Here is a 72,089-nt window from a genome sequence, read left to right as displayed (position 1 = left end):
TGTGTTGTTAGGATGGTTTTGGTGATTCTCTGGCAGGTGGATAGGACCAATTACAAAGGAGGCTCTGCCGAAATTTTTGAAAAATTTAGGACTTAGTAAAAAAAAAAATGGTCGCCTAGAGAGTGGGCTTAACTGTTGTGTGAGTAAATGCAAGAATTGTAGAAGAGTTAAAATTCCAGATGATTCGTGTTTCCACGAGCTTATGATGGAGTGAGTTTAATCTCACTATGATATTACGACAACAATAAAGTATATGTGTTGTGATCTATGGCTTCGAGCCAAGTTGGGGAGCTTGCTGTTGATTAGCTGATTGCATGGTTTATTACCTGCGTGAATTCTGGTTATTGGCGTATTGGTGGGTTATTGCAGCTACGGAAAAGGACCATGAGTGGTAATTTGAGTAAATGAATTGTTGGATGCATGCTATGGTTAGCCTTATTGGCTCATATTTAGACTTGAGGGAAGATTCATGATTTATGCCTCGTATAGGTGCAGGCTTCGAGGGAAGTGATTCCGTTGGGTGCTTTATCGAGATGGTATTCATATGTTATAAAATTCAGTAGAGTTGGTTGCATTCGGGGCCAAGTCAGAGCTGGGTGGCTCTCAATAGCGGTCCTAGTGAATTCAAGAGGCAAAGTGTGGTGCCTGATGATTCTGAGTCTATAAGTACAGTTAAGAGTCAAGCTTTTGAAGCAGCTTATGAAGAAAGACACAGAATGTTCTATGATGTTTTGACTTGCGGTGTAGCATTGAGAGACATGAAATGGTCATGGTTTTTGAGACAGCATGGTCTCATGATTTAAGGTCACTCGGGGTGAGTGCGGTTGGAATAAGTTAGGTTTTGAAGGGAGATATTATTATTTCTAAGGCAATCAAGGATAAACTGGAAGGAAGTAGATTGATTAGCCATAATTGAGTTGACATATTGGTGTCAATGATCAGTTCGTTCAGCGTGATCGAGTTATGCATGTGATTTGTGGCGGTGCGTGTGAGGCTTGTCGGCCGTACTGATTGATGTTATTCTGAATCATTCTTCTGTTAGGGCCTGTTATGAGTAGGCGGATCCCAGAAAGGGTTATGGCGAATTGGACCACTACTTAGAGATTGGCATATTCGACGATTATGAGAATTCACCTGTATGTTGCTATAGTTCTCCTGAAGTGAGTTAAATGGAAGGTCTTATGTGATGAAGTATTAGCCTATCATCGGTTCCAGAGTTGTGATGGAGATCGTGTCTATCGTATATCGGCACATGAGGTGCAGTGAGTGGTATGGAATTTGAAGTAAGGACCAAGGTCACAGTTTGGTCAATGAATGTGATGTCAAGAGCTCGAACGAGCAGGAAAGGAGTTTCAGTGTTTTGAGTAAGATGGGTATTGGCATCAGTATCACATGAGATCGGTGTTCTATGAGAAAGGCATTGCATCCTGGTTAGGGATTCCTGATCGCTTTTCAGTGTTAGTGCAGCCAGTGGTTTGAATGTGCAGGCCTATTAATTATTTCGGAAGATGGTGGGAGCTTGTCCCGTAGGAAGATTGTATAAGTGTGACATGTAGTCACTTGATTAATTAGAAATTTAAACCAAGTATGAGGATTTTGGTAATATCATCCATTTGAGAATTTATGCCTGGAGGGCACTCTGCTTATTGGGTTATAGACCTGTGAAATATTATTGGCCTAGCTTGGCACGATCAGGATCGACTTGAGGTCGGGGGATAGATTTAAATGTGGAAGTGAGCCTTACGTCAGGCTAGTTGTGTTTATTTCAGCAATCGCTCTTTATGGAAGGATAGTCGCGGTCTTATTTTGTGGTCAGATAATTCATGTAAAGATATATTGCGATGTATGAGTTGTGAGATGGCTTGGTAAATTCCTTATGTGTTGAGGTTCCGTTCAGCGGTGATGTTATATGAGCAGGATGGCTCTTGAGACTTAGATCATGTATCGCACCTCAGTTGTGCTTGAGTTGTAGCCTATAACTCTATATGTTTCCTTGGGAATGGTATTATGCACCTTAGTGTGTTTATGACCGATATTCGGTATTTGGATGTGGTGAGCTATTTCAGCTCGACGTGTATCTCCTTATGTGAGTCCTATATGTGGATCGGGTGGCACGCCGCCATGGGTATGTTGTTTGGATCGGGTTGCGCGCCGCAACAGTGTGATGTTCAGTTCATTGCCCATATTTGCTTTTATGTGTTCTGTTTCCCTGTTTTCTGAGGAAGTCCATGTTAGTGTGCGAGTTGAGTAGTTCCTCCCAGAGTTCGCCTTCCTTTTGTATCGCGTTCGAATTGGTAGCCCACTGGCACATTGTGGCGTCTTGTGGGATTTTTGATTATGTCCGAGGTGACTTATTTCTTGAGAAGTTCGTATTGTGTGAGACGAGGTTACTAGATTTGGGGTCAGTGCAAACTGATTATATGAAGTATATTATAGAGCAAAGATCATTCTTTGGTTTGAGACAAGGTAATGGAACTTGTCAGGAGTATAGATCCAATGAATTGTTGATTCAACAGTTGATTATGAATTTTGGCACATCTCTTCAGTTGTATCGGTGTTGTAAAAACTAGAGCAAGACCTATGTAGGTCATAAGATGCAATGGGAGCATCAGATTTGTGGAATTTCGACTATTATGTTTAAAGAATGTTATTGTGGTCCTATGAGTAAAGTGATGCAAAGTGTGAATTCAGCAAAGTTATGCAGCCATGTTGGGTACAGCGTGTGGAGATTGATATGGTGGTCGTATGATGGAAACAGGCTTGGCAGGAAATTCAGGATGTTGGAATTGGACCTAATGGCTTATTTGCTTGAATAAGGGAGTATACCTACAGAGTTGTCGAGCTAATGTGCTCAACTGAGTGGTGGTAGCACGGGAAGGTGCATGAGGTGTTAAACAAGTGATTTCAGACTACTTTAGTGTAGTTCTCAGCACGTTCGAGGACGAACGTATGTTTAAGTGGGGGAGATTGTAATGACCCGATAGGTCGTTTTGAGCTCTGACTCGTCATTCAGCAGTTTGATGCCATGAGCAGCTTCATCTCAGGTATATTGACTTGAGTGTATGGTCAGAATTAAAATTCAGGAAGTTTGGAGTCAAATCTAAATGAAAATTCTCATTTTGAAAGCTTAAAATTGAAGAAATGAACTAGGATTGGAATATTGAGTAAAAGACCTCGGAATTGGGATCCGAAGGTTCCAGCAGGTTCGTATGATGATTTCGTACTTGGGCGTATGCCCGGATCGGGTTTTGGATAACCCGGGAGCGTTTTGGCGCCTATTGTGGAAGATAGCATTTTAGAAGAAATTGCATCAGTTTGGCTTAAAATGCATTTCAGTGTTATTGATGTCCGTTTGGAATTCCGAGACTGGGAGTAGCTCCGTATGGAGATCCTGGATTTGGGAGCACGAGCGGAAGTGAATTCGGAGGTCCGTAGGTCATTTTGGAGCTGTTTGGCTAAATATAGAAATTTGAAGTTTTTTTTGAGAAAATTCGACCGGAAGTGGAAATTTTGATATCGGGGTCGGAATACGATTCCGAAAGTTGGGGCAAGTCCTTAATGTCGAATGTGACTTGTGTGCAAAATTTGAAGTCATTCCTGAATGATTTTGGTAAGGTTTGAGACACTTAGTCTCTTTTAAGGAAGCTTAAGTTGGAAAAGTCAACCGGATATTGACTTATGTGTTAAAGCGCTCGAAATGCGAATTTTATGGTTCGGATAGCTTTGTTAGGTGATTTGGGACTTAGGAGTGTGTCCTAAATATTTTTGTGATGACCGGTGTAGAATTAAGCTTGAAGCGGCAAAGTTCGTATTTTGGCGAATTCCGGTTGATAGGTAAGATTTTGATCCGAGGCTCGGAATAGAATTCCGAGAATTTTTGTAGCTTCATTATGTTATTTTGGACTTGTATGCAAAATTTGAGATCATTCGGACTAGTTTTGACGTGTTTCGGCATCGGATGTGAAAATTTGAAGTTTCAAAGTTCATAGGCTTGAATCCGTGGTGAATTTAGTATTTTTGCGTTGTTTTTGGTGATTCGAAGGAACAAATAAGTTTGTGTCATATTATGAGACTTGTTAGTATACTTTGTTGGGATCCCATGAGGCTCGGACAAATTTTGGAAGAGTTTTTGGAAGATTTTTGTCGTTTTGAGCATAAATGTATTGATCTAAAGGTTCACTTTTAGTTCTAGAGATCCAAATTTGATTCCGAGACTTCTGGAATTTTGATAATGAATTATAGGACTGATCTGGAAATTTTGGTCTAATTTCATCAAGTTGCGATTAGGTTTTTGACGCGAAACATGAGTAATTGTTTAATGAGCGAAATGGATATCGCACTGGGCATATGAGCTCCGAATTGAGTTTCGATTGAAGGGTTGTGTTCGTATTATTATTTGTGACTCATAGGAACAAGAATCGTTTAATTCCTAGTTCGTATGATGAAGTTAGAGCCATTTTAGTGAAAAATGGATGTGCTGCATATTTTTAGCAGCAGTGAACAGTAAGCCGCGCGTGAACAGAACCGCACGAGTGAACAGTAATTGCGAAAAATCTGGGCAGTGAGTTTATATCCGATTTAGGGTCACTTTTCCACCATTTTCAGTCATTTTGAGAGCTTTTGGACGGGGATTGAAGGGAGTTTCAACTGAGATCGATTGGAGGTAAGTTTTATGAGTTAAATACATGATTTTATTGAAGAATCATCCTTGAAATCCATGAAAACATAGCCAAATTATAAGAAATTAGGGCTTGAGATTGAAATTTTAAAATGAAGATTTGAGGGTAATTTGAATTCCGATTTTGGTAAATTTTATATGTACGGACTCGTGGCGAGACGAGGAATCCGGTGATGTGACTTTCGTAATTTTTCGAGAAGTGGGCCCGGGGCTCGGGTTTTGCAAATTTCGTGATTTTCGATATTTTTCGAGTCTTTTCGATTGAGTTATATTCCCTTAGCCTATTGTAATATATTCCTTGTGGTTTTGGCAAGATTCGACGCGCGAGGAGGTCGATTCGAAAGGAAAGGGCATCGCGGAGTAGACTTTTGGCCGTCTTGAGGTGAGTAATAGATGTAAATGTTGTTCTGAGGGTTTGAAACCCCGGACTTTCACATCGTAATGCTATATTGAGGCGTGACACGCACTCCATGGCGAGTGCGGGGTCGGATACTATTGGGGATTGTGACTTGGTCCATCCCGTGTGATGTTTATACTATACTGGTGATTGATACACATACTTCATTGATATTACGGGGCTTGATGCCATGTTTGGGGCCTTGTGCTGATTTGTAAAATCCTTCGAGGATTGATATTACTGCTTAGCATGATTTGCATATCATTTAATTTCAGTCCAAGGTTTTAAATGTTGTTTTGCAAACTCAGCCATAATTCTAAGTGTTGAAAACTTAAATGATATTTTTAAATGTATTTCGGGATGGGAACTTCTGTTTTGTAAATGCCCAAGGGGCTTATTATATTATTTCCTGGACTGATTATAAAGTGACTTGAAACAGTGGTAACAATGACACTGTGTGATATACTTGAAAAAGTGGTAACAATGACACTGTGTGATATACTTGAAACAGTGGTAACAATGACACTGTGTGAATACTTGAAATAGTGGTAACAATGACACTGGATGATATACTTGAACAGTGGTAACAATGGCACTGTATGATATAAATTGGTCAGGTAACAATGGCTGACCGGTCAGGTAACAATGACTGATCAAGATATTGCGCTTGGGCTGTAGGAGTCCCTCCGGAGTCTGTACACACCCCTAGTGAGAGCCGTCGACGATAAATAAATATGGATGGCACGGGCTGCACGCCGCAGTGGGTACTGGAACGTACCATCATATGCATTACATTGCATTCATGTATTTCTATTTATACTGTTGTTTAGCTGCTCAGTTCCATATGTTGCTGTATATTTGGATTTTAGCTTACTTTGTGTATTTGCTGGATTTTCTTATCTTCGGACTGTAGTTACTTTTATTACTCACTGGGTCGGAGTACTCACTTTACTCCCTGCACACAAGGTGCAGATCCAGGGCAGTCTCAGGCTTAGTAGATCCAGTTGATCAGCAGATCCAGCTTCTGGGAGTATCGAGGTAGCTGCACGGCGTTCGCAGCCATTGAAATTCTCCCTCCTATCCTATCTCTTTATTTCCGCATTATCAGACTTTGGATATACCATGTATTAGGATGATATTCTGTATTCTAGAGGCTCAGATTTGTGACACCGGGTCCTAGTGAGATTATATTGTGTATTTTGTTAAATTCTTCAATACTTTAATCTTGCTTAATTGATATTTCTTTCTGCTATTTTTGATAAATTGGGTTAAGTGTTGAATAATGGTCGGGCTTGCCTAGTAGTGTGCTGGGCGCCAGCACGACCGGGATTTGGGTCGTGACAAATTTCCTGATGTTATTACTGATAGGACTCAATTACAAAGATTTTTGGGAAGTTTGAATTATATATCTCCTTTCTACAAAAGTTTATCTCGTGATCTAGCCCCTCTATACGACAGGCTGAAAAAGGATCATAAGAAGCCTTGGACTGACCAACATACTACGTCAGTCAAAAATATTAAACAGCGTGTTAAGTCTTTACCTTGCTTAACTCTTGCTAATCCTACATTGCAAAAAATTATTGAGACTGATGCGTCTAACATTGGCTACGGTGGGATTTTAAAACAAGTGAATCCCAACAATAAGAGTGAATATCTGATAAGATTTCACTCTGGTAAATGGACCGAAGCCCAGAAGAAATATGCTACTGTGGCTCATGAAATGTTAACTATTATTAAATGTGTTTTAAAATTTCAAGACAATTTATATAATCAAAAGTTTTTAATAAAAACGTATGCTCAATCTGTTAAATATATGTTTGACAAAGATTTCAAACATGATGCATCTAAATTAATATTTGCTAGATGGCAAGCTCAACTGGCGCCTTTTGATTTTGAAATTCAATACAAAAAAGGAATTGATAATTCCCTTCCGGATTTCTTATCCCGAGAATACCTTGATTAATTATGAATTTCTATACAACTTTTTAGAGGAAGAATTGTTAATTACTATCCTGAAAGTGGTTAGATTAAATCGAGATCTACAAAGTCTCATAATTGATTTGATAATTGAAGATATCGTTGATAACCTGATTGAAAATCATAATCATGATGAAATTGTTAGGAATTTATACCAATACTAAAATTATTAGGGATGATATGCTGGATTATTACTTCTAAATTGACTTGTTATTTGTGCAGAATGGACCCTTCATGGGCCACCAGAGGCAGAGGTAGGGGAAGATCTTCCCCTAGTAGATCATATTCTCAAGGATCGTCATACGGATCCTCATCAAATTCTCCAGTGATACAAGCAGGAAAAAGGAGTTTAATAAACTCAAAGATTTTTCATAAAGGAGATTCTTCATCAGGTCCGTCTATACATCTGGATGATATTCCAGAAGATGATCCATTATATGGTCATCTACAGGCATATTTGGCTTCCAAAAAGCAAAGTAATACATTTGCTTCAATCGCTAGAGAAGAAGACAACGATGATATTAAGTCTTACGAAAAATTACCAAAGAAAGAAATAATATTTCTCCTAGAAAACTCTGAGATTCAGCGAAAAGATGAACCATGGAAGATATTCCAGAGATATTTGATTAATGGATTATACTACCCGGGTGAATCATATAAAACCCGCACTTATTATGAGATTATTCTAATTAGTACAGGTAGTGCAGAATTCCAGCACTTTTCGGGTTATAACACAAATGAGAACGTTGATAACTTCTCAAAAATCATTATCAAACAGATTATATCTGTTAAAGAATGGGGGATTTCAATAATGAAAGAAAGGAAGATAAGCCTTAATAAATCACCCATGAATTTTACTTATTGGGATTATATCCAAGCATTTGATAGAGTGCTTTATTATAACAATGAGAGGCATAAACATACTTGGTTTATTAAAGTATGTGCAAAAATATTTACAGGACCTATCCCCAACTGGTTCTTAAATTGGTGGTCATACCACGGTCCCACAACAAAAATCCTGCCTGAGCCATTCATTAAGTTATACAAAGAATGGGCAAAAATTTCACCATTCCTAACCGAGTTATATCACGCAGATCATATCTGTTGCCTAGAAAAAATTGATCAAATTTGTTTCTTTATTGAATTCTCTATCCCATGGATTCATAAATGGACTCCTGAATTAGGTTTTACGGAGGAACAAATCCCTTGCTTATACAGGGTATTTTAACACAATTTTTGGGACAAATTGATGAAGAATGATCCCAAAACAAAAATGTTATATGGACAAGAATTATTGGATTCTATTAAAACACAAATCCAAGTATACTCGTCCACTCCACAGAAGAAAATATTTGATGACAGCTCCGTCAAACATATTGCTCGAAGAATCTCTGTTCAAGACGGAGATATAACCGAATTAGTAAATAAATATCTGGAAGAAGTAAAAAGAAATTTACTTCAAACTTTGAATCAATGTGAAAGATCAGACACATCAATGCACAGTGAAACAAGTGGCGATGATATCGTAGAAGAAGATTCACAGCCGATGCAGCTAGAAATAATATTATCTAACAAAGAGAGATAAAAGGTGAAAAATTTCCTCCAACAAATGAACGATTTAGACAAAATAAGACTTTGACTAAAGTCGCCGAAGACCCCACACAACAGTAGATACACTGTTCCTAACAGTAGAAACACTGTCTAAGGGACCCAGATACGCTATTCCCAACAGTAGAAAAACTGTATAGGGACCCAGATGTAGGACCCAATCTACTATTTAAAGATTATTTATGTTTTTTTTTCTTCTTTAAATAGAGGACCTCTTCATTTGAAGAGGCAGGTCGTGAGAACCCCCTCTCTCTCTAATCTCTCTCTCTAAACTCTCTCCTTCTTGTAAAGCTTTTAGCTTATTAGTTTTGTAAATCAGTTGAAGATTAATAAAAGTTTTGAAGTTCAGTTCATCTTCAGGGCCTTGCTTCTCGGACTTAAAGGTATTTATTTTATTTTATTATATAGTATTTTATATACTTAGTTTCTCTCCCCAACCTTGACTATGTCCGGATAAACGGATTCATTTCTATGTTGAAAAACTAATTTCTCTTGCATATTAACCATGAAGAATCCAGACTATTTCAAAATATAAAGGAATTTTAATATAGTTTATTGGCTTGGTTCCAAGATTATGGTACAGTCGACTCTAGTACTACTCTTATTGGCTTTGCCTTAGTGGCTACGTCTAGCCAGCTGTGACATTAAAGCCTGCTGAAGTTGTCAAAAGGGCTATCCCTTTCACAGTTAGAACTGCTAGACACATGGGCTCAATAAGAGTATGTATCGGACCTAGACAGGCCCCTTGCTTGGGTTAAAGGATAGATCCTTCCATACAGTCATTAAAACTATAATAAAATTCCCGTATATTTCGAATCATTACTGGTCGCGCGGACTACCGCCAACCTTCAAAGGTACTGAAACAGCTAGATCTGGATGGAGTCCGCACGCCTACCCTGGTCCTGGTATAGATGGTATCAACATTTTTATCACTATCAGATAAATCAATTAAATCAACTTCATCTTCAGATTCAGTTTCAGAGTAATAGTCAGATTCTAATCCTGAAGTGTATAACAATCCATAAACCTTATCGCGTAACTCATCATCGAGTTCTAAGGTTTTCAGCTTTTGAAGCTTGCAATTTGGAGAAATATGACCAAACTTTCCACACTTATAACACTTAATATCAGCGAGATCTCTCTTTGATCTATTCTTCATAAATCGAGTAGATTTCCGATGCGCCTTTTCTAGTATCACGCTCTTCCTTAGACCTATATCTAGACCTCTTTTTCTTATACGGGCTATCCAGGTTAGGATACCTATGATATCTGTTTTTCTTCTTCTTCCTACTTTGAGTAGAGGTTCTGGGTAAACCGAACTGGGTACAAAGTCACCTAATTGGGATTTCTCTTTAAGCTTATCAATCTTAAGTTGTCTAGAAAGCTTTAGCTCATTACACAAGTTTAATCCTTCTTGTGTACACACTCCTATAAGTTTACCATAGGTATAATTACTATACTGAATTTCACCGTAACTACCCCTTAATACTTTCCTTACCCTTTCAGCAAATAAGGAAGGGAGACCGTCTATAAACTTAGCTTTCCAATGCTCATATTTATTCTCGGGTAGTTCCATAACCCTACTCATAAAAGTATCTTTATACCATCTAAATTCACAGGGTCTTACATCTAAGACCATTAAGTAAGGTTCTGATGGTTTCATGATTTGAGGTAAATCTACCATTGAAATGCTCTAAAATTGTAAGGATAAGGGTATACACTGCATCTTTTCTACCCTTAACTAGAGCCATACCTATATTATCAACACTTTCGTCTACGGCTGTAGCATTAATAACGAAAGCCTTTTCTTCAACAGATAAATAATTATCCCACCAACCACGAAGTTGTCCAGTAAAGCCTGCAATAATCATTTTGCAAACCGTTCTATCCGTATTTTTAACACTTTTGCAGATAGTCGAATACATAAGCATTCTATGTACGAGAATGGTTAATTGTCTATCAGTTAAACCATCAAGATTCCATTCATAAATTTCGGAACCGCTATAAGACGTATTAGTCTGATTCCAATCGCGTTCCTCAATCAACACATCTTGAGGAGTAGGACGGGGATAATAATAAGTTTGCATCCTTGGTTTGTCAGCATACCTACTACTGGGTTTAACTATACCTTTGAGTTTATTAAACTCTGACCATGTCTGAGTTTTATAATCAGAAACGGTTTCAATTCTATCAGCAAATTTTTTAGATAAATCAATTGGTCTAACATTCAAACTAGAAAGCTTTTTATCGAGGAGTTGTGCTAAGTCATCAAGAGATTTAAATTTAAAATCCTGAATCTCAGGAGGTCTTTGAATATGAGTAAGAATAGCGTGATCAACTGTTTTACTACCTGAAGTGGAGGCAATATCAGTTGGTCCTTTCTTAGTACTCATTTCTTTTATTAAAATAGTCAAATCATCAAGTTTCTTATCAAGAGAACCGATATGTTCTCCTAAAATCTTTACATATAAACCCAAATAATTTTTTTGAGAAATCAATTTATTAATTTCTGCGATACTTAATAGCTGCAATGTTATCATCAATAAATTTTTGAAAGGCAGTGAATGTAATACCAGTATTATTAGGTAAAATAAAGGGGGCTTGAGGAGGATAAATGACTTTAGTAATATTACCACTCTCATCTTTATAAGATCTTTCTAGTACCTTTATAAAAGAGGCAGATAAGTTGTTATAAACCAAGGAATAAAATACATAATTTGATTATGCAAAGCACAAGTTTCATAAAATTCTTGAGAAATACTATTCAAATCATCTTTGCTATAAGCATAAAAAACCACGTTTTAAACTGGCTCCATTTATCACTAAAAAATTCCTTTTGAATATATTTTCGTGTCCGAGAACCGGGGATAAAATCAATTTGGTGTGGAATCATTAAGTACTATTGGGGTCGAAATCCATCTCGGATACAAAAGAAATATCCTTATCTGAAATATTGTCATTGTCCTGAACAATATTTGTTTGAGGGTTAACTTTAACCCTTTCAACTCTTTCGACAAGCTTATTACTAACTTTACTAGTAATAGTGTGTAAAGAGGCTACACAATTGCGAGCTGGACCGTAGACTGGTTCAACAGGAGAAATATGTTGAATAGCATGTAGAAGTCTATGATTAGAAAAAGAATGTCTATTATAAATAGTAGACTTATCATCAAATTGAATACAAATACTACCATCCGGATTTTGAGTAACATGCAAAAATTCAGTATTCGACAAGTCGTTAGTAATCTGACTTGGGGATATAACCGAATTTAAAGTGCAAGTAGTTGGGAAATTAATTTCTTCCCACCTAATAGGTCTCCTAGTGGTGACCTTGGACCTTGCAAAGTTGGTTTCTACCAGTATGGTCTGATCTGATGTATCATATAACTTACATCTAGGATTCAAAGTAGATAATAATTTAAAATAAATCCTATAAGACAGACATATAAGTTCAGAACCAGGCGCATAATTATAACCATGCGTTTTCACATTTAAAGTCAAGGCATCAAGAATATTAACATCAGAAAGAGATAGTTGTAGATTGGGTTGAGTATTAAAATATACTAGACCATAGGCCACAGTAGATTCAATCGGACCCATCAGAGACTGTCTGAAGTTCAGATTTCTAGCATCTCTAAGAGCTGCTAAATAGGTCTCTGGTAATCCTTTAAGGGTTAACGGTTTAAACGCAATTTGAACCATACCAATATGCAGATAATGATAATGATGTTTATATAAATCTATATCGTGTTTGTTTAACAAACGAATAGTCTGTTCAAACAAATTTAAGGCCAAATCCTAGACGTAGCCACTAAGGCAAAGCCAATAAGAGTAGTACCAGAGTCGACTGTACCACAATCTTGGAACCAAGCCAAGAAACTATATTAAAATTCCTTTATATTTTGAAAGAGTCTGGATTCTTCATGGTTAATATGCAAGAGAAATTAGTTTTTCAACATAGATATGAATCCGTTTAGCCGGACATAGTCACGGCTGGGGAGAGAAACTAAGTATATAAAATACTATATAATAAAATAAAATAAATACCTCCATCCAGATCTAGTTGTTTCAGTACCTTTGAAGGTTGGCGGTAGTCCGCGCGACCAGTAAAGATTCGAAATATACGGGAATTTAATTATAGTTGTAATGACTGTATGGAAGGATCTATCCTTTTACCCAAGCAAGGGGACTATCTAGGTCTGATACATACTCTTATTGAGCCCATGTGTCTAGCAGTTCTAACTGTGAAAGGGATAGCCCTTTTGACAACTTCAGCGGGCTTTAATGTCACAGCTGGCTAGACATAGCTACTAAGGCAAAGCCAATAAGAGTAGTACTAGAGTCGACTGTACCACAATCTTGGAACCAAGCCAAGAAACTATATTAAAATTCCTTTATATTTTGAAAGAGTCTGGATTCTTCATGTTTAATATGCAAGAGAAATTTGTTTTTCAACATAGATATGAATCCGTTTAGCCGGACATAGTCACGGCTGGGGAGAGAAACTAAATATATAAAATACTATATAATAAAATAAAATAAATACCTTCAAGACCTAGAAGCAAGACCCTGAAGATGAACTAAACTTCAAAACTTTTATTAATCTTCAACTGATTTACAAAAGTAATAAGCTAAAAGCTTTACAAGAAGGAGAGAGTTTAGAGAGAGAGATTAGAGAGAGAGGGGGTTCTCACGACCTGCCTCTTCAAATGAAGAGGTCCTCTATTTAAAGAAGGGAAAAAAACATAAAGAATCTTTAAATAGTAGATTGGGTCCCACATCTGGGTCCATATACAGTTTTTTACTATTGGGAATAGCGTATCTGGGTCCCTTATACATTGTTTCTACTGTTGGGAACAGTGTATCTACTATTGTGTGGGGTCTTCGGTGGCTTTAGTCAAAGTCTTCTTTTGTCTAAATCGTTCATTTGTTGAAGGAAATTTTCCACCTTTTCTCTCTCTTTGTCAGGTAATATTATTTCTGGCTGCATCGGTTGTGAATCTTCTTCTGCAATATCATCACCACTTGTTTCACTGTGCATTGATGTGTTTGATCTTTCACATTGATTTAAAGTTTGAAGTAAATTTCTTTTTACTTCTTCAAGATATTTATTTACTAATTCGGTTTTATCTCCGTCTTGAACAGAGATTCTTCGAGAAATATGTTTGACGGAGCTGTCATCAAATATTTTCTTCTGTGGAGTGGACGAGTATACTTGGATTTGTGTTTTAATAGAATACAATAATTCTTGTCCATATAACATTTTTGTTTTGGGATCATTCTTCATTAATTTGTCCCAAAAATTGTTGTAAAATACCCTGTATAAGAAAGAGATTTGTACCTCCGTAAAACCTAATTCAAGAGTCCTTTTATGAATCCATGGGATAGAGAATTCAATAAAGAAACAAATTTGATCAATTTTTTCTAGGCAACGGATATGATCTGCGTGATATAACTCGGTTAGGAATGGTGAAATTTTTGCCTATTCTTTGTATAACTTAAGAAATGACTCAGGAAGGATTTTCGTTGTGGGACCGTGGTATGGCCACCAATTTAAGAACCAGTTGGGGATAGGTCCTGTAAATATTTTTGCACATACTTTAATAAACCAAGTATGGTTATGCCTCTCATTGTTATAACAAAACACTCTATCAAATTCTTGGATATAATCCCAATAAGTAAAATTCATGGGTGATTTAATAAGGCTTATCTGCCTTTCTTTCATTGCTGAAATCCCCCATTCTTCAACAGATATAATCTGTTTGATAATGATTTTTGAGAAGTTATAAACGTTCTCATTTGTGTTATAACCCGAAAAGTGCTGGAATTCTGCACTACCTGTACTAATTAGAATAGTCTCATAATAAGTGCGGGTTTTATATGATCCACCCGGGTAGTATAATCCATTAATCAGATATCTCTGGAATATCTTCCACGGTTCATCTTTCCGCTGAATCTCAGAGTTTTCTAGGAGAAATATTATTTCTTTCTTTGATAATTTTTCGTAAGACGTAATATCATCGTTGTCTTCTTCTCTAGCGATTGAAGCAAATGTATTACTTTGCTTTTTGGAAGCCAAATATACCTGTAGATGACCATATAATGGATCATCTTCTGGAATATCATCCAGATGTATAGACGGACCTGATGAAGAATCTCCTTTATGAAAAATCTTTGAGTTTATTAAACTCCTTTTTCCTGCTTGTATCACTGGAGAATTTGATGAGGATCCGTATGACGATCCTTGAGAATATGATCTACTAGGGGAAGATCTTCCCCTACCTCTGCCTCTGGTGGCCCATGAAGGGTCCATTCTGCACAAATAACAAGTCAATTTAGAAGTAATAATCCAGCATATCATCCCTAATAATTTTAGTATAGGTATGAATTCCTAACAATTTCATCATGAATATGATTTTCAATTAGGTTATCAACGATATCTTCAATTATCAAATCAATTATGAGACTTTGTAGATCTCGATTTAATCTAACCACTTTCAGGATAGTAATTAACAATTCTTCCTCTAAAAAAGTTGTATAGAAATTCATAATTAATCAAGGTATTCTCGGGATAAGAAATCCGGAAGGGAATTATCAATTCCTTTTTGTATTGAATTTCAAAATCAAAAGGCGCCAGTTGAGCTTGCCATCTAGCAAATATTAATTTAGATGCATCATGTTTGAAATCTTTGTCAAACATATATTTAACAGATTGAGCATCAGTTTTTATTAAAAACTTTTGATTATATAAATTGTCTTGAAATTTTAAAACACATTTAAAAATAGTCAACATTTCATGTGCCACAACAGTATATTTCTTCTGGGCTTCGGTCCATTTACCAGAGTGAAATCTTATCAGGTATTCACTCTTATTGTTGGGATTCACTTGTTTTAAAATTCCACCGTAGCCAATGTTGGACGCATCAGTCTCAATAATATTTTGCCATGTAGGATTAGCAAGAGTTAAGCAAGGTAAAGACTTAACACATTGTTTAATATTTTTGACTAACGTAGTATGCTGGCCAGTCCAAGGCTTCTTATGATCCTTTTTCAGCCTGTCGTATAGAGGGGCTAGATCACGAGATAAACTTTTGCAGAAAGGAGATATATAATTCAAACTTCAAAAAATCTTTGTAATTGAGTCCTGTCAGTAATAACATCAGGAAATTTTGAGGCAAAATCAATCGATCTTTGTATCGGGGTAATTTTTCCTTGGCAAATATTATGACCTGAAAATCGAACATTTGTTTGGAATAGACTCATTTTTGGTTTAGAAATTACTAAACTGTTTTGTATTACAATTTTCTTAAAAATATCAAGATGCTTAATATGCATCTCTAATGTTTTAGAAAATACTAATATGTCGTCAATATAAACGATGATAAAATCTAGATAAGGGTTAAAAATATCATTCATAATTTTTTGAAATTCAGAAGGGGTATTTTTTAAACAAAATGGCATGACATTCCATTCATATTGCCCAAATGGAACATTAAAAGCAGTTCTATAAGAATGCTCCCTAAAAATTTGAATTTGCCAATATCCAGATTTTAAATCGAATTTTGAAAATATATTGGCGTCATATAATCTAGATAATAAGTCCCTTTTATTGGGGATAGGATATCTAATCCATTTTAGATGTTTATTCAATGGTTTATAATTTATAACTAATCTAGGAATACCACGTTCCTTTTCTGCAGCATTATTAACATAAAAGGAAGAACATGACCAAGGAGATTTTGAGGGTTTTATCAAACCCTTTTGTAACAAGCTGTCAATCTCATTTTTGCAGAATTCGACCAATTCAGCATTCATCTGGCAAGGTCGAGACTTAGTAGGGATATCATCTTTGGAGAAGTTTTCTTCATAAGGAAGAGTTACAATATGCCTTTTTCGATTCCAAAAGGCACTAAGGTGATCGGCGCAGACATCAACAGCCATCTGTTCAGCAATCAATTTAATCTTTTGCTGAACCTTAGCAGATTATAAAGTATCGAATATATTCATGCTTAATATTTCTGATTGTAATGAATTAACATGCCTTTGTTTCATATTAATCAAGGCGTTAATATCTCTAGTTACGAGATCTGTAACAAAAGAATAAGTTATCTCTCTATCTTGATAAGTAGCAGAAAAACCCTGTGCATCTATGTTATTAAAAGGGGTTCCGAGTATAATCGGAGGGTATAACTGATTTTTACCAAAAAGAAGAAATGAGGAATACAAACTCTATTTTGGAAAATACGAGTATTTGTTAATTTATACTCTATATCTAAAGCATGACCAGAAGCAGATTTGACCAAATGAGTGGTCTTTTGAAAATATTTAGTAGGAACAAGACCCTCTTGAATACAACTTACATCTGCTCCACTATCAATCATTGCTACATCAGTTAGAGAGAAAGTATTATCAATCAAGATAGTACATTTAATGTACCACTTATGAGCCGTAACAACCTGCATCATTCCTAAAAACATATCAGAATTTTCATTAATCGAATCAATCTGATCAGAATTTTCTTTTCCCTTTTCATTTGACGATTCGAAAATTCCTTTAGCCGAAAAATCAGTTGGAAAATCAGTTAGAGAATTATTTTTCTCAATTTGAGTAATCCGGTGATCACAAATCATTTGATTTTGTTTAAGAGACTTAATATCTTTTTTCAAATTCTCAATTTCGATTTTCAAATCATTAAAATAAGCATCTCTGCTAGGTGTACTGGACTTATGAAGTCGTTTATTAATTTCAGACAAAGAATAAGGCGCAAAATGTTCAAATTCGTTCTTATATTTTTCAAAAGGTTTTGAACTACTAGAACTAGAACTTGCAGCTAGATTAATAATTTTTTCACGAAGTTTTTCATCGGTAACTTTCTTTAAAAGTTCTATTACATTTTCAGATGTAATAGTTTTCATATTTAAATCATAAAATTGTGATTGCAATTTATAAAATTCGTCATCATCACAAGTACAAATATCACCTTTGCAAGCAGTGCAAGAAGTATCAACATTTTTATCACTATCAGATAAATCAATTAAATCAACTTCATCTTCAGATTCAGTTTCAGAGTAATAGTTAGATTCTAATCCTGAAGTGTATAACAAGCCATAAACCTTATCGCGTAACTCATCTTCGAGTTCTAAGGTTTTCAGCTTTTCAAGCTTGCAATTTGGAGAAATATGACCAAACTTTCCACACTTATAACACTTAATATCAGCGAGATCTCTCTTTGATCTATTCTTCATAAATCGAGTAGATTTTTGATGCGCTTTTCTAGTATCACGCTCTTCCTTAGACCAATATCTATACCTCTTTTTCTTATACGGGCTATCCGGGTTAGGATACCTCTGATATCTGTTTTTCTTCTTTTTCCTACTTTGAGTAGAGGTTCCGGGTAAACCGAACTAGGTACAAAAGTCACCTAATTGGGATTTCTCTTTAAGCTTATCAATCTTAAGCTGTCTAGAAAGCTTTAGCTCATTACACAAGTTTAATCCTTCTTGTGTACACACTCCTATAAGTTTACCATAGGTATAATCACCATACTGAATTTCACCGTAACTACCCCTTAATACTTTCCTTACCCTTTCAGCAAATATGGAAGGGAGACCGTCTATAAACTTAGCTTTCCAATGCTCATATTTACTCTCGGGTAGTTCCATAACCCTACTCATAAAAGTATCTTTATACCATCTAAATTCACTAAGGGTCTTACATCTAAGCCCATTAAGTAAGGTTCTGATGGTCTCATGATTTGAGGTAAATCTACCATTGAAATGCTCTAAAATTGTAAGGATAAGGGTATACACTGCATCTTCTCTACCCTTAACTAGAGCCATACCTATATTATCAACACTTTCGTCTACGGCTGTAGCATTAATAACGAAAGCCTTTTCTTCAACAGATAAATAATTATCCCACCAACCACGAAGTTGTCCAGTAAAGCCTACAATAATCATTTTGCAAATCGTTCTATCCGTATTTTTAACACTTTTGCAGATAGTCGAATACATAAGCATTCTATGTACGAAAATGGTTAATTGTCTATCAGTTAAACCATCAAGATTCCATTCATAAATTTCAGAACCGCTATAAGACGTATTAGTCTGATTCCAATCGCGTTCCTCAATCAACACATCTTGAGGAGTAGGACAGGGATAATAATAAGTTTGCATCCTTGGTTTGTCAGCATACCTACTATTGGGTTTAACTATACCTTTGAATTTATTAAACTCTGACCATGTCTCAGTTTTATAATCAGAAACGGTCTCAATTCTATCAGCAAATTTTTTAGATAAATCAATTGTTCTAACATTCAAACCAGAAAGCTTTTTATCGAGGAGTTGTGCTAAGTCATCAAGAGATTTAAATTTAAAATCCTGAATCTCAGGAGGTCTTTGAATATGAGTAAGAGTAGCTTGATCAACTGTTTTACTACCTGAAGTGGAGGCAATATCAGTTGGTCCTTTCTTAGTACTCATTTCTTTTATTAAAATAGTCAAATCATCAAGTTTTTTATCAATAGAACCGATATGTTCTCCTAAACTCTTTACATATAAACCCAAATAATTGTTTTGAGAAATCAATTTATTAATTTCTGCGATACTAATAGCTGCAACGTTATCATCAATAAATTTTTGAAAGGTAGTGAATGTAATACCAGTATTATTAGGTAAAATAAAGGGGGCTTGAGGAGGATAAATGGCTTTAGTAATATTACCACTCCTATCTTTATAAGATCTTTCTAGTACCTTTATAAAAAGAGGCAAATAAGTTTTTATAAACCAAGGAACAAAATACATAATTTGATTATGCAAAGCACAATTTTCATAAAATTCTTGAGAAATACTATTCAAATCATCTTTGCTATAAACATAAAAAAACCATGTTTTAAACTGGCTCCATTTATCACTAAAAAATTCCTTTTGAATATATTTTCATGCCCGAGAACCGAGGCTAAAATCAATTTGGTGTGGAATCATTAAGTACTTGTGACGACCCGAAGGGTCATCACCGTAGTTCTTCCTTGTTCCGTGCTTTCGAGGCCTTGAAAACCTCACTTTTAGTTGCCTCGATTGGTGTGCGTAGTTCGGGCACGTAGCCGGAAAGTTTTTTTGTTAGAATATGTGAATTATGTGAAACATTTGATGAATTTTGGTATTAATATGCATAATGTTGACTTCAGTCAACATTTTGGGTAAACGGACCCGGACATGTGATTCGATGTTTCGGAGGGTCCGTAGAAAAATATGGGACTTGGGCGTGTGCCCGAAATCAAATTCTGAGGTCCCAAGCCCGAAAAATGAACTTTTGAAAGAAATTGTTTTTCTGAAATTTGATATGAAAATTTGAATGAAAAAGGGGTTAGAAAATATAGGTATCGGGCTCGTATTTTGGTTCCGACGCCCGGTACAAGTCTTAAATATGCGTTAAGCACTACCTGTAAAGTTTGGCTAAAAACGGACGTCATATGATGTGTTTCGGACTAAAAATGGAGAATTTGAGTTGTGAAAGTTGAAGAAAGAAAATCATGTGTTTGAGGGTTGATCCTATGTATATGATGTTATTTTGGCGATTTGATCGCACGAGTAAGTCCGTAAGATGTTTTTAAGGTTGTGTGCATGTTTGGTTTGGAGCCCGGAGGGCTCGGGTGAGTTTTGAATGGGGCCCGGGAGGTCTTGGACTTAAGAAAATGCAGGTTCAGGTGTTGCAGACACCAGCGCGGCCGCGGTCATTTCCGCGCGGTCCGCGCTGGAGCCGCACGGCCGCGATGCCTTTTTGTGCGGTCCGCGTGGCTGAGTCTGAGGGCTAGGGTTTCAGGTCAACCAGCGCGGCCACGTACCAAAACAGTGCGGTCCGCGCTGGAAAGGTTCAGAGAAGCCCCAATTTTTCTCCCACTCGGCGCGGCCGCAACACATTTTTGTGCGGTCCGCGCCAGGTCCTCAGAAAGGTATACAAGTTCGGAAAATCTCAGTCATTTTTCACTTTTCAAAAACCCAAAACCTAAGAGGCGATTTTCCATACAACCTTTTTTTTCTCCAAAACGATTGGTAAGTGATTTCTAACTTAATTTCTTTATTCCTTAACATCTTTAACATAATTTCAACTTCAAATCAAAGATTTTCATGGGGAAAATTGGATGTTTTGGGTAGAACCTAGGTTTTCTACAAATTGAAAAGTTGGACCTCAATTTGCGGTCCGATTTAAAAACAAATCATATATTGGGATTCATGGGGGAATGGGTAACCTGGTTTTGGTCCGAACCACGAGTTTCGACCACGTGGGTCCGGGGGTGTTTTTGACCATTTTGGGAAAAACCTTGTAAAATTTATTTTCATGCATGGGGAGTGATTCATTTAGTAATTATTAATGTGATTAAGTAACTTATGACTAGATTCGAGCGGATTGGTGGTGAAATCAAGAGGTAAAGCTATACTAGAAGCGTGAGTTGAGTTTGGACCATTCGAGGTAAGTGTTTGTTCTAACTTTGGATTGAGGGAGTAGGATTAGGATTTTATTTGCTACTAGCTAATGTGGAGTACGGTGTATAGGCATGGTGACGGTTATCTATGCACCGGAGTCTAGCATGACCGTGAGTCTTGATTGCTTTTAATTCGAATAATGTGACACAAGCTCCTTGTTTATTTGATAAGTTTCATATAATGTGAACGGTTGAGGAAGAATGATTTAAAAGGAGAATGTGTTGTGAATACTCCCTTGCCGGGATGTGTAGACTGATATATATATTCTCCCTTGTCGGGATATTTTGGGCTGTTAGTTGTACCCTTGCCGGGTTAAAGGTATTGAGTTGTTATTCTCCCCTGAAGGGGTCTACTATATGAAGTCAGATATTACGATCTATATTATGGGATCGTGTGGTACGCCGTCCACTTATATATGATATTATGGGATCGTGTGGCACACCGTCCACTTATATATGATATTATGGGATTGTGTGGCACGCCGTCCACTTATATATGATATTATGGGATCGTGTGGCACGTCGTCCACTTATATATGATATTATGGGATCGTGTGGCACGCCGTCCACTATATATATATATATCATGGAAACCAGGAAACCGGAGTTTTTTCTGTTATTTCCGATATTTCATTTTTATCTGTTACTCCCCGATAGCATGTCCCCTCCCAGGTTTACTTTGTATTATCTTGTTATTGTTTTCTTGCACTTGTTGTATATATATCTGTACAGGTTAATTGTGGTAGGTACTGTTTAGCCTCGTCACTACTTCGCCAGGGTTAGGCCAGGCACTTACCAGCACATGGGGTCAGTTGTGCTGATGCTACACTCTGTGCATTTTTGGTGCACAGATCAGGGAGAAGCTTACGGACCGCATCAGTAGGACTTCTAGGAGCTATCTTCAGTCCAGGGACTCTCGAGGTAGCCTAGCTGGTGTTCGCAGGCCGAAGTCCCTTTCCATGTTTTTTTTGTTTGTTTATCTTGTATCAGACAAACATGATGTATTTTCCCTTCAGACATTGATTGTAGTATTCTGTAGTAGTCCGTGAGCTAGTGACACCAGACTCTGGGTAGCATTTTGGTTCAAACTTCCGCACTTTTGGTTTTCAGTTGCTTTAGATTTAAAGTCTTCCGCTTAGATTTTGTCTCGTTTATTATATTGTTTGAAAGAAAGCAGGAAATGTGTTTTAAATATTTGGCTTGCCTAGCTCCGATAGTAGGCGCCATCACGACACCCGATGGTGGGAAATCCGGGTCGTGACAGTACTATTGGGGTCGAAATCCATCTCGGATACAGAAGGAATATCCTTATCTGAAATATTGTCATTGTCTTGAACAATATTTGTTTGAGGGTTAACTTTAACCCTTTCAACCCTTTTGACAGGCTTATTACTAATTTTACTAGTAATAGTGTGTAAAGAGGCTGCACGATTGCGAGCTGGACCGTAGACTGGTTCAACAGGAGAAATATGTTGAATAGCAGGTAGAAGTCTATGATTAGAAAACGAATGTCTATTATAAATAGTAGACTTATCATCAAATTGAATACAAATCCTACCATCCGTATTTTGAGTAACATGCGAAAATTCAGTATTCGACAAGTCGTTAGTAATCTGACTTGGGGATATAACCGAATTTAAAGTGCAAGTAGTTGGGAAATTAATTTCTTCCCACCTAATAGGTCTCCTAGTGGTGACCTTGGACCTTGCAAAGTTGGTTTCTACCAGTATGGTCTGATCTGATGTATCATATAACTTACATTTAGGATTCAAAGTTGATAATAATTTAAAATAAATCCTATAATACAGACATATAAGTTCAGAACCAGGCGCATAATTATAACCATGCGTTTTCACATTTAAAGTCAAGGCATCAAGAATATTAACATCAGAAAGAGATAGTTGCAGATTGGGTTGAGTATTAAAATATACTGGACCATAGGCCACAGTAGATTCAATCGAACCCATCAGAGACTGTCTGAAGTTCAGATTTCTAGCATCTCTAAGAGCTGCTAAAAAGGTCTCTGGTAATCCTTTAAGGGTTAACGGTTTAAACGCAATTTGAACCATACCAATATGCAGATAATGATAATGATGTTTATATAAATCTATATCGTGTTTGTTTAACAAACGAATAGTCTGTTCAGACGAATTTAATGCCAAAGATTGTTCAGTCGTTTTTATCAATTGTTTAGAAGAAAGTTTATCAAACCAACCATAATCATAAATGGTTTTTATAGAAACTTTAGGAATTGTCCATTTATTAATAAATCAAGGTTTTGAGGTATATCTACCTCTTCAAGTCTAGTACTTTTAGTACTTGTTTCTCCCAGATCCATTCTAAAAGTTTCATATCTATGTTGAATATTTCATATCTATTACATATTTACCATGAATATTCCTAGGCTCTGATACCATCTGGGTAGGTGAAAGACCCTTAGTGAATTTAGATAGTATAAAGATACTTTTATGAGTAGGGTTATGGAACTACCCGAGAATAAATATGAGCATTAGAAAGCTAAGTTTATAGACGGTCTCCCTTCCTTATTTGCTGAAAGGGTAAGGAAAGTATTAAGGGGTAGTTACGGTGAAATTCAGTATGGTAATTATACATATGGTAAACTTATTGGAGTATGTACACAAGAAGGATTAAACTTGTGTAATGAGCTAAAGCTTTCTAGACAGCTTAAGATTGATAAGCTTAAAGAGAAATCCCAATTAGGTGACTTTTGTACCCAGTTCGGTTTACCCGGAACCTCTACTCAAAGTAGGAAGAAGAAGAAAAACAGATATCATAGGTATCCTAACACAGATAGCCCGTATAACAAAAAGAAGGTCTAGATATAGGTCTAAGGAAGAGCGTGATACTAGAAAAGCGCATCGGAAATCTACTCGATTTACGAAGAATAGATCAAAGAGAGATCTCGCTGATATTAAGTGTTATAAGTGTGGAAAGTTTGGTCATATTTCTCCAAATTGCAAGCTTCAAAAGCTGAAAACCTTAGAACTCGATGATGAGTTACGCGATAAGGTTTATGGCTTGTTATACACTTCAGGATCAGAATCTGACTATTACTCTGAAACTGAATCTGAAGATGAAGTTGATTTAATTGATTTATCTAATAGTGATAAAAATGTTGATACTTCTTGCACTGCTTGCAAAGGTGATATTTGTACTTGTGATGATGACGAATTTTATAAATTGCAATCACAATTTTATGATTTAAATATGAAAACTATTACATCTGAAAATGTAATAGAACTTTTAAAGGAATTTACCGATGAAAAACTTCGTGAAAAAATTATTAATCTAGCTGTAAGTTATAGTTCTAGTAGTTCAAAACCTTTTGAAAAATATAAGAACGAATTTGAACATTTTGCGCCTTATTCTTTGTCTGAAATTAATAAACGACTTCATAAGTCCAGTACACCTAGCAGAGATGCTTCTTTTGATGATTTGAAAATCGAAATTGAGAATTTGAAAAAAGATATTAAGTCTCTTAAACAAAATCAAATGATTTGTGATCACCGGATTACTCAAATTGAAAAAAATAATTCTCTAACTGATTTTCCAACTGATTTTTCGGCTAAAGGAATTTCCAAATCGTCAAATGAAAAGGGAAAAGAATTTCTGATCAGATTGATTCGATTAATGAAAATTCAGATATGTTTTTAGGAATGATGCAGGTTGTTACGGCTCATAAGTGGTACATTAAATGTACTATCTTGATTGATAATACTTTCTCTCTAACTGTTGTAGCAATGATTGATAGTGGAGTAGATGTAAGTTGTATTCAAGAGGGTCTTGTTCCTGCTAAATATTTTCAAAAGACCACTCATTTGGTCAAATCTGCTTCTGGTCATGCTTTAGATATAGAGTATAAATTACCAAATACTCGTATTTCCCAAAATAGAGTTTGTATTCCTCATTTCTTCTTTTTGGTAAAAACCCAGTTATACCCTCCGATTATACTCGGAACCCCTTTTATTAATGCTATTTACCCTTTTAATAACATAGATGCACAGGGTTTATCTGCTACTTATCAAGATAGAGATATAAATTATTCTTTTGTTACAGATCCCGTAACTAGAGATATTAACGCCTTGATTAATATGAAACAAAGGCATGTTAATTCATTACAATCAGAAATATTAAGCATGAATATATTCGATACTTTACAATCTGCTAAGGTTCAGCAAAAGATTAAATTGATTGCTGAACATATAGCTATTGATGTCTGCGTCGATCACCCTAGAGCCTTTTGGAATCGAAAAAGGCATATTGTAACTCTTCCTTATGAAGAAAACTTCTCCGAAGATGATATCCCTACTAAGTCTCGACCTTGCCAGATGAATGCTGAATTGGTCGAATTCTGCAAAAATGAGATTGACAGCTTGTTACAAAAGGGTTTGATAAATCCCTCAAAATCTCCTTGGTCATGTTCTGCCTTTTATGTTAATAATGCTGCAGAAAAGGAACGTGGTATTCCTAGATTAGTTATAAATTATAAACCATTGAATAAACATCAAAAATGGATTAGATATCCTATCCCCAATAAAAGGGACTTGCTATCTAGATTATATGACGCCAATATATTTTCAAAACTCGATTTAAAATCTGGATATTGGCAAATTCAAATTTTTAAGGAGCATATTTATAGAACTGCTTTTAATGTTCCATTTGGGCAATATGAATGGAATGTCATGCCATTTGGTTTAAAAAATGCCCCTTCTGAATTTCAGAAAATTATGAATGATATTTTTAACCCTTATCTAGATTTTATCATCGTTTATATTGACGACATATTAGTATTTTCTAAAACATTAGAGATGCATATTAAGCATCTTGATATTTTTAAGAAAATTGTAATACAAAACGGTTTAGTAATTTCTAAACCAAAAATGAGTCTATTCCAAACAAATGTTCGATTTTTAGGTCATAATACTTGCCAAGAAAAAATTACCCCGATACAAAGATCGATTGATTTTGCCTCAAATTTCGTGATGTTATTACTGACAGGACTCAATTACAAAGATTTTTGGGAAGTTTGAATTATATATCTCCTTTCTACAAAAGTTTATCTCGTGATCTAGCCCCTCTATACGACAGACTGAAAAAGGATCATAAGAAGCCTTGGACTGACCAGCATACTACGTTAGTCAAAAATATTAAACAGCGTGTTAAGTCTTTACCTTGCTTAACTCTTGCTAATCCTACATGGCAAAATATTATTGAGACTGATGCGTCTAACATTGGCTACGGTGGGATTTTAAAACAAGTGAATCCCAACAATAAGAGTGAATACCTGATAAGATTTCACTCTGGTAAATGGACCGAAGCCCAGAAGAAATATGCTACTGTGGCTCATGAAATGTTGACTATTGTTAAATGTGTTTTAAAATTTCAAGACGATTTATATAATCAAAAGTTTTTAATAAAAACTGATGCTCAATCTGTTAAATATATGTTTGACAAAGATTTCAAACATGATGCATCTAAATTAATATTTGCTAGATAGCAAGCTCAACTGGCGCCTTTTGATTTTGAAATTCAATACAAAAAAGGAATTGATAATTCCCTTCCGGATTTCTTATCCCGAGAATACCTTGATTAATTATGAATTTCTATACAACTTGTTTAGAGGAAGAATTGTTAATTACTATCCTGAAAGTGGTTAGATTAAATTGAGATCTACAAAGTCTCATAATTGATTTGATAATTGAAGATATCGTTGATAACCTGATTGAAAATCATAATCATGATGAAATTGTTAGGAATTCATACCTATACTAAAATTATTAGGGATGATATGCTGGATTATTACTTCTAAATTGACTTGTTATTTGTGCAGAATGGACCCTTCATGGGCCACCAGAGGCAGAGGTAGGGGAAGATCTTCCCCTAGTAGATCATATTCTCAAGGATCGTCATACGGATCCTCATCAAATTCTCCAGTGATACAAGCAGGAAAAAGGAGTTTAATAAACTCAAAGATTTTTCATAAAGGAGATTCTTCATCAGGTCCGTCTATACATCTGGATGATATTCCAGAAGATGATCCATTATATGGTCATATACAGGCATATTTGGCTTCCAAAAAGCAAAGTAATACATTTGCTTCAATCGCTAGAGAAGAAGACAACGATGATATGAAGTCTTACGAAAAATTACCAAAGAAAGAAATAATATTTCTACTAGAAAACTCTGAGATTCAGCGAAAAGATGAACCATGGAAGATATTCTAGAGATATCTGATTAATGGATTATACTACCCGGGTGAATCATATAAAACCCACACTTATTATGAGACTATTCTAATCAGTACAGGTAGTGCAGAATTCCAGCACTTTTCGGGTTATAACACAAATTCGAACGTTTATAACTTCTCAAAAATCATTATCAAACAGATTATATATGTTGAAGAATGGGGGATTTCAACAATGAAAGAAAGGCAGATAAGCCTTAATAAATCTCCCATGAATTTGACTTATTGGGATTATATCCAAGCATTTGATAGAGTGCTTTATTATAACAATGAGAGGCATAAACATACTTGGTTTATTAAAGTATGTGCAAAAATATTTACAGGACCTATCCCCAACTGGTTCTTAAATTGGTGGTCATACCACGGTCCCACAACGAAAATCCTGCCTGAGCCATTCCTTAAGTTATACAAAGAATGGGCAAAAATTTCACCATTCCTAATCGAGTTATATCACGCAGATCATATCTGTTGCCTAGAAAAAATTGATCAAATTTGTTTCTTTATTGAATTCTCTATCCCATGGATTCATAAATGGACTCCTGAATTAGGTTTTACGGAGGAACAAATCCCTTGCTTATACAGGGTATTTTATAACAATTTTTGGGACAAATTGATGAAGAATGATCCCAAAACAAAAATGTTATATGGACAAGAATTATTGGATTCTATTAAAACACAAATCCAAGTATACTCGTCCACTCCACAGAAGAAAATATTTGATGACAGCTCTGTCAAACATATTGCTCGAAGAATCTCTGTTTAAGATGAAGATAAAACCGAATTAGTAAATAAATATCTGGAAGAAGTAAAAAGAAATTTACTTCAAACTTTGAATCAATGTGAAAGATCAAACATATTAATGCACAGTGAAACAAGTGACGATGATATCACAGAAGAAGATTCACAGCTGATGCAGCCAGAAATAATATTATCTGACAAAGAGAGAGAAAAGGTGGAAAATTTCCTCCAACAAATGAACGATTTAGACAAAAGAATACTTTGACTAAAGCCGCCGAAGACCCTACATAACAGTAGATACATTGTTCCCAACAGTAGAAATACTGTATAAGGGACCACAGATACGCTATTCCCAACAGTAGAAAAACTGTATAGGGACCCAGATGTGGGACCCAATCTACTCTTTAAAGATTTTTTATGTTTTTTTTTTCCTTCTTTAAATAGAGGACCTCTTCATTTGAATAGGCAGGTCGTGAGAACCCTCTCTCTCTCTAAACTCTCTCCTTCTTGTAAAGCTTTTAGCTTATTAGTTTTGTAAATCAGTTGAAGATTAATAAAAGTTTTGAAGTTCAGTTCATCTTCAAGGCCTTGCTTCTCGGTTTTAAAGGTATTTATTTTATTTTATTATATAGTATTTTATATACTTAGTTTCTCTCCCCAGCCGTGACTATGTCCGGCTAAACAGATTCATATCTATGTTGAAAAACTAATTTCTCTTGCATATTAACCATGAAGAATCCAGACTCTTTCAAAATATAAAGGAATTTTAATATAGTTTCTTGGCTTGGTTCCAAGATTGTGGTACAGTCGACTCTGGTACTACTCTTATTGGCTTTGCCTTAGTTGCTACGTCTAGCCAGCTGTGACATTAAAGCCCGCTGAAGTTGTCAAAAGGGCTATCCCTTTCACAGTTAGAACTGCTAGACACATGGGCTCAATAAGAGTATGTATCGGACCTAGACAGGCCCCTTGCTTGGGTAAAAGGATAGATCCTTCCATACAGTCATTAAAACTATAATAAAATTCCCGTATATTTCGAATCTTTACTGGTCGCGCGGACTACCGCCAACCTTCAAAGGTACTGAAACAGCTAGATCTGGATGGCCGTGCGGACTACCGCCCGCCTACCCTGATCCTGGTGTAGATGGTATCAGATTACTAAATTTCTAAATATTATATATATATATCCGTTTGGTCACTTTGAGATTGAAAATGATTTTTACTTTACAACAATGTATACTTGAACGGGATATTAGTATGGCAAAACTCAAAAGTATACTGTCGACTAATACCGTTACAACAATATGCTGATATACTTCATATGTTTCCGATTTTCAGATAATAATTAAAGACCATTTTTTTCATTACTCCATGACTAATGAGTTTAACTTTTACATATTCATAGTCTAATAGATTCATACTGCTAAGTGTCCATGAACAGTTTAAATAAAACAGCTCACTTGCTACAACATACTAAAATACCCTATAATAAAGAAATTACAACATACTAAAATACACGAAAGTAGAGAAATTACACTATCAACATATATAATCTATATATATATATATTAAAGCAAAAGAGTTACCTTATATAATTGACATTATGGTTAAGCCAAGTGGCAAACTAATAAATGTCAATAGTATATGGTAAATTTATTCTATATTTGACTATTTTAGATATATATATATATATATATACACATACACACACATACACACACACACACGAATTTGAATTAAAAGATAATTTTGAATTTATAGATAAAGTTCTAAAATTCGAATTTAAATTAAAAATAAAATTTATCTTGTTTATCATGTTATCATACTTAATTCGGTTAATGATCATATGCAATCATGTTAGGAACTTTTGTTATTTTTTATAAATATTTAAATACTACTTCGCCTCTAGCAACAAAAAAAACTACTCCATATAACTATAAAATTCTTTCACATTGAGGGTGTTTGGATTGACTTTTAAGCTGGACAAAGCAGTTTTAAAGCCTTTTTTAGCTTTTTTCAGTGTTTGGTAAGTCAAAAGGTGCTTAATATAAGTTAAAAACTGCTTAAAACAAGCCAAAAGTAATAAGTTGGGCAATCCCAACTTACTGCCTTTTGGCTTAAAAGCTATTTCTGCTGAAAAACTACTTTTTTTAAGCCACTCCAAACGGGCTATTAAAATCCTATAAGTATAATTCTTTGAAACACTGTTGCTAGATTTGAATAAAACGAAATTCTTTTAAAATAAATGTAATATATATGGTACACGTCTATGTTTATCTAAATAACAAAAAAGAGTTTACAAAACCAAATAAAAGTTTACTTACATATATAATAAAGTAAATATACATGTTGGAGAAAGAAACATCACAAAATCTGTCAATATTAAAAAAAGTTGTTTCTTTTTTCTTCTTGAAGAATATTTGTTTGAAGAGTCAATTTGCATAAATGAACATCAAAAAATAACAAAACTTTGGCTATACAATTGCTATCATTAATTTCAATTTAGCACATTCAAGGAATTGAAATTGTATTCGAGCTAATATTGCAAGGGTATAATATTTTTTTCGTTGAAGAATATTAGTTTTGAATCATTAGATTATGTGAAAGGTTTTTCTTTTTCAAACTCAACAAGAGATAAATTGGTTTCTAATTGATAGTTTCTATAGCGACTTTTAAGTGTAACAAAGAGTGTATATAAATAAAAAATTGGTATGTCGTGAAATATAATTTTTTAAATGTAAACAAATTATTTCGAAAAATCTCATTACTTTTTTTTTAATTCAAAGATAATAAAAAGATAGGATATTTTTTAACATTAGTAGAGAGTTTTAAAATTATTATATAGAAGTTATATCATGGATAAAATCAAAAAATCGAAATCTTATGGAATATTTACATAATATCCGACCATATTTATTGTTTACTTTTTATAGCTAATATAAATAGATGATATACCGACAACACACGATTATACACAAATTATATGTGAATTATATATAAATTACACATCATTAGATTTTTTAATTTAAGTGGTCGGGTGAGCACCTATTTAGGCTGATTTGATAAAGCCAAAAGAAAAATTTGAAATAATTTTAACCAAAGACTAAAAATATAATTAAAGTTCATATGTAGACAATTTTTATTAAAAACTCATCCTTTTATAGAGAAATAAATTAATTTTTGTAACAACAGAAATAATGACATAAAAAATAAGATAAAAAAAAATAAATATTGACAAAAATGTTAGAAAGATCTAAAAACGAGAAATAAAAGATGACAAAAAATTTCTTTTTATGTTTCATCTTTGTTGAATATAAAAAATTTGAAAGTTAATCTCATCGATTTCAAATATATTTTTTTCAAATCAAATACATAGATTATAAGATAAGGATATCTTCGAATATTTTTCTTAATTTACATTATGTGTCATTTTAAAAAAAAATCACTATTATTAACAAACTGATATGATATTCGAATTTGAATTGGAATGCAATTTGAGTAGTTTGCATTGAGGTTAAGCCAAGTATGGTGTCGAAAAATAAACTACCTGACAATTTTAAGATAATATATGCAATATTTTATAATAATAATCAACTAATTTAACATTTAATGATTCAAAGAACAAAAGTTTTGTATCTATAGGGTATTAAAAATTTAAATTTTGGGGCTAGAGATATCGATAAACATAAAGTGGAGTCATACTGAAATAAATCCGGCCAAAGAATTATTTAAATTTTTAGATAGCCGATTAAAGTGAATTTTAAATTAAGGATAATATCTTCACTTGCATCATTATAAAGATAATTATTATTATAATATATATAAAGTTTTAGAAATTGAAATTTCAAAATAGAAATATTTTTTGAAAGATAAAATCATATCAAATAAGAGTTCAAGTCGTAGTATAAGAGTCACGTCATAATCAAATAATCGTTTATATCGTGTCAACCTTTGTGCTTTGCCATAAATATGAGTTATTATTTTACTTTGTGGCTATTTTTAGGTTCCAATGACACCTATGAGAATAGTGCAAAAACAAAATTATCACTACGAGAATTGAGAAAATGTTAGTCTTTTTTTCATGTAGTGTTTCTTAATTAATATCTGACGATTATCTATAATTATTTAGAAGGTTTAAATGTTACAGTTATTTACATATAATTCAAATAACTCAGATATTTAACATGGTTAATGTCAAATATGAAAATGGAGTAAAAAAATTCACTAGCTAAAGAATTTTTTTATATTTTTAGATAGCCAACTAAACCGAGTTTTGAATTAAGAATAATATTTTCAATTACATTATTATAAAAATAATTATTATTGAAAAATAATATTTTAGAAACTGAAATTTTAAGAAAGAAATATTTTTTAAGAGATATCAACACACCAAATAAGTTTCTTCATTACCAAAAAAAAACACCAAATAAGAGTTCAAGTAGTAGTAAAAGAGTTAAGTCTTATCCAAAGAGTCATTCATTGTCTCAACATTTGATTGTTTGCCATAAATATGAGTTATTATTTTGCTTCCTGATTATTTTTAGGATCCAGTGACACCGGCAAGAATGGTATCAAAAAAGAAAAATATAAGGAATATATTGTTAATTTTTTTCATATAGTTAATATCTCATGATTATCTATATTTACTGAGAAAGTGCAAATTTTAAGATTATTTACATATAATTAAAATAATTTAAATATTTAACATAATTAGTGTCCGCGCATCCACGGGTACTAATACTAGTTTGTAGTATATATAAGCCTAAGATCCTTTGTGAGTTCCCAGTTAATTGGAGAGAAGTATGGAAAGAAAAGAGTCAGTTCTCTATTGGTCCTAAAGGAATTTATTACTGTAAAATATTTGTAATAGAATTACTGTCTACCACGCAACAAGCCAAAAATTGGTTAGTGGAATTAAATACGTCGGTTCATAATTATTACAAGAAAACATAGAAACTGTTTTTAGGTATATACTATTGCAGAATTTGATTAGTAACTTAAAACAGATTTACAAGCTATGTCAGTGATGTATTCTTCTTCATGTGGTTGTTGCATGAGGTGAAATATAGTCTTGTATAGTCGTGGAAATCCTGGAATCTCCTGGTTTAATCAACCCAGTGTCAAAAATTTGTTCCCCATTCTCGTCTTCTGGCACTGCCAAAAGTATTCCCACCTATTCTCAACTAAATCTGTCTAAAACTCTTTTCAACTCGAATAGTCACGCCTTCGTGATTGCAGCTAACGTCCAGCATAACTCGAAGGGCTTAAGTTGCTGCCTCCATGGAAATCAGTTAAAAGTTTCAGTCAATAATCTTCTCACCAGTCGAAAAGGCATTCCAAACTACAGTTCCAACCAAGTAAAGCCCAACTGAAACCTTAAAGACATCATCCCAAGAACCTGAGGAGCCAGACAACATAAAATAAATTTATTAAATGCACACATGCTTTTGAAGGGCGAAATGTCATTATTAGGTTTCAAAGACTCTAAACACTGTTCTAGCATGACAGCAGATGAAGTGCAGTTGAAGTGCCCTACTGAACAAACTTGACACTGCAACACGATTAAGATCATTCTGTAGCTTCTGAAAGAGCTAATGCTTTGGGTAAACTATGTTTCTAAGATGGTAGTCTTGATCAGCTGAAAGCAACTCTACTCATTAATAACAAGAACAGGTGAAACTCAAATAATCACCAAGCATATCACCTAAATAACTGATTATTGAACGTACAATTTACAGATAATCACTGGCCGCATAATTTAAAGATAGTCACTCTTAAAGAAATAATATATGTTATATAGTTCCAAAAGTGATTCTATCGTGTAAACCATAAGCAATTATTATTTAAAGCGTTGATTTAGTAAAAAGAAATTTTTGAAATCAGGTGAAATTAAAACCAGAAAGCCCATAATCTGTTTACCCCCACATAGTTAGTGATATCTTAGAAGTTCTTGGTAGTACGGTGGACAGAGAGGTCAAACTATCATAGGTCGTTCCCACTGGCACTACAGCCATAAATAAAGAATATCGGCCATCAATTTTGAAGCACAGGCAGCCGAATATTATCCGGGACTAAAATGTGAATGATGAAGGATACCATGTTGCAAGATGTAACCAGTTGCTGCTGTGCCAAAAACACCAGCCAGCACCCCAGCAGTATTGGATAGTCCAAGTAGTACTCCCTGCAAACATATCATACATTACTCATGTTACCCACAGTATGATATACTATTTATACTAGTGTGCAGCAATAACACATCATAAACAATCCCTTCTTCAGAACATAAGGTAAGTCAAATGGTTACTCCGAGATAGTGGTGGCAAATGGGCGGGTCAAAAATGGGTTGGGTCTCAACCCGCCCATATTTCATACGGGTGAAAAACGAGTTGGGTGTCAAATGGACGGGTTGAATATGGGTTAACCCATATTATATAAGAGTAATATTTTTTCAAGTGCAATTTATAATTTTTTTTTGACATAATCTTAACTAGAATAATATATACTCTTCTTCATTAAAATTTATTCAAATTTGACTATCATATTGTAAACTTAAGTTACTTTTCTACAAAATATGACCTTTTTTTTAACAAGAAAATGTGCTTAATGCACTTCAAGCAATAATCACTAATAATAAATGAAAAGAAAATACTTTTTCTACATCATGAAAAGAAAATACTCATTTTATTAAAATGAAAGAAAATACTTTTTCTACATCATTTTGTTGAAATGAAAGAAAATATTTTTCTACATCATGAAAAGAAAGTATTTTTTGTTGAAATGAAAGAAAATATTTTTTTTAAATCATGAAAAGAAAATATTCATTTTGTTGAAATAAAAAAGAAAGTACTCTATCTACAACATGAAAGAATGTACTCTTAATAATATTTCTATTTAGGGTGAGGGTGAGGTGGGGGTGAGTGGAAAACTATACAAATTTGCTTCTACTTCTTAAACTATTTTTGGTATTCAAGCATGCATCTAGAAAGAACAAGAACGCTAAACAATAGTAAACAATACTTACATTGTTAGAAGGAAAAAAAATACACACACAGTCAACTATAGTGAGAAGAAACTTATGAAGGAAGAAGAGTTGGAATACCTTTATAGCATTTTCAGTTTAAAAATATCATGTATTTTGAGTGAGCAAAAATTGGAAGATAACCTACTAGACTAACCGATATTTTTATCCACATTTTACCCATGAATATCCATATTTCTACGGGTTGAACCCCAAATTTTACCCAACTTAAATATTACTCATCCAACCCACTAAAATATGAGCGGATTGACAAAATATGGGCTCATTTTGCCAGCACTACTCCCGGATATTGTTTAAAGCTCATTGGACATTAAGAAAGACCAACAAGAAGGAGAAAGATGAAAAGGTAATACTCACAGAATACCGTGGAGCTATATCCTGATGGTTTGAATACAAACCAGATTGTGAAAACGCATCACTTCCCTGTTTCAAGAATGAAAAAGATGTCAAGGGTGGCAGCATTTAAGCTGAAGCTAGAAGAGATTACATGCCATCAACTACAACTAATATTGACGGAGATCTAAACAACGCAATATTATTAATTCAACTTTTTCAATATTTCCTCCTTGTTAGCACTACTCTATCCATTAACATGAAACAGAACATTCCACAGTGTTAACTCATAAGCAGGCTGACAGATGGTATTTCCTAAAGACTAGATGGAGAAGAGGGGATCGATGGCATCATTTCACATGTCGTACTAGTTATATATCACCAGTTTTCTTCCCTTTTATTAAAAAAAATCAAGTACATCACCAGTTTTCACTTTTCACAGTTGAAGAATATCAAACGGTTGCTGGAATCATTATAGTTGTTTAATATAAGAAGACAAACCTGACTGCATGACATACATAGAACTGCCATTGCAGGAGAGTCAACATGGCTCAACTGGGTTAAAAAGAAAGCAGGTCCAAGAAATCCTATTGTTTGCATAATCTGCAACAATGATCAAACAAATTCAAAAAAGCTGGTCTTAACATTTTAGATAGGTGAATTTCTTTATTTATACAGCCACTGCTATTTCAAAAACTGGTAAGGAGATAATACATTGACTTTAGCATAGGATGGCCTTATACTAAATATGGCAGCATTTTAAGACTAGGAAGCCATGCAAATAAAACCAAATTATTGGAGTCAAAATTTTCTTCTCTATCTGAGGGCAGCCACGTAAAGTTGAACAGGCAGACAATAATGTGTCACGACTCTAAATAAGAATAATTGTGCTCAGAGGTATCTTTAGAAAACAAATAAAATAGGGTATTGAGCATCTCAAGATCTAACACTGAAGAGCAATAACATCAACCAACAATGGTTATGGTGGAGTAGTAAATACTCTTTCATCCTTAACCAGAGGTCTCGGGTTCGAGCCCTAGGTATAATGTTGTCTTTGTTAGAGCACTTAGCCCCCAAGTGGGACTTCCAGGCATGAATCCGAATTTAGTCGGACCACAATACGGGTACCGAATACCAGGTGGATAACCAGAAAAAAAAAAGAAAGAAGAAGAAGTGCAATGACATCGATAAAGGTGTCTAGTACCTTTCTGACTACAGTCACTGATACGCCTTTCCTCACCAGGGAATCTGCAATCCACCCACCAACATTTGCAGAGATTGCCATTGTGAGCCATGGCAAGACAGCAAACAGTCCTGATTCTGTGAGATGAAACTTTAATACCTGCAGTAGAAATGCTTAAACATGTTTAATAACAGTAAAAGACAATAAAATTATGACCATCTCTAAGTAATAACAATAATTTAATAGTAGAAATCATTAAATGTGGGATGCGACTAAGTATCACGGTTGATGATTTAGAGCTTGTTTGGCCAAGCTTCCGGGAGGCTAGAAGTACTTTTTTGTCAGAAAAAGTACTTTTTCGAAAATTTGATGTGTTTGGCCAAGATAGAGAAGTGCTTTTCAGTAGCACAAGAAGTAGTTTTTCGCTTTTGGAAAGAAGCTACAAATTCTAGCTTCTTTTAAGAAGCAGAAGCAGAAAATTAATTATTTTAAGACAAAAGTATATTTACTATAAATTTATATTTTTCAAGTTATCCTTCATTAATTTAGCTTTTTTCTTTTCCTTTTTTGTTTCATTCCCTTTTTATTTATTTTATTTCCATCGTATTTTTATTTTCCTTTTCTTATTTTTTTTGAAATAGTATCTCCACTATAAATCGATCTCTTCTTTTATATTGGATTAATTAATTATATTTTTAATTTATATTGAATGATTATATTTAGAGATATTTAAATTATTAAATACCTAATATTATTGCTTTGGATAACTGTATTTTATATTGCTTAAAATCTTTAATATATATTTTTACTTTATGTTTTATATTCTAATTAAATAAAAAAAATTAAATTTTATAATAAATATGTAAATTAATTTTTCTCTTTTAAATAATATACTAATTGTAAACTCAACATTTACTTTCATTTTTTGTAATTTGGCATTCAAAAGTACTTTTTGAAAAAATATCCAGGCGCAATATTCTTATCAAATATTGAAAAAAGTACTTCTCAAATAAATTGGCCAAATACAAACTGTAACTCTGAAAAAATACTTTTTTGGAAAGCAATTTTGAGAGCAAAAACACTTTTCAAAATAAGTAGTTTCTAGCAGCTTGGCCAAACGGGCTCTTAGTGATGGACAAAACTCTGATCCTAATCCTATTCAAGATATTGACAGTGACCCCTAAGAAGGAAGAAGTCATGTGAATTTCCTACCCTCACACTTTGCTCTCTCAAACTCTAAACAACCATCCTTCTTTGCTTTTATCCTTCTGTTTACAACCTTACAATCATTGGACTTCTTTCTCGCACTGCATAGGTAAACTAATTGAATCCCCTTCCCCCTCTCCCACCCCCACACACACAAAAAAAAAAAAAGACTACATATCTCCATATCCAACACTGATAACTTACCTTTCAACATACATTACAAGTTCAAGGACACATTCACCTCTAAGGTTTACATTATTTTCCAATACCTAGTCCAGAACTAAGTTGCTCGGACTCGGGTGCAGGTATCCTATACGGGAACGGATCCGAGTATCGGATTCGGCAAAATCTAAATTTTAAGATTGGGGTGCGGATCCGGATATGGATACGGGTGCGAGAATTCGGCTAATAAAAAATAGAGCTATAAAAATATTATAATTTTGAGAGATATTCTATGAAAAACTTACATGAATATTGTAGAATTGATTCTTTCATTCTCCAAGATGGACATTATTCTTTCATTCTCCTAAATCTGTTTTATTTTTGATTTTGAGAAATCAAAATCTCAATTTTTCTCCCAAATTTGTCGATGGACTCCGGTCAAAGTGTCCGAAGTCGGTTGACCGTATCCGGGACGTATCCCGCTCCCGTCCCCGTCTCATATCCGGACGAGGACGACACCAAAATCGAAGAGTCCGCGCAACTTAGGTGCAGAATATTATTACAAAAAAGCAAAATATATAACAAACCCTTAAACTTGTCACAAATATTTATTTAGACACTTCAACTGAGCCTATTACCTATTGAGCACTTAAAATAGTGTAAAAGTGTGTCTATAACACGAAAAAATTCAATCCCAGCAAAGAAATAAGTGTGTGAAGCTCAATCACACTTACGTGGCAAGGTAACCAATGAAAGATAGCCATGTCAATAAAAAAGATGCACATTATCTCTTTAGACCGAGCCAACACCTACCCCTCCTCTTCTCCCTCCACAACCACCTCTACCCACCACCTCTGGCCTCTGCCTCCCCTACCTGCTTCCTTCTCAACCACCACAAGCACCACCAAATCACAACCGGTGAACAAAGCATTTCGCATTCACGTAGGGTGTGAGGAAGAGCCGCATACCAAGGGATGTAGTGTAAGCAGCCTACCATGATGCAAGCATCAATGGCTAATTCCATTGTTAGAATTTATGACCTACAGGTCACACGAAGCTATACGGTTGCAACCTCCACATGAAAATCACATCTTTCCTTTTGAAACTTATAGTGAAATTTTTTAAAAAATACAGCACACTATAATCACACTTCTAAGAAAACAAAACCCAAACACCAAATCGGGTCATCATGCCGCTGATGGCTTTCATGATTATCAAATTCAGATTAACCCACAAATTCGTTAGATCACTTCCCTCGTCATTTAGCCTCGACATGCCATATCCTCTTCAGTTCTAGGTGCCCCCACTCCCTATTGCACCCTTGGACTAACGCCATCGCACCCCAACACCCACCTCTGTTTTCTCGGCCAACTAGTAAATATTAAATTAACATTTAAAGTAAAGCTTAAAATAAAATCAGTTACTATAGTAACGACAAGTCTATCATCATTAAAGCTAAAGCTTTGACTGGAAAACATGACCCCCAGTCTCTGTCGCCGGAAGATACAAAGGACCCACGAAGGGGTTGGACAACCTTAGATGCTAGTGTTTAGTAAAAATCTTATCTTTAAAAATTTTGAGGTTTTATCTTTGAAGAGAATCTGTAGGAAACCAGCATTGAGAAATTAAGAGGAAGATGAAGGAGAAAGTCAAAGGAAAAAAATATTTGAAAAAAGAAACATTTCAGTTATTCACGGCTTCACGTGCTTGACTCTAGGTGAGATTCACTAATTGTGCCATGTAGGAGTGAGGTGTTCGGTAGACACACTTTGATAGTAATTTGAGTGTTCAACAGGTAATTGGCTCAGTTGAGGTGTCTAAATGAAATTTCGTGACAAGTTTAACGGGTTCTTTATGTATTTGGACTTACAAAAATCTACCATAAAAGGTAGAGTGTATCTTTACAGCCTAAACTGTCCAACCTTACTCTTGAAGATAGATGTGGAACCTTTGATCTTGGTCAATTGTCATGTGTTCATGAACCAAATTAATGCACTGGGACCCAATATCATATAATAGTAAAAAAAAAATGTCAAATGTTTATCTCCACTAAATCTTTGGTCTATCAACTTTCTCGTGAAGAAGATTTTCATAAGTTTATATCTTATTTAAGAATTAGAAAAGTTCATGTTTACACCAAAATTACATATAGGTATCAAAATCGGTATGGTTACAAACTTCGAGGCCTTTCAAGCTACCAATAAGGCTTTATAGTCTGGTGGTGTGTCCAAGAAAAGGGATGTGGGGGCCGTAATGGTTGCACAGAGGACCAAATCTCCCATCAAATACCAAACTTACCCAATACCTCCACTCACATATCAGCCAACTCCGAACTACCAAGCACCCTCACCATCATACCAAGCTCCACCACCAACTTATCAGTCACCTCCACCTCCTACATATCAACCTATTTCACCCAGATACTCCCAACCCATACATGTTAATCAAACCTATAATTCTTATCCATCCCACTATCAATCACCTCCTGCACGCCAAAACTTCCCTAGATCTCGGCCAAATTTCGATTGCAGACCTCTAAAACAATATACATCCATTGTTGAACCCATTGACCAGTTGTGTGAGAGACTCAAAGCCGCTGGTTATGTCACCCCCATCTGTGTTGCAACCCCTGAGAACCTTTCTCAGTGAGTTAACCCAAACAAATCCTGTGCATACCACTCCCACATGAAAGGGCACACCATCGATGAATGTCGTTCCTTGAAAGAAAGATCCAGTCTTTAATTGATAACAAGATTATTATGGCAAAGAAACCCGCTCCAAATGTCCGCAACAACCCTATGCCAGACCATAAGGGTGGAGGTATCCACATGATTGAAATAGAAGATGGCTAGGATCCCGAGGGATCGATTGGGTTGATCGCAGAAGGTGATGACCCAAAGAAGCCAATAGTTACCCTTAATCCGATCATAGTACAGATTCAACCATCTGAGGATGCTGAGGTGAATATGTCTGTCACTTATGTTTGAAGCAACGTCATCTACAAAAACACCAACACAAATTGAGGTTGAATTCATGTCTCCAACAAATGCACCCACACCATTTGAGGTTGCAGTTTTGCCACCCAAAGCACACGCTCCGTTCGGAGCAAGGGTAGCCACACTGATCCTAGTGGCGATGTTGACCATGACACCATTCCATAAAAAGGCTGTACCCTGGGACAATACAGCCGAGGCGAGAAGGAAAGGCAAGGTCAGGTTCGAAGATACTATTGCAACACAGGGCATAACGAGAACTATAGCTGAGTCAAGCAAGTAGGCCTCCAATCGGCCACCCATTATTGAGACAGGTCCAGACGACCTCTAGAGAAAGATACAGGCCAAGGAATACTTGGTCATCGACTAGTTGAACAAAACACCAACGCAAATCTCCATTCTTGCTTTGCTACAAAATTTTGAGGCACACAAGAATGCTCTGTTAAAGGTGCTGAGTGAAGCATACGTACCAAGAAACATCACTGGCGGGGAAATGGCTAACATGGTAGGACAAGTGTTAGAGAGCCATAAGATCACCTTTCATGAGGACGAGCTACCACCTGAAGGGTTGGGGCACAATAAGGCACTGCACATCACCGTGTAATGTGAGGACTATTTCATCACCAGAATCCTAATCGATGGAGGATCCAGTCTTAACATTTGTCCGCTGGTAACACTCAAGAAGTTGGGTAAAGGACTACACGAGATAAAAGACAGAGATATCAATGGGAAAGCCTTCGATGGTTCCCAGAGGTCCACCATTGGGGAGATTATTCTATGCTTGCAGACCATTCATGCTGTGGATTCATGCTGCTGGGGTCGTAGCATCAACGCTGCGCCAGACAGTAAAATTCAAATGGAATCACCAGGAAGTGATCATTCATGGAGACAGTAGCAACCCCATATATAGTCGTCAGACCATTCCGGTGATCGAGGGAAGAAGGAAGTAGGGAGGAGAGACTTACCATCACATTGAACGGGTAAATGCTGTTGACAAGGACAAATGGTAGGATAACAAAATCGAGAGTATACTGAATTGGAGTGGGTACGAACTTGGCAAGGGGCTCGGCAAGAACCTCCAAGGAATCACTAAGCCCATAAAACTCAAGAAACATGGCACTACCTTCGGTTTGGGATATGATTACACCTGGGAAGAATTCAACAACTAGTCGCCACTATGGCGTGGTTCTTATTATCCGCTAGAGCAGCCAATACCATGTCTGGAGCAGACTTTCCAATAGGCTGACATCGTTTATGGGTTAGACGAAGAAGAAACACTTGCAGCGGTAAAGAATTTGTTCCTAGAAGACAATGATATGGACTATTGTGTTGTTCTCGAGGAGGAGGGGGAGGAAGGACCTTCCATACAGGTTGTGAGCAAAGGGGCATGCCTCAACAATTGGACCATCAGGACAACCAGAGCCCGACGAGCCTCGGGCATTACTATTACCTATCTTGATGAACTAATGACTGTGACATGCAATGAGACAACGCAACAAACATACATTGATTCAGAGGAAGATGACATACCCGGCGAGATTGTTAGAGAAGTCGAGAACTTTGAGAACAGACCTAAGTCCAACCTGAAGGAGACCAAAATTGTTAACCTAGGAGATGTAGAAAACGTCAAGGAAACACAAATCAACGTTCACCTATCGCCATCAGAAATGAAAGAATACACAGAACATCTAAAAGAATATGAGGACATATTCGCCTGGTCGTATAATGACATAACTGGTCTGAGTACATCTATTGTGGCTCATAAACTGCCAATCAATCCGACATGTCCGCCAGTAAAGCAAAAGCTCAGAAAGTTCAAGCCTGATATGAGTTTGAAAATAAAAGAAGAAGTCACTAAGCAAGTCAGAGCTAAGGTTCTCAATGTAGTAGAATACCCAGCATGGTTAGCCAACATTGTGCTAGTGCCAAAGAAGGATGGGAAGGTCAGAGTCTGTGTCGACTACCGGGATCTCAACCGGGTCAGTTTGAAAGATGACTTCCTTTTGCCGAATATACACATCCTAATTGACTATTGTGCCAAGCATGAGTTGCAATCATTTGTAGATTGTTCCGCTGGTTATCATCAGATCTGGATGGATAAAGAAGAAGCTGAGAAAACGGCTTTCATTACGCCATGGGGAATGTACTGTTACAAGATGATGCCATTCGGCCCGAAGAATGTAGGGGCCACCTACAAGAGGGCCATGACTACCATTTTCCATGCTATGATACATAAGGATATTGAGGTATATGTAGATAATGTCATCATCAAGTCCAAGGAGGCCATTGATCACATGGAAGATTTGAGGAAGTTCTTCAATAGATTGCGAAGGTACAACCTGGAACTGAATCCCACGAAGTGCGCATTTGGGTTCTTGCTGGAAAATTGCTTGGGTGGTTTATTGTGAGTCGCAAAGGAATAGAACTGGATCCATCAAAAGTCAAATCTATTCAAGAATTGCCACCGCCAAAGAATAAGAATGATGTGATGACTTTCTTGGGAAGACTTAACTACATCTGTCAGCTAATCTTTAAGATGTTGAAGAAGGATGCCACTACCAAATGGACTGATGACTGCCAGAAGGCCTTCGACAGAATCAAGGAGTACCTGTCAACACCACCAGTCATGGTCCCGCCTGAGCCAGGTAGACCCTTATTACTCTACCTTGCAGTATTGGATGGAGCTTTCAGTTGCGTTCTGGGGTAGCATAATGAAATGGGGAGGAAGGAGTAGGCCATCTATTATCTCAGTAAGAAGTTCACCCTGTACGAGGCCTAGTATTCTCTATTAGAGTGCACCTGTTATGATTTAACTTGGGTAGCTCAGAAGCTGAGGCACTACTTCTGTGCCGATAATACATATCTCATATCAAGGATGGACCCCTTGAAGTACATCTTTAAGAAGCCCATGCCCACTGGCAAGCTAGCCAAGTGGAAAATCCTGTTAAGTGAGTTCGATATTATTTATGTAACTCAGAAAGCGGTCAAGGGACAAGCACTGGCAAACCACCTTGCTAAGAATCCCGTGGATAGAGAATACCACCTCTAAAAACGTACTTTCCTAATGAAGAGGTATCATTCATAAGAGAAGACATTGTAGAACCCTATGACAGTTGGAGAATGTTTTTCGATGGAGCAGCGAATTTCAAAGGAGTTGGCATAGGAGCTGTCCTAGTATCAGAAACCGGTCAACATTATCCGGTGTCCGCCAAACTCAGGTTCCGTGCACCAACAACATGGTCGAATATGAAGCTTGCATCCTAGGGCTCAAAATGTCCATTGACATGAATGTTCAAGAGTTATTAGTGATTGGAGATACAAAATTACTTATACATCAGGTACGAGAAGAATGGGTAACCAAAAACTCCAAGATACTCCGTATTTGCATCATGTACATGAACTCAGGAAAAAGTTCACGAAGACGGAGTTCCAACATGTTCCCAGAGTCCAGAATGAGTTCGCCGATGCATTGGCTACCCTGTCATCTATGATACAACATCCGGACAAGAATTTCATTGATCCCATTCCAGTAAAATTCCATGATCAGCCAGCTAACTGTGCCCATGTTGACGAAGACGCAGACGGAAAGCCATGGTTTTATGATATCAAGGAATATTTGGCAAAAGGAGAGTACCCAGAGCTTGCAAACCCTACTCAAAAATGCACACTTCGGAGGTTGTCCAACAATTTCTTTCATACCGGAGGAATCCTATATAGGAGGACTCTCGATTTGGGATTACTAAGGTTTGTCGACGCAAAGGAAGCATCCACGTTACTATAAATAATTCATGCTGGGACCTGCGGTCCATATATGAACGGTTTTGTTTTAGAAAAGAAGATACTCCGAGAAGGTTACTTTTGGATGACCATGGAAACGGACTACATCCAGTATGTCCGGAAATGCCACTACTGTCAGATACATGCAGACATGATAAAGGTACCTCCAAATGAGCTTAATACAACAAGCTCGCCATGGCCGTTCGCCGACAAGGGGATGGATGTTATTGGACCAATCGAGCCTGTCGCCTCCAATGGACACATGTTTATTTTAGTAGCCATCGACTATTTCACCAAGTGGGTAGAAGCAACATCTTACAGAGTAGTAACTAAGAAAATTGTGGCAGACTTTGTTTGCGACCGTATTGTTTGCCGATTCGGGATTCCAGAATCAATCATTACTGATAATGGCTCCAACCTCAACAACGACTTGATGAAAGCTATGTGTGAAACTTTCAAGATCAGACACAAGAATTCCACAGCCTACATGCCTCAAATGAATGGAGCTGTAGAAGCCGCCAACAAGAATATCAAGAAGATATTGAGGAAAATGATAGAAAAGCATAAACAGTGGCACGAGAAGTTATCATTTGCTCTATTGGGGTATCGCACCACAGTCCGCACATCAACCAGGGCAACCCCCTATATGCTGGTTTATGGTACAGAGACTGTCATTCTCGCTGAAGTAGAAATTCATTCCCTAAGGATCATACAAGAAGCTGAGCTTGATGACACAGAGTGGGTAAAAAGTCCTTATGAGCAACTAGCCTTATAAACAGAAAGAGAATGAACACATTCTGCCATGGTCAACTATATCAGAAAAGAATGTCCAGAGCCTTCAGCAAAAGAGTCAAGTCAATACAGTTCACACCGGCACAACTGGTGTTAAAGAAAATTTTTCTACATCATGATGAAGCCAAGGGGAAGTTCTCCCCCAACTCACAGGGTCCATACATGGTTCACTGGGTTCTAACAGGAGGAGCCCTCATACTCGCACAAATGGACGGTGAAATCTGGCCAAAGCCGATTAATTCGGATGAAGTCAAGCGTTACTATGTGTAATCTTTATGCTTCCCCTATATATGATGTAAATTGAACTATGCCTGACCTGATTCTCGTTTAAGAGGGGATACGTAGGCAGACCTATGGGTTCGGTTACAATTCAATAAAAGTTTCATTTCCACCCGCAATTGGAAACTAGGGCAGAATTTTGAGGAGGACCCTCAAAATTTTGAAATAATTTCAGCCGATCATCGCAAGCAATAGCCAGAAGAATCAACCCATTAAACTGGGGCAGAATTTTGAGGAGGACCCTCAAAATTCTGTAGCAAGAAAGGTTGCAATGTCCCGAACCACGTCACAGTCATCAGTTCATCTAAAAAAACCATTTTAATTATACATTTGTGGCATACTTTTACAAAAATCATGCATGTTTATTATCGGAACTGCTTTGTTTAGCAACACTAACCCAATGATACATACAATATCTCCAGATCAAAGTCAAGCAGGTCAAGCAAAGCCAGCGGGGATACGAACTAACCTCCCCCTTACAAAACTCATAATTTTTCTTTGGATGCAGGCACTAGGATTGCAAAATCATTAAACATACTATATACTCATGGGACAAACATTATTCAGAAATACAACTCTTCGAACCGTCACACTAACCAACATTTGCTACCCGCACACGCCAGTGATGCTCCGTCTGTCACAATGCTCTCAATAATCACGACATCGCAATCTGCTATCAACCAAAAAAACTCTACTATCACTCGTTATTTGCATTCTTGCATAAGGCTACCATTCTGCCTTCCGAGACTAAACGCCGTCTCCATCTACATTCTTGCATAAGGCTACCATTCTGCCTTTCGAGACTAAACGCAGTCTCCATTTACATTCTTGCATAAGGCTACCTTTCTGCCTTCTGAGACTAAATGTCGTCTCCATCTGCATTCTTGCATAAGGCTACCTTTATGCCTTCCGAGACTAAACGCTATCTGCCTTTCTATCTTCTGAGACTAAACGCTATCTCCATCTGCATCTTTCATAAGGATACCATTTTGCCTTCCGAGGTTAAGCTCTACCTCCACCTACATTCGCACCTTTGCACAAGGCTATCATTCTACCTTCTGAGGCTAAGCTCTGCCTCCAATTTTCTTCGAAACTAAGAACTATACCAAGCACTATTTATTTCGCTTTTCTTATGGGCTAGGCTCTTCCCTTCAATCCGCAAGACTAAGCTTTGTCTTGTCCGCATCATGCTATTGCTTCCTTCATGGGCTAAAATATCGCCAACTCATCCGAAGGCGTCATTGTTCGAAGGCACCATCTTCATAGCCCGAGAACATCATTTCAGGGCCTACAAATCCATTATCATACACTTCATGGCCCATGACGTCATGGTCTAAGGACGCCATCCTAACCGTCCAAAGACAACATTCATGGTCCGACGGGAATTTGTATCATGTTTAAATTTATGCACAGTATATGCTTGTTTTGCTTCTATTTGCAGGTAAACCGGCGAGCAATGACCATCCCGACAGGAGTAATCCCGCTCCAATTCCCTTAGCCATATCAAATCTTAACCATTCCCACAAGTCGTCCACTCACCCCGCCCTGGATATTGCATCCATCTTTGAAACCGCTTCATCGGTATACTCTGTCGATGGATCCTGAACTACATATGACCTGATTTCTGTAAAACCAGGGATATGTAGGCAGCTCAAAAGCCAGGGTGCGGCCTACACCTCTTCAAATCATTTCGCTCGGTCAAAATTGGTCATCATATCTTTACCCGACAACTCTTTCATTCTTCCCGGGTAAAGAGGGGCAGCTGTTGATATCCAATTTTTCTCTATATATTTTTAATATGCAAAATAACTTCAAAATGTCATATATATGTATATGTAAGCATATCCAAGCGTTTTATCATTTTTCCATACTTTTTAAAGGTTTTTAAATCAATCTATTTCCCTTTTTATCCATAAAATCCCGATAACTACTTTCAAAATTATATTTTTGGTAATTCATCTATTAGATTTTTATTTTTATTCAAAAATATAGCTAAGGTAATTTTTACATATTTTTACAATTTTATTTAGTATATTTTAAAGCTAATTGCATAATAGCCATTTTAAGGTTTAATTGTATTCTATATTCATAAAATTAAGCCCTGTATTTTTAAATTATTAATTGTATATGATAAATCATTTTAGTTCTTTCAATGTATTTCAAGAATTACTTTTACTATTTTTTATAAATTTAAAAGGGGAAAATTGGCTATTTAAATAATAGCCCAATTGCATTTAAATTGTAGCCTAAATCAGACCCCAAATCAGACCCAATTTACCCGGCCCAATTTCATTTAAACCCGACCCCTAACCCAGTTTAACTGGCCCAACCCGAATTCCACACCTACCCTTTTAAATCTAGGCCGTTGATCATTTAGATCAATGACCACTATTTACCATTTTAACCCTGAACGACCCCTAAACCTAACTCATTTCCCACCACCCGCTGCCTCTGGTTCCCTTCCCTCTCAATTCTCTCTGCAACCTCACATGAACCCAAGCCATCTCCATCTAATTCCACCCTAATCCACCTCAACCACTGCCTAATACATGGCCTCTCATGGACATTTGAGATGTGCATCGACCTCCTATGGCTCCTGAGTGTTTGTTTCTAGGGTTTCATGGTCAGACCTCAAAGGAATCTGGTCCAGTCCTTGCTCGACTTCTATTCATGGCCTTTCTCCGGCCATCCATGACCTTTCTCCGGCCATCCATGACCTTTCTCCGGTCATTCATGTCCTTTCAAGGCAGATCCTTGACTTTTCTGGTTAGATCGGTAACTCTCAAGGTCTTTCTCATCTTTTAAGGGTTTTCCGAAACCCTAATCTTTAAGATCTTGCAATTTTCTTCAGATCTATCAAGACTCCAGTACCCACTCAATACCGAACTTCTTAAGTGCTTTCTCGAAGGTTCTTTAATTTTTCTTTCAAAACAACTCTTCATTTTTTCGACGATTAGGGTTTTCCTTTATGTTTTTCAAAAGAGCTCTTCTCTGATTTTAATGTTGTCTGTGATTTTGCTATGTTTAAAACGATATGCTCATGTTGTTCTTCTATCTATTTCAGCATGTTAAAAACCCTAGTTCATTTTTGGTCTTATCCGAGTTCTGAAATTGTTTGCTTAAATTTGTGCTTATTTTAAGTTCTTCGTTTATGACTCTTTTTTCCTTGTTTGACTCATCTGATTTTGAGTTCTTATCATCTCTTAAATTCGACTACCGTTGTAGCCCTAATTTCCTAGAATTTTTGCATCACTTGTTACTGTGAAAGCTTTACTTGTTTCTGACTCTCTTTACCTGTTACTATGTTCTTCTTCACTATTAATTCTATGTGACTACTTGATCTACCTGACTATTGTGCTTCGAATATTTTCTTGCTACTGAACCCTAGCTTACCCCTACTGCTTCTGTATGTTTGTGTTGCTTCTTTTTGTCAAAATGTATAACTCTACATGCTTGTTCATCCTTTGCTATTTATATGGTGAAGTGCAGAATCATGTTCCTTTCTTGATTGATCTTGATTTCATCGATCTTCCGACTAATTGTAAAAGATTTTCTTACGAGCCCTAATTTTTTACTCATCTGTTTAAAATTAATTGATTCCTTTCTTTTACTGTGATGTTTTACCTTGCTAAATCCTTTCCCAAAATAAGCCTATTTTGTACTTAGACTTGGTTATTTACTTCATACTTTTACTACCCCTTTATATGGAAATAATCAATCTGTCCCCAAACTGATTTCTTTCCTTAATTAAACATGTTACTACCCGTTAAACAGTGATTCCTTAATTAAAGGGAATCACTTTTGTTAATTAATTCTGATTGTGATTATTTCCATGTTTGTGTTTAAGACTTTACCTCTTCTTCACTCATTTGTAAAACTATAAATACCCACCCCCTCTTTTTTCAAAGACACGAACAATTTGAGTTCAAGAACGCACACTTACACTCAAAACTTTCTCTCTTTTTCTCTACTACTACTTATGCTACTGCTTTTGTCTAGCCGGCTGAAAGCTAAGGCTAGACTGTGGAATTTTGCTTACTTTTCCTTTCTGCACTTTACTTCTCTACTGGTATGTCCTAGTTAATTATCAAGCATCAACAACAACATGTTTCTTTAATTGTTCCAACTACTCTCATTCTTGTCTACTTCTGCTTATGTTTCTGCAGTCAAGTTACATTAATAACATGCTGAAATATGTTCCCTTCCCCTTTTAAATTAATGCTCTTCTATGTGTAGCATCCCAAACCCCATATCTCCTCTATGTGTTTGTGTTCCTTTGGTTGGTTTGTGGCCATGCCAGCATCACCTATTGCTGTGCATGACCAAACCAGACCCCTGCTGGGTTATGTGCTTAAAAACAATGTATTCCCAAAACCCCTTTGACCCCTTTTATGACTATTAATTCTGTGTTTTGATCATTGCCAACTGATTTTAAACACTTCTGCTACTGATTACCTTAAAAAAATGGACTTACTAGTCCAGTTTTAAACAAACTCTTTTTTGTTTAAAAAAAACTGTGTGTTATGCACTTCCACTATATTCTTAGAACCTAGGTTATGCCCTCTTGTGTGAGCCTTGCCTTGGGACCCTTGAGCTCTCTTTGAACTTGGACACATAAGGGTTGGCCCTTCCACACTGCACTTATTTCTGTATGGTTATGCAAACCTGGGTGTAAGCACTGCCCGAGGTCCCTTAAGACCCTTAGGGAACTTTGACACACCCAGGTTTGAGAAAGGCTTTGAAACAACATGGGCATTTGAGGTAGTTTATTCCATAACTCAGAGAGGAAGTCAAGAATCAGGCTTCCTATGGTTGTAACTTCTTATTTTTGCACTTTTCTGATGTAATTCAGTTATTTTTGGTCTGTAATAATTTGTAACAAATATTGGGGTTGGCTAGTGAAAAGGGACGGGGTAATTATGCATGCTTTAGCTATTATAAGGGTAGATAACATGATTATAGAATCTGTTTAATAAATTCTACATGTTTTACTTCCACACTTAGACACCATGCCTATAGGGTCTAAATGGCTATAATCAGACATCATGCCAACAAGGTTAAAATCACCTTTGAAATTAGATGTCATGCCTATAAGATCAAAAAAATCAATTTTTCATAGAAATCATGCCTATAGGAATTTCGCTATGATCAAATGAATCCTGCCTGCTTCACTTTATGTTCAATTAGATACCATCCGTATAGGACCAAAATCAGCCTTTAATACTTAGATACCATGTCCGTAGGAATTAAAATCAGCTATAATAGAGATCATGTCTATGGGATCTAAAACCAGTTTAGTTAAAAAATTGGTTTGACTCATACAGTTCTGAATCACTTTAAATAACCCGTCTTTGAAATTAATACGTTTAAAAAGCATGCCTATAGGATCCAAATCGCTCATTTCAAATTGTTTACTATTTTACTACACCCTTAATCAGTAATAGATATCATGCTCACTACTGCGCCTAGGCAAGCCTTAGGTAATAATGTTAAAACTGATCTTGCCTTTGTTTAATTAGCACTGCTACAACCAGCAGGCAGGTCTGATTCGGACTTCTTATTTGAGTTATGTAATAAATTGGTCTAGTTTAACGATTAAAACACCCTGCCTTAGTAATTTAAATTCTGACCCCAACTGTGTTTAAGTCATACTATTTATATGCTTTGTCTGCGGAGGTATATATGAGCCTCTTAATTGTTTATATGTTTCCCTTTTAAATGCAGTCCTACATGTTTTGTCTGTCGCCTTAGCCTTTTACCTTTAAAACCTAAGAGTCAGCCTAAATCCTCCCTCTTATAGGAATAATAGTCCTAATTCCTCCGGGACTAATAGGAATGGGATGGATAATAGCATGCAATAGAGGTCGAGACTAATCCACACTTTAATATCTTAACGGGGTGGGAAGGGTAGATATGGATATGATGACAGGTGCGCTAATACCACGTGTATCACCTCTTCTAAGGAGTGTCATACTGGGTATCGCATTGATGTGATCCATATTATAAACAAACCTAATACTCCCCCCTCCTTTTTATATTCTCAAGTATTTGTAAAACTGTAACTCTTTTTTAAAATTTGCCTTTTAATGATTGTCTTCAAACTCTTATGTGTTTAAACTCAAATCCCCTACTATTTGAGCCTATACTTGTCTATTTGCTGACTGTACAAATTTACAAAATTGTCTGGCCGGGAACCACGCTAGTGGATCCTGAGCAGTGCCTAACACATTCCCATTAAGATTATTTCAAGCCCTTACCCTATCACTTGTTATCAAACAAACTTAGAAATGAACCCTATAGGTGTCCTAATGCACCTTAAGTCATTAGGTGGTGACTCTTCAAAATTCAAACCCCGTTCCCAAAAGGAATGAGTTGTCCTATACCCAAAAATGTCATAAACCTGATTTTCTGACGAAAAGGAGGGAAAAAGGAGACGCGACAGACGTTGGGTGTGATTCAGATCAAGTTCGGCTTCATTTTTGACTTTGTGGGATTGCTCATGTTCAATTATCTGGTTTCATTTAGGTGAATGGTGAAAATGTTCTACATGTTCGCGAGAGTTGGTCCGTGATTGTGGAGCTTTGTTCAGTGATATTACGCGAACGCGTGTGTGGTACCGCGTTCACGAAGAAGGAAAGGGGAGGCCTAGAAGCCCACACGTTTGTTCTTCGCGATCGTGAGAGGGAGACTGTGATCATGTAGATTCGAATTTTTGTGCATCACGTTCACGAAGGTCATATTTTAGGGCAACATCCTTTTGTTCATCGTGATCGCGAGGGACCTTTCGTGATTGCGAAGAGGAACTTTTGGGCAGTAGAGATTTAATTTAAAAATCGAGGGTTTGGACCTATTTTTAATATTTTGTGCTAGAGAGCTCGGGTTTAGGAGATTCTTGAAGGGATTTTTATGGAGTTGATTGGGGTAAGTAATTCTAATTCGGATTTGGTTAATATACATGAATCTATCATTGTTTTTACCATTTGATTAGAGTTTTGGGTTTGAAAAATTGGGGAAACTTTTAGAAACTTCATAAACCATATTTTGAGGATTGGAAAGGCGATTTGATGTCAAAAATGAATGCTTTTGGTATGGTTGGACGCATTATGGAATGGTTGTTCGAATTTTGTAACTTTTGTCAGATTCCAAGACGCGCGCCCGGGTTAGACTTTTTGATTTGGTTAAAGATCTTAGATTTATCATTTGGAATCAATTCCTATAACTTTTACTTATAGTATTACGTCATTTTTGCTAGATTCTAGCCTTTTGGAGATTGATACCTGTGGGAAGAGCTTGCTAGTCGAGTAATTTGATTTGCTTAAGGTAAACATCTTATCTCAACTCAGTGGGGGCACTATTTTCAAGAATTACATTGATAGCTACGTGTTATTGGGTGCGCACATGCATAGGGTTGAACCCATGTGCGGACACTTCATGTTCAAGTTGTGCTCAAGCTCTTATAAGCCTAGAATTTGACTGTTAAACCTCAAGTTATGATGCCTCGGACATTTATGACATTGTTGTGAACTATTTGGGCCATGTTTGAGCCTACATAAGGGCTTAATCCCTGAATGAACTGATAGATGTTACTTCTTGATGAGATTTTCGGTTTGAGATATGATAGTACACTTGCACCTGACTAAACTTTAGCATGTCGTTTATACCAGTCCAAGAGGATGAGATTTGTTATTCAGTCATTTCATACATGTATTCATGTTTATTTGCTCATGTATGATGTGATCGAGTTGGGTGCCTGTGACCATGTCGGGCGAATTGTGTTCTTGTGCCTATGACCATGCCAGGAAGATTGTATTTGTTGGCATGTGAGTTGTTTGTGTGGATGTAAATATCGATATTATTAGCACGTGAGTTTTCCGTGCAGCACGTGAGTTCTCCATGCGTGTTCTATTATTAACACATAAGTTGTTTATGTATCATATGAGTTGTCCGTGCAGCATGTGGATACGGATCCATCCCCTAAGGTCACCCTCTAATGTTTCTCTCATGATGTGTACACGCGATTATTGAGGAACTGATTAGTTATTTGGTACGGATATGGAAAGGTTGATTAACATTGGCCAGTGTTTTGTTTGCATTTTGCATTTCATCTTTATTTGAAATTTCCTTGATCATTTATTTGATTTAACTGAACATCATCTCTATATGACAAGATATTGACTGAGCGGGATATTTAAGAAAATGTACACATACACACAAATGTTTTTCTTACTGAACTTTGTGATTGATTCAAATATTGTTTTGTACCAATTTAAAAGATGAAACCGCATATGTGATATCCAGCAGCATTTGATAATTCGTGTTTCTCTTACATCGCCATGTTTATTTACGATACTTATTGAGTACATTGGGTTGATTGTACTCATACAATACTTTGCACTTAATTGTGCAGATCCAGGTGTGGGTACCAGTTATCAACAGTAGGCTTGCTTGTTGGACTATCTGCTACAAACAAGGTAGAGTTGTATCCTTGGTCGCAGTTTGAATTGTCTTTTTCTTTCATACTATTTTTACAGTTCGGATAGTGTATTTATTGTTCAGTTTTAGAATTATATTCCACTTATAGGCTCATGACTCCGTACTTACCAGTTTTTGGGGACTTTGTATAGTAGTTTTATTGTACTAAGACTTCAGACTTATGCTATTTCTATAAATTTCATTATTTTGTTGCCTTTGTTATCATGTTTCGTCTTGCCTAACCGGATGTTAGGTGCCACAATGACGGGTAGGGATTTTCGGTCTCGACAAGTTGTTATCTGAGCCCTAGGTTCATACGTATTACGAGTTAAGAGCAGGTTTAATAAAGTCTTGCGGATCAGTACAAAGACGTCTGTACTTATCTTTGAGAGGTTACCAAACCCATAAGAAGCTTCACTTTCTTATATTCTTGTCATGCAGATTTATTAATTCTGAGAAAAAGTTATATTATTCTAATCTCTCACAGATGGTAAAGACACATGCTACCGGATCGGGCAAACGACTACAAGTACCACCAGCTAGGGCCGCAGTAGAGGCCGACATGCAACTCGTACAACAGCTAGAGAAGCACATGTGGATCCACCAGTTGCTCCACCTTAGGAGCAGATACCTGATGTCACACCTCCTTTTTACCTACACCTCCGGAAGGGAGTTTTTTCTAACTTAAAGTGACAATCGAAACGGGATTTATTTATTTATTAACTTCAGAGTCACCACTTGGGATAATTATATGGTGTCCCAAGTCACCGGTTCAAATCCCGAATCGAGGAAAAAATTGACTATGTTTTACAGTCCGCGAACACAGAAATCCGGGTAAGAAATTCTGTTAATCCGAGAGAAGGTATTAGGCATTTCCGAGTTCCGTGGTTTTAGCACGGTCGCTCAACTGTCATAATTGGCCTATTATCTGATTTTAATACATGTTTTAGACTATGGTTCAATTTTAACTTTATAACCGCTTTAATTTAAATATATTTATTTTTTAGGAAGATCCAACGCCATCTAAAATACATCTTGGACCACGTCACATAAATGCACATGCGGTCTACGACACATTTCATCTAATGTTGTTGAGATTTTGATTTGGGTCGCATAAATGCACACCCGAGTTTAAGGAAGTAATTTTTAAATAGTGCGACTAAAGCAACTACGCACTTTCAAATTTGTGAGGGCAATGAAAAATTCAACTAAATGGCACGCCTCGATTTCCAAGGAAGTAGTATTAATTACATGAGGGCCATGGGTTACGAATTGTCTTGTGAATGGCACACCTCCCATTATTGAATATTACATTAAGCATACAAATATTACCACGGAAAACAATGCTGAACCCACTACTACTCAGAAAATGAAAAATAATCCTCAAGTTACAGAAATTCATGAAAAATTAATAGTGAACGATAATAAACTACTCCCTATGTTCCAGTTTATGTGAACCTATTTCCTTTTTGATCCATTCCAAAAAGAATGAACCCTTTCTAAATTTGGTAACAATTTAGCTTAAAGTTACAACTCTACCCTTAATGAGAAGCTTTTATAACCACACAAATACTCTGGGCCCCATTTGGACTTGTTTAGGACCACAAATTCCAAAAGTCTTCATTTTTTTCTTAAACTCTGTGCCCAGTCAAACAGGTTCATATAAATTGGAACGGAGGGAGTAACATTAAAGGAAAGAACACATATTATCACATTATACCGTACATTAACAAATGACGAATTTCCACAAATGTGAGTAGTCGGCTAAGAAACAAATATCAGAAGCAATCATAACCAAACCCAACCCTTCACTTTCAAACCCAATTTGGCAATACATGGTCTATGACAAAATTCTTCAATAGATAACTACTACTACTACAATGAATTTAGACAAAATAAACTATAACCAAGAGATCAACATAATATCAACCAATATAATATAAAAGAAAATTTTGAAAAAAAAAAACATAGAATCTTACTACAAATATCAAAAGGCATCTAAAGTCCAAAACAGAGAACTATATACTTGATCAAAACATAAATATTACTCCCTCTGTTCCAGTTTATGTGAATCTATTTCCTTTTTGGTCCGTTCCAAAAAGAATGAACCCTTTCTAAATTTGGTAACAATTTAGCTTAAAGTTACAACTTTACCCTTAATGAGGAGTTTTTATAACCACACAAATACTCTGGGCCCCATTTGAACTTGTTTAGGACCACAAATTCCAAAAGTCTTCAGTTTTTACTTAAACTCCGTGTCCAGTCAAACAGATTCACATAAATTGGAACGACGGGAGTATTCCAACTAGAACAACGAATTAAGCATTCAAACATTGACATAGAATCTGAAATAAGATCGAACCTTTACAGTTGCAGTTATTCTCAAATCATCAAGCAAACGAGAACCTCGAACAGGAAACCAAATGACTTGCCGGAACCTCAACGAACCTCGAATAAACGGGAAGATAAAGTCGGATCTTTGCTGCGTTTATGGGTGTATTTCATAGGGCTAATGATGTTGCGTTTTTATTGTTTCGGAGCTGTTTTTCATGGATTTTAGCTGCTGTTTTTTTAGGGAGATGGAACCGATCTTTTAGGTGGCGAGAAAGATAGGTTTAAGCGACCTTGAATAGCTCTTGCTGCTGCAGCAGCATTTTCATTGTTCCCAGCTGCTGTGCAACTCTATTTTTGGGATCGCAACTGTTCTTTATGTGTAGGGGAAGAAGAATATCCAAACAAAAAAACAAAACACAAAAAAAAAGAACGGAATTTTAGAGTAGAGGAATCACTATTTAGAGAGAGAGGAATTTTGGAGAGTTCAGCCGTGAGTTCTCTTCGTTCTCCCTATATCCATGTGTGTGTGTCTTTTTCCATTAAAATCAAGAGAGTGATCCATGTTTTTCTAGGGTCAGGATTGTCTGCTGCCGTTTTTAGTCTATATCTAGGTCCTCAAAACGGCGGATCTAATTTTTTTCTTTTTAGGGTCCCCCTATTTTAGGTGTTAGGTACTATTATATAAGGGTAGGGATTAGGTCAGGGGTATGTGCCTAGGATATATGGGCTTGAGAATTATGGACTAGGTCCAAAAATTAGGCCTAAACAAATGGGTTGCTCGAAGCCAACTTTTATTCTTTCTCCGCGAACGGAGCTAAAATACGACCTCATTTATTAATTAGTCCTACTTAAATAAAATAACTATTAAAATAAGACTGACCATTAAAACAAACTATTTTTTTTTGGTATTTTTTCAAGATTAAAAATGACTACAAAACATTAATGGAACAATTTTTTTGTAATTTTCATTTTTCTTGTAATAAAATAAAGTAAAAGAGTAAAAATTAATTGAAATAGCTATATTAGGCCTAAATTATATATTTACGTGCTAAAATATGAAAAATTTTGGGGAGGGTCAAAAATCACATGTCTACACCTGATGTGGTTGAGCCAGTGGGACCAGCTCAAGCACCATATGTGCCCTTTGTGATTCCACGCATTCAGGAGGCTTTGGCCTAGATATTGACTATATGCACTAGCCTTGCACATGCGGTTTCATTTCCGGCCACACCACCTACCTCTCTAGCCAGGGGAGGTGCTCAAACTCCCGCCACTTGTACTCTAGAACAAGTGGCTCAGGGGCTTCAGGCACAGGGGATACTACCAACCTAGCCAGTTACAACGGCTCAGGCCCCAGTTGATCCACTTATTAGTGACAAGTAGCAAAAAAGAATAGAACAGTTTGGGAGGCTCTGACCTCCATCTTTCTGTGGGGCTGAGTTTGAGGATGCTCAGGATTTCTTAAACAGATGCTAGCGGGTCCTTCGTACGACGGGTATTCTAGAGACTATTGGAGTCTCATTTACGACATTCCAGCTGTGGGGGGCAGCCTTCAGATAGTGTGAGGCCTATGAGTTGAGTAAGCTAGTCGGTGTTGCATGTTACACCCCAAGATTTCGTACGTGAAAGTACGCCATAAGTAAATTGATGGAAGCTCAAAAATGAGATGTTACATCTCGCATTTTCGTATGTTAAAGTTTCATCGTAAGTTAATCGATGTATGTTCGGGAATGAGATTATTTAGAGATTATAAGTATTATGCTATTTCAAACAAGCGACAAGTAAATTCGTGAAGGTGAAAGGGCAAGCAAATTGAAGAAAGTGAATTTTGTCAAAGTTTGACATGTTGAGATAAATACAGTCCGAGCTATAATACCCGATATTTATGGACTACTGCCATACAAGGTACCACATGACCATGATAGTAAGATGTATAAAGTGTGTTGAAAGTAAGTAGTGTTGATACCCAATTTTCCCTATATATTTTTCATATGCAAAATACTTTCAAAATAGCATATGTATGCATATATAAACATGTCCAAGTGTTTCATTATTTTTTTAATTTTTAAAAGATTTTTAAATCAATTTTTCGCCTTATTTTATAAAAAAAAATCAATAATTATTTTCCAAATTATCATTTTTTGGTAACTCCTTTATTGTATTCTCATACTTATACTAAAATATAGCTAAGGTAATTTTTGCACACTTGTTACAAATTTATTGAGTATTTTAAAATTAAATTGCACATAATTGTAATTTTAGCCTATTTTAAGGTTTAATTGCGTTTATAATTACAAAATTGATCCTAGTATTTTTAATTTAATATTTGTGTATTATTAATTAATTTAGTACCTTCAATTTGTTTCCAGAAATTATTTTGCTATTTTTTATAAAAATAAAGAGGGAAAAAGTGGCTATTTAATACTAGCCCTACCTATTTAAATTTTAGCCCAAATCGACCCCCCAATTAACCCCAATTTCAATTTCAAATGGACCATCCCAATTACTAAACTACCCGCCCCTGATCTAATTAAGTTCAACCCGCCCGACCCCCCATTAAATCCAGGCCGTTGATCAAAATGATCAACGGCCACAATCCCTCCTTTCCTTTTTTAATCCACCAACACCCCTTAACCCTAAATCATTTGACCTAACCAGCCGCCTCTGAAACCCTTCCCTTTCTCAAAACACTCTCAAACCTTCTCTAACCCTAGCCGCCTCCCATCGCTTCTACCTTAAAACCTACCGGGATCTATGGCTTCTCAGGCTATGGAAGTCTTATACCCACCTCCTCTTGCTCCCACGCGTCTGATACTTGAAGATTTGAGGCCTAACCATGAAGGTTTGCACCCAGACCTCTGCCGATTCAAGGTTCCAGAGTCATCGCCGGCCTTGCTCCGGTGTACCATGGTGTTTTGAGCTTGGTTCTAACCTCTCTGACTCATATCAGTGACCTTTTCAAATCCTTTCTCATTTCTAGGGTTCTTCTGAAACCCTAACCCTTCGAGGTTTTCTCCGATCTCTTTAGATCTGTTGTGTATCTATTCTCTCGTTGAGTTTTCAAATGATCTCCTTGACCTTTCTTTCGAAAATTACTTTTCAAAGTCTTTCTTTTACGATTTAGGGTTTTCTGAAAATGTTTAAGTGTTTCTCTGACTTTCTTTCCCTTTTATTTTGTGTATTTGCCTCTACTGTGCTCCTATGTTTTTTATCTACCACGTTCTTGTATGTTCTCCTACTGTGTTCTGTTCTTTTATGTTCTTCTACTGAGTTTTTATACTCCGTTCTTGTATGTTCTTTTTACTGCATTTTATATACTCCATGCTTGTATGTTCTTCTACCATGTTTTCCGCACTGTGTTCTCATATGCTTTTCTATTATGTTCTTGTATTTATCTTCTACTATTTTCCAGCATGTTTATCCTATTGTACTTTCCTGCTAAGTTCTTAAGCTTTCTTACATTCCTTCTACTAAGCCCTGTTTAAGTTTCTTCTGAAAAACTTCTTAAGCATGTTCACTGTTCCTATCAGTGTTTCTCCTCTATTTTTTCTTTGAGTGCTTCTACTGTGTTCTGCATGTTACCTTGATATCATGCTTTCTCATGAGTTTTCCTATTGATAGAAGCATGCAAGAGGTTCCAGTTCTTCTCTGAAACCTCTACGCCTGCTTCGACCACTTGTCTTCTCATCTCTGTACTTGATTCAAGGTGGAAACCCTAAAATTTGGGGGTTCTGCCAGGTTTGATCATATATTTGATTGAACTAGGGTTTTATTTTAGAACCCCTAACTCTTTGAGTCTTTGAATTGAGTTTGGACTTCTTTGTTTTCATATGATTCTGACCTTTTTACTAAAACTCTTCTACACTGTTTTTTCCTATTGATTTTACAGTGACATGAAAGTTTTCTTTCATACTTAACATGCTCACATGCTCTTTATATATGATGAATTTCCCTCTAAATGGTTTTCAAATTTGCAATTAGTTCAAGCTTCCTTCTGAATATAGCCTGATTGATTTCTTTCCATCTTTTACTAATTTCCTTTGTTACTCGACTTAAGTAAAACCCTTCTTCATCTTTTCTGACTTGGTTCATTCATACCAAATCTCAAACCTTATGACTTACTGGCTGTTAATTGACCCCCTTACCTTATTTGCACAAACAGTGTACTTTCAAAACCCTGTCCGTAAATAACCTTTATGTATTTGCCCTTAATTGCATGCTTTACACAAAGTGTTTATTCAATCCCTTTCCTTAAATGGTTTTACTCGTATTGAATCTGAATCCCTTAATTAAGGGAAGACTTGTGTAATTGATTGACAACCAGTTCTTCAAATATTTTCTTACCTTGTTTCCTCATGACTTTCTACACTATAAAAGGCACGACCCTTTTCACAAACACAAACTTCAAACTTCAGAATTTCATAATCTCTTCTGAACTCACACTTATAGTATTTTGTCTTCCTGTTTGCACTTTGGCTTTTACAAGACTACTGCTTTTTCTACTTACTTCTTTGAAACTGGTATGTCCTGATTTAAGTTTCAGCATCACCCCAATATGTTTAGTTACAGTCTTTGTATCCATGTCTACTTTATTGTTTTTTGTAGAGTTCGACATTTAGCTTAGTATGCCTATGTTCTACTGCCTATTTCTGCTGTGAATCTTTGCTCCCTATCCCATTACCCCTATGTGTTTTTAAATGGTTGCTTAGGGCATGACAATATGAGTTGTTGTCCATGAACTGAGCTTTGAACCAATGGGGTCTTAACCTATAAACAGGCTGGAGGGTGTGCCAGCATATCCAATTGCTGGGTATGCCCATCAGCCTGCTCTTCTTGTGCTCTCGCAATCCCCCATTCCCTATATCCCTATATGTACTATTTCCCTTCCCTTTTCCCCCTTTCAAAATTCTGCACTTGCACTCTCTCCTAGTCTCTAAGTTCTGCCCCCCTCTTGCGAGCCTTGCCTTGGGACCTTAAGTTCCCTCTGAACTTGGACACCTGAGGGCTGGTCCTTCCACACTGTACTTTGGCTTAATATGGCGATACATTTGGATGTAAGCACTGCCCGGAGTTCTTATGAAACTCTTAGGGAACTCTGACACACCCAAGTGGTATAAAGGCTTTGAAACATGATCTTTGGAGTTGGTTTACTTCATACCTCAGACATAAAGTCTGAATCAGGATCTCCTTGGTTGTAATTTTCAACTTCTGATGTATTTTCTTTACTTTATTTTTTCTGCACTGTAATAACTTTGTAATAAACTATTGGAGATGGCTAGTGAAATAAGGGAGGAATAACTACGTATGTAAAAAGAGGTATATATCCTGCTCATAAGGAATTTCTGATCTCTGCATATCACATAGATATCCTGCCTATAGGAATTCTGCACTTTCATATGTAGATACTATGTCTATAAGGAATTCTGCACCCTTATAGATATCATGCCTATAGTTTTCTGAAATTCTACATTCATATGGATATCCTGCCTATAGTTAAATTTCTGCATCTCTCATATAGATACCATGCTCGTAGTTAACTAGAAATCTGAATCCTTCATATGCATCTGTCACTAGGCAAATCTGTTTATAGGGCTTAAATAACTAATTGCATCTAGATATCATGTTCATAGCCTTAAACGAAGTACAACACTTAAATGCCATGCCTGTAGGATTTCGGCACTCTTACTATGTCTGTAAAAGTGTCCAAAATCGACAACACATAGAAAGCATACCTATAGGAGCTTTAATCGAATCTGAACCGTTTCATTTGCTTATAAGTTTAAAACCAGTCACAAATGACTTGTGCTCTTTTGCTGAAGCTCGCCTTTCTTTAATAACAAACTTTTTTTTTCTTAAACCAGTATGTATTCATGTTTACTTCATTATTTCTGGAATTAGTAGATATCATGCCTATAGGTTCTTCGTCTAACACTTAGGCAAGCCATAGGGTGAAAGTTCATCAATTGAATCATATTTTATATGCTACAACCAGCAGGTAGGCCTAATTAGAGCTTCTTATCTGAATTATGCAATAATTCAGTCTGTCTCGACCCTTTATGTTTTAATCAGACCCTAAGCAGTACATGCGAGTCATGCTACATTATGTGCTTTCTTTGGTTTAAAGGAGGTCTATTTGAGCCCTTTTTATTTGTTTATATGCTTCCCCAAACTTGCTATATGTGTTTTATTTGTCTCCTTAGTATTTTACCTTTTGAAACCACAGATGAGCCCAATACATCCTCCCTTTAGGATTAGTAGACCTAAGTGCCTCCAGGTCTGATAGGATTGGGGCGGGTAATAGCATGCAATAAGTAAATGAGACCATTCCACGCTTTAATACCTTAATTGGATGGGAAAGGGTAGATATGGATATGATGACCACGCGATAACATCACCTGTAGCCCCTCACTGAGGAGTGATTACCGGATGTTGTATGGGGTGATCCATATTATCAATAAACCTAGGACCCCCCTTCCCTTTGTTTTCTTTTAAATCTTTTTAAACCATTTCTTTTAAGAAAATCAACTCCTTTTAGTTCCTTTTTCTTAACCTTGTTTATTTGTAACCATTATGTGAAAATTCCCTCTTATTTGAAGTCTTTATTTGCCTATGTGTTATTTCCACTTAAGTCACAACAATAGCTTGGCTGGGAACCACACTAGTGGATCATGAGGGGTGCCTAACACCTTTCCCTTGGGATAATTTCAAGCCCATACCCAATCTCTGGTTGTTCAAACCAAACCTTTGTTAGTTTCCTAATGCACTTAAATCATTAGGTGGCGACTCTTCAATTTAAACCCCATTCCCGAAAGGGAACGAGTTGTCTCCCAAATGTCACAAACCCTATTTTGCGAGAAAAAGGGGGCACGATAGCGTGGCGACTCTGCTGGGGATATCTTTTAGGCTTCTACCATTTCAAGTTATTACTGTGACTTTACATTTCTTATGTGCCTTATTTGTTTAATACCTTTAAGCATTTAATTCCCTCTTCTATTGCAAAAAACTAACTTGTCTCTTGTTTCTTTCCCTTTCCTCTTTCACTGCTTTCCTTTACTGCACTCCTTTATTACCATTTTAAATTATTGTAATTATTATTTTATGAACGCGCAAATACGTGACAACTTATTTTAATTATTGCATATGCATGTTTCCAACATCATATTCCACTCGTGCCAAACAAATACCATAGCAACGCTTATAATGAGTGGTTGCGCTCTTCCGATATTATCACCCTTTAAATCCCGCAAAGGCGTATTTGCGGTAAAACTAGTCGATCAACGGTGTAATCGACAGTTCCGTGACTTTCCCCCTTGAGTTGTCCACTCAAGGGTACCAGTCTAAAACCTCATAGAAACCTTACTCTGTTTAAAACTGTGCATGCAACATGGTCAAACCTAGCCGAGTCAGTTATGTTGTCCGCATAATGACTCTTTAAGATAGCCTTGTCCAAAGTCCACTGGGTTTCCCAAAAACCCAAACGGACACTATCACGTTTTGTGCATTTATTTGGAGAACTAAATGCTTTTATGCCAATTATTGGTATTTAATAGTCGAGTCTAGTGGGGTAATGGCCTAACCCTTTTGTCTTGCAGAAACATGAGGCACGAAGTCCCCAAATTCGGCATGGTCACAAACATCCACCCAAGGTTGCTAAGCTGGTGGGAGGATCTTCATTCCAGTGATCAGACTCTTGTCCGGAAAATACCTAGGAAATCTACCAAAAAAATCATAGAAGTTGCTACTCTGTTCTGGGATTGTGATAGGTCTGTGTTTTGTTTCGGAGAGATTGAGATGACACCCTTGCTGGTAAAAGTTTGAATAGTGGTATGTGAATTGCTAGTACTTTTGGTTGTGGTACCGGGGGCCTCGGGGTGATCTAGGATGGTTGACGGGAAGTTTGGAGTTGGAAATTTGCAGCTGAAGCTGCCGAATTACTGTCATAACTGCACCTGCGGATTGGGGACCGTAGGTCTGGGCCCGCAGAAGCGGAACAGTGGGTGTAGATGCGGAATTGGGAGAGATGGTTTGGAGGCACATGTGTGGAAGTTTCAGCGCACCTGCGAGACCGCAGGTGCGGAAGGATATGCGCAGGTGCGGTTCTAGGGGGTTTAAGTGAAAACGGCAAGAGCAGTTTGGTTGACCGCAAAAGCGGCTCCGCGGGTGTGAAAAATGGACCGCAGGTGTGAAAACCCTAGGCCATAAAGTATATAAACCTTCATTCGCTATTTTTGAGTAGTTTTTCACCATTTTCATTCGGGTTTGAGCTTGAGGGAGCAATTTGAAGAGGGATTTCAAGGGGATTTCGTGGAGGTAAGGTTTTTGGACCCTAACTTATTTCTATGATGGTTTTTGACTGATTAAGCTTGAAATCTATGGAAATTAGTAGCAAAAATTGGGGGTTTAGGACTTGGAAATTGTAGACCTTAATCTAGTGATATGTATGTATGAACTCGAAACACCCAAAACAACATCTAATCAACAAAATAACATCGGATCCAAGCCTAAGGTTTCCATAAACTTTCAAATTCCGCTTTTGATCAAAAAGTCTATCAAACCTCGTACAAATGACCTGAAATTTTGGATGCACATCACATATGACACAACGGACTTACTGCAACTTCCGAAATTCCATTCTGACCCCTATATCAAAATCTCGCCTATCAACCGGAAAATGCCAAAATTCCAATTTCGTCAATTCAAGCCTAAATCTACTCTGGACCTCCAAAACCCATTTCAATCATGGTCCTAAGTGCTAAATCACCTTTCAAAGCTATCTGAACCATTGGGATTCACATTTGAGACCTTTTTCATATAAGGCAACATCCGGTTGACTTCTCCAACCTAAGCTTACTCAAAAGAGACTAAATGTCTCATTCCTTTCTAGAACCTCTCTGAACCCAAACCAACCAATCCGAATACAGATCCACAAGATTCTACGAAACGTGCTTATGACTCGTAGAACCTATGAACCTAGAGCTTTGATACCAACTTGTCAGGATCCAAAATCCCACCTTAAGGATCGTGATGGCATCTAGCCTCTAAGACTAGGTAATCCTATCACACAACAATATCAAGCAAATTATAAAAATGTTAAATATTAAATAAAATCTGAGAAATGACATAATATAACCAAAAACGGGGCTACAACAGTCATAAATCCCAAAACTCAATAATACTAAGTCATAAGCTCTACAAAGAATACATAATAAATCTCAAAGTGTACAACATTATTTGAAATACATAAACAATAATGAAGCAACTAAAGAGGATGACTTCGAGGCTTGTGAGTAGAACCAAAATCACAAAACCATCCCGCTCCTCACCACTGCTGCAATACTTTCCACACTCCACTACTCATCCCAGAACCTCTGAATTCCATAAATGACCATTTCCACGCCCATCATAACGCCCCCATCTATGTGGAAACCATGCCACTCTCCACCCAACCTGTCTCAAGCACACCCGAGTCTGATGATAAAGACTTACTCATCAGGAACCCAGCTACGGAACTCAAGAAATTGACTAGTCAAATTCAGGGTGTCGAAGGAAGTAAGGGGATTGAAGGGTTGAACTACGAAGATCTTTGCATACAACCGGATGTCGAACTGCCCGAGGGCTACAAACCTCCTAAGTTCGACATGTTTGATGGTATAGGGGATCCGAGAGTCCACTTGAGAACATACTGCGACAAGCTGGCCAGAGTAGGGAAAGACAAAAGGATTCGCATGAAGCTTTTCATGAGGAGTCTAAAGGGAGATGCTCTGTCTTGGTACATTAGTCAAGACCCAAAGAAATGGTCGAACTGGGTGAGTATGGCATCCGACTTTATGACTGGTTCAGGCTCAACACAGAAAATGCACTAGATGTGTTCTACATTCAGAACTTAAAGAAAAAGCCCACAGAAACATTCCGCGAGTATGCCACTCGCTGGAGATCAGAAGCTGCTAAAGTCAAACCTGCTTTAGAAGAAGAACAAATGAATAAGTTTTTTGTGTGGGCTGAAGACCCGTAGTACTATGAAAGGCTGATGTTCATTGAGAGCCAGAAACTTTTTGACATCATCAAGCTAGGGGAAATGATCGAGGAAGGCATCAAAAGTGGTATGGTTACAAACTTTGAAGCTTTGCAAGCTACCAATAAGGCTTTATAGTCTAGTGGTACGTCCAAGAAAAGGGACGTAGGTGCCGTAATGGTTTCACAAAGAGCCAAATACCCTATCAAATACCAAGCCTATCCGATACCTCCACTCACATATCAGCCTACCCCGAATTACCAAGCACCCTCACCCTCTTACTAAGCTCCATCACCTACTTACCAATCACCCCCACCTCCTATATATCAACCTACTTCACCCAGATATTCCCAACCCATACATGTCTACCAAGCCTACAATGCTCAGCCCTCCCACTATAAATCACCTCCCACACATCAAAACATTCCTAGACCTCGACCAAATTTCGTCTGCAGACCCCCCAAACAGTATATGACCATTGCTGAACCGATTGACCAGCTGTACGAAAGGCTCAAACTGCTGGTATGTCACCTCTATCCCTGCTATAACCCTTGAAAACCCTTCTCAGTGGGTCAATCCAAATAAATCTTTTGCATACCATTCCGGCATGAAGGGACATACCATTGATGAATGTCGCTCTCTGAAAGATAAGATCCAGACTCTGATCGATAACAAGATCATTGTAGCAAAGGAGCCTACTACTAATGTTTGCAATAATTCTGGCAGATGATAAGGGTGGAGGTGTTCACATGATTGAAATAGATAATGATTGGATCCCAAAGGATCGATCAGTTTAATCACAGAAGGTGACGAACAAAAGAAACCGATAGTCACCCTCAATCTGATCGTAGTCCAGACTCAGCCTTCTGGGGATGCCGAGGTAAACATGTCTGTACCACTTGAATTTGAATCACCACCCCCTACAAAGACTCCAACACCAATCGAAGTCGAGTTTGGGTCTCCAACAAATGTACACGCACCGTTTGAAGTTGCAGTTTTACCCTCCAAAACACATGCTCCGTTCGGAGTAAAAGTGCCCATCCTAGTAGCAATGTCGGCCTTAACACCATTCCATACAAATTCCATACCTTGGGATTACACAGCCGAGGCGAAAAGGAAAGGGAAAGCTAAATTCGGGGAAACATTTGCAGCCCAGAGCATGACAAGGAGGTAGCTTCGGCATCTATATCGAGGGTATGCCTTTTTAGGGGTCTTACAAATTCGAATATATATCCTTGACTTTAAGATAGAGATTTTGCCTTTTGTAAGGTCTTATAAATTTGAACATGCCTTACTTGAGGTCTTATAGATGGGTTACTTGGTACAAGTATAATTCATGCCTTGCTTGAGGTCTTACAGATTTGGTATTGCCTTATGGAGGTTTTACACTATTGATAATGCCTCGTGGAGGTCTTACATTTTCCAGCATTGCCACATGGAGGGCTTTCGGGCTTGAGGTTGCCAGCTTGGGGGTCTTACAGCCTCGAGTTTTTTGATAGCTCGAATGGCTGACAGTCGGCAATAGTCCCTGAGACATCGAATGTTTTTGGCTCTGGAGCCATTCTCTGTAAACTTGATATTGCCTCATTGAGGGCTTATGAGCTCAAAGTTTCTGTCTTGGAGGTCTTACAGCTTTGAGTTTTTGATGTCAGTTCCCGGGTGTTCGGGAAGTTTCTGGCCCTAGGGCCATTTCTTGTAAAAGAATAGCAAACTTCTTTGAAGCGCGAAACGTTTTTATGGTAAAAGATACTCCTTTGATTACTTGGTACAAGTATACATGTTTTTGTCATCTAGGATTCGATTATTCTATGCGGACATGGTTTATTTGACCGTTTGGCCCGATACATCATTTTTCTATCGACACCATCTTTGGCTCATCTTAACTTCTCTGAGGAGGTGATCTCCCGGGGGGATGCCCCCAAGTATTCGAGGTTGATTGAAGTGAAGCCTTGAATACTTTTTTTCTCCTTAGGTAGCATATAAATGTTGCCTCGTTAAAAACCTTGTTGGTAAAACCCTTCTTGGGATAAAATCCGATCGAAGGAAAAGAGTGCAACGCATGATTTAAAACTTAAGGTCTTCAAGCTGGAAGGTGGTACGATTTTTCTAACCGGAAACCTGCATACAGGTCAGTGTGAGGCGTAAAATAAAAAGGGAGACGGTTATACCTTAATAGTGATGGCGCTTCGAGCCTCGACATGCTTCAACTGCTCGCTCCGGGGATGCGGTACCGTCCTTTACTCATTCACTCAAGTATATTTGAGGATGTATCTTGTGATTGTTGCTTCGCTGTTTGCTTATCCTTTGGCTCCTTCGATGTTGAAGGTGTCGATGCTAGTGCCATATCGTGCATTGCGAACATCTCTCTTGTTGTGTGTTGCTCCCCGTATACCATTTTTATTTCGTCCTTTGTTGGAAACTTCATCATTTGATGAAGGATTGATGGTACCGCTCTCATGAAGTGTATCCTAGCCTTCCGAGTAAGGCATTGTACCTCATTTATCCTTTGATGACATAAAACTTGACATTTTAGGTTGTGTCGGCCACATTGACCGGAAGGGTGATCTCCCCTTTTGTTGTCTCGCTCGCCATGTTGAATCCGTTGAGTACTCGAGAGGTGGGCACAATATGGTCAAGAAGTCCGAGCTGCTCCATCACCCTTGACCTGATAATATTGGTCGAACTACCTGGATCCACAAGCACACTTTTAATTTGAAATGTATTCACAAGAAAAGAAATTACCAATGCACTGTCATGAGGCTGAGACAGGGCCACAAATACTTCTTTGTTGAGTGTGAGAGCGTCCTTGGGTATGTAACCTCGAGTTCTCTTTCCCTTGGTGATGGATATTTTCGTTCGTTTGACAATGGGTTCCTATGGGATATCGATTCCTCCAACGATCATGTGCATAACATGTTGTGGCTTTCCCGTTTCATTTTTCCTATTCGCATCTTTTTCCCAAAATTGATTTTTGGCTCGGTCGCTGAGGAACTCTTGTTGGTGCCCTTTATTGATTAGTTGGGCTACTTCTTCTTAGAGGTGTCAACAAGCTTCGGTCCTATGACCGTGTGTGCCGTGAAATTCGCACACCAGGTTAGGGTTCCTTTACGACGGGTTTGATGGTATGGGTTTTGGCCATACGGTATCTTTGATTTTACCTATGGCTGAAACGATGTCCGAAACATCAACGTTGAAGTTGTGCTCAGATAATCGGGGTTCCTCCGTCGGTCCTACGTATCTATCGAATCCGGCTCTACTCACGAGTCCCCAAGGATTCTAAACTCGATTTGCCCTTCGATCGTTTTAGGGTATGTTATGCCTTGGGGAGTTTCTTCGATCTTCAGTGTACGGTTGGTACCTTTCCTTGTTTGTACTAGGTTCCTTTGCTAGGAGCTTGTTAGGATACACTAAGCCCGAGGGAGCTCCTAGTTGGTCGTCCTCAATCTTAATCTTTGATTGATACCAGTTGTGGACATCCACCCAAATCACGACGAGATATTCGACCAAGTTCTGTTTTAGCTGCTTCGAAGCTACTGAGCTTCATTTGTTCAAACCTTAGGTGAAGGCCTGCACTGCCCAGTCATCGAAGACTGGTGGTAAATCCATTCGTTCCATTTGGAAGTGAGATACAAACTCCTGCATCATCTTGTTTTCTCTTTGTTTGATATCTAAACATCGAGATATCTGGCATGTGCTTAATAAAAGAATCTGCCAGCATAACAAATGAGTCTATCGAATTCGGGGGTAGGTTGGGATACCACATCATAGCCCCTTTTGAAAGGGTTTCTCCAAATTTCTTTAACAGGATAGATTAAATCTCGTCGTCCTTTAGGGCATTTCCCTTTTCAGCACAAGTGTAAGCAGTGACGTGCTCGTTAGGGTCCGAGGTTCCATTGTACTTCAAAAGGTCTGCCATTCTAAATTTCTTCGGGATGGGCTTTGGAGCAGCACTCGATGGGAATGGTTTTTGTACGAATTTCTTTTAATCTACACCCTTCAGAATCGGGGGTGCGCCTGGGATCTGATCGACCCTTGAATTGTAGGTCTCCATCTTTTGCCATTGGCTTCTATCTTCTTTTCGCCCGATTTAATCCATTTTATGAGGTCCTCGAGCATCTTCATGATAGAGAGGTCGGTCGCTGACCCGTTGTTGCTCGGTCTTTCCGGTACCTGTTCGACTCGAGGAGCCATTTTCGGTGCTGCTGTGCTTGGAGTTTTTTGGTGGCTTTGCAGTTGAGCAATCTTCCACTGTTGTGCCTGCAACATCTCAAAAATGGCGTGAAGGCTAACCTCTCGTTCCTCCCGAGCTAGGATTCTCTAAGCTTTTTGTTGGTTTTCTTGGCGTATACTCTTGTTAGTGTGGGAGCTTACATCGACGTGTTGGGCATTGCGTGAGACCACATCCATAGGGATTGGCTCTGGTGTATCCTCAGGGTTTTGCGATGGTACACCGATGCTTGGAAAAGCTACACCATTCTCTCTGTGGTCCTCAAGACCGTTGTTTTCATGTGCATTCACCGAGTTAGACATTTTGACCTGAAATCAAAGATTCTTAGACAAGAAAAAGTGTGAAGAATAACTTGTGTTTTCAATAAACCAGCATGAAAGCAATCACTATTATTTTTAGACCCCCAGTGGGCGCCAAATTGTTTACCTTAAAAATGGTAATTATAATTAAAATTGATTTTGTGGTTCTAAAAATACGTGATTTATTTTAATGCTAGTCGTTAGACAATAGATGCTAAGTGTAATCTAGGAAAGTAAAATAAGAGTAAGATGCACTGTGGTTATTCAAACCGAATGGCTGCGAAATCGGGGTCCCAGATTGGCCTGAACAGGGCCTCGAGGTCGAGCTAATGAGCTTGAGTGGATGATCGATGGAGGGATAATAGTAGCAAGGGCCTCAATAATGGATCTTTATGATCAATGATGAATATACATTGATTCTTCCAACTGGATCAAAACAATCAATAAAACACAATAAGTGTAAGCAATAAACTAGAGGAAATACAATGGAGAATGTTTAAGTTACAGAGCAGAGAATGTTTTTGTTCTTGTATTGAATATCCCGTGTCTTACAAAATGACAAGGGTCCCCTTTATATAGGAGGGGAAATCCCAACATAATACATATGTATTTATTACAAAGATATGCAGCTAGTACAACTATTTAATGTCATGGTACGGACATGTATTATTCTTGTAGACTTGATCAGCTTTAACCACGTGCCTTTTGGGATTTTCCCGCTTGTCTAAGATGGACACCGATTTGCACTGCCCCGAGGTCGAGCATAGGGAACCCTCGGAGTCAAACCTTGAGATATGCCTCAAAGCTTCTGAAGACGGGCATGCAAAATTCCATAA

General features: G+C 37.0%; 1 protein-coding gene across 1 annotated transcript; it reads right to left on the bottom strand.

Moving 5' to 3' along the window:
- Positions 1 to 33,308: 33,308 nt before the first annotated feature.
- Positions 33,309 to 57,220, bottom strand: LOC107778621 (putative anion transporter 1, chloroplastic). Its single transcript, XM_016598910.2, has 6 exons — positions 56,743 to 57,220; positions 36,721 to 36,858; positions 36,018 to 36,119; positions 35,541 to 35,606; positions 34,241 to 34,325; positions 33,309 to 33,542 (listed from the first exon to the last, which is right to left on the bottom strand). Exons 2-6 carry the CDS (start codon positions 36,799 to 36,801, stop codon positions 33,445 to 33,447), a joined length of 432 nt encoding a protein of 143 aa, XP_016454396.2. The 5' UTR covers positions 36,802 to 36,858; positions 56,743 to 57,220; the 3' UTR covers positions 33,309 to 33,444.
- Between the last annotated feature and the right edge of the window lie 14,869 nt (positions 57,221 to 72,089).

The sequence above is a fragment of the Nicotiana tabacum genome, chromosome 20 (genome assembly GCF_000715075.1).
Source record: "Nicotiana tabacum cultivar K326 chromosome 20, ASM71507v2, whole genome shotgun sequence".
NCBI lineage: Eukaryota > Viridiplantae > Streptophyta > Magnoliopsida > Solanales > Solanaceae > Nicotiana > Nicotiana tabacum.
The sequence above is the reverse complement of the archived record's forward strand: the minus strand, read 5'-3'. Positions and strand labels throughout refer to the sequence as shown.

Bases quoted from the DNA above. Each gene is read 5' to 3' on its own strand.
- LOC107778621 (XM_016598910.2), bottom strand. From the start codon at position 36,801: ATGGCAATCTCTGCAAATGTTGGTGGGTGGATTGCAGATTCCCTGGTG. The intron at 34,326-35,540 runs GTGAGTATTACC...ATATGTTTGCAG, and splicing joins ATATAGCTCCACGGTATTCT to GGAGTACTACTTGGACTATC. The intron at 33,543-34,240 runs GTATCCTTCATC...CTGGCTCCTCAG, and splicing joins TGGTTACATCTTGCAACATG to GTTCTTGGGATGATGTCTTT.